Here is a 72089-nt window from a genome sequence, read left to right on the forward strand (position 1 = left end):
GGAATACCAATTATACGTAGATTATTTCTCTTTAGTGCATCACTTAGTTCTCTAATTTTCCCCTCATACTCCTGGTTTTTTTTATCTCTCTTTTTCTCAGCTTCTTCTTTTTCCATAATTTTATCTTCTAGTTCACCTATTCTCTCCTCTGTCTCTTCAATCTGAGCCGTAGTTGTGTCCATTTTATTTTGCAGTTCATTGGTAGCATTTTTTTGCTCCTCCTGGCTGTTCCTTAGTCCCTTGATCTCTGTAGCAAGAGATTCTTTGCTGTCCTTTATACTGTTTTCAAGCCCAGAGATTAATTTTATGACTATTATTCTAAATTCACTTTCTGTTTTATTGTTTAAATCATTTTTGATCAGTTCATTAGCTGTTGTTATTTCCTGGACGTTTTTCTGAGGGGAATTCTTCCGTTTCGTCATTTTGGATAGTCCCTCGAGTGGTGAGGGACTGTGGGGTACTTCTCCTGTGCTGTCTTGAATAACTTGTATTGGTGGGCGTGGCCACGGTCAGACCTGATGTCTGCCCCAGCCCACCGCTGGGGCCACAGTCAGATTGGTGTGTGCCTTCTCTTCCCCTCTCCTAGGAGCAGGATTCACTCTGGGGTGGTGTGGCCCATCTGGGCTACTTGCACACTGCCAGGCTTGTGGTGCTGGGGATCTGGTGTATTAGCTGGGGTGGATCTGCAAGGTGCACAGGGGCGGGAGGGGCAGGCTCAGCTTGCTTTTCCTTCGGAGATCCTCTTCGGGAGGGGCCCTGCAGCACTGGGAGGGAGTCAGACCCGCCAGAGGGATGGATCCGCAGAAGCACAGTGTTGGGTGTTTGCACGGTGCAAGCAAGTTCCCTGGCAGGAACTGGTTCCCTTTGGGATTTTGGCTGGAGGATGGGCGAGGGAGATGGCGCTGGCGAGCGCCTTTGTTCCCTGCCAAGCTGAGCTCTGTCTTCCGGGGCTCAATAACTCTCCCTCCCGTTGTTCTCCAGCCTTCCCACTTTCCAAGCAGAGCTGTTAACTTATGATCTCCCAGATGCTAAGTCACGCTTGCTGTCGGAACACACTCCATACAGCCCCTCTGCTTTTGCAAGCCAGACTCGGGGCTTCTGCTTGGCCGGTGGGCCGCCCCTCCGCCCCGGCTCCCTCCCGCTAGTCAGTGTAGGGCGCACCGCCTCTCCGCCTTTCCTACCCTCTTCCGTGGGCCTCTCATCTGCACTTGGCTCCTGAGACTCCATTCTGCTAGTCTTCTGGCGGTTTTTTGGGTTATTTAGGCAGGTGTAGGTGGAATCTAAGTGATCAGCAGGACGCGCGGTGAGCCCAGCGTCCACCTACGCCGCCATCTTCCCAGGATCCTTCTGGACTGCAAAAATCACAGTCTTTATTTTAAAGTCTAGATTGTCTGATATAAGTATGGCTACTCCGGCTTTCTTTTATCGACCATTAGTGTGATAGATGGTTCTCCATCCCCTTACTTTCAATCTGAAGGTGTCTTTAGGTCTAAAGTTGATCTCTCATAATCAGCATATTAGATGAATCTTGTTTTCTTATCCATTCTGTTACCCTATGTCTTTTGATTTGAGCATTTAGTCCGTTGACGTTTAGAGTGAGTACTGAAAGATATTAATTTATTGCCATTATGTTGCTTGTAGAGTTGGAGTTTCTGGTGTTCCGGTGTTCTCTGGTCCTTTCTAGTCTTTGTTGCTTTTGGTCTTTTTTTTTGCTTGTTTTTGTCTTTTCTCTCCTCAGAGAGTCCCCCTTCAAATTTCTTGCAGGGCTGTTGCAGTGACCACAAACTCCTTTAATTTTTGTTTGTCTGGTAAACTTTTAATCTCTCCTTCTATTTTGAATGACAGCCTTGCTGGATAAAGAATTCTTGGCTGTATATTTTTCCAATTTAGCACATTGAATATATCCTGCCACTCCTTTCTTCTCTGCCACGTTTCTATGGATAGGTCTGCTGCAAACCTGATCTGTCTTCCCTTTGTAGGTTAAGGACTTTTTTTCCCTTTCTGCTTTCATGATTCTTTCCTTGCCTGAGTATTTTGTGAATTTGACTATGACATGCTTTGTTGATAGTCAATTTTTGTTGAATCTAATAGGAGTCCTCTGTGCTTCCTGGATTTTGATGTCTGGCACACTCACAGAATCTTAAAGTTTATTTTATTTAACCAATATGCCTCATTATATGTATTTGAATACACTTAAAGAGACAAATGAAACCAAATATTGAAGGGGATTTCATTTTATGACAATAGTCCCCAATATGAGGATGATAATACTAAGTATATGTATGTTCTAGAGAGAACACCAAGAAAAGATAGGACTGTATCACTACCTGCAACCATCTGGATATATCTTACATATATGTAGTTAAAGAAAAAAAGGAGGACAGATTCCTTGTTTATAAATTTTTAAAACAAGCAAAAGTAAACTTATAAAAGAAAACTAGTCATAAAACATTGGAAAAAAGTAAAAGTAAAGAAAACAGATGATTATCATGAAACTCAAGGCAGTGGTTACCTTTGTGGGAAGGAAGACATTATGATTGGTAAGATGTGCTAACAGTTTCTTGACCCAGGTGATGGTTATGTGGGTTTCACTTTATAATATTTGTGAAATTGTGCAATTATGTTTTGTGCCTTTTTTGTGCGTGCAATATTTTTGCAATATAAAATTTTAAAATAACTGGTAATAAAGCAGCGTCTTGTTTGTACTCTACTGAGTTTATTCATTCAGTAAGTTAGTGTTACACATATTTAAAACTCTGCATTCCTGTACATTGGATAGGCCATAAACAGAAAATAGCTTCACAGTGTGTAGTTCTCCTCAAAGATCCACACTTAACTGGGAAAAAGGTTAACTAAGTCTATCAGTTACTACAGGAGGGCTTCTTTTCTGCTATGCTAAACACCGAGCACTCATGGCTAGTGGGCCACTCTTCACTAACCTAGATGCTTCCTTTAGACCAGCTGAGTTATAAAAGAATACAAAAACTAGTTAAGTTGGATTACAGAGTGGCTGTTATTTTTTATCACACTTCTTCAAAGAAGAATATTATATTTTAAAGGGATACCAAATTCTGTGCCATTCGTGATGTATTATAATTTCAGTTATGGACCTCTAATCAGCAGTCTTAAAGAAAAGAACTTAGCCCTACATTAAATCATGGCCATTATTTTTTTTCTATGCAAAGGCTTGGTTTGTTATAAATGACATATCCTAATCAATGAATTAATTTAAAGTTATATGCTTATATATGTCTATCTGTGTATATGTGTGTATAAAATTAAAGTTTATATTTATAATTATAAGTGATTTTATCAGTTATCCAACCAAAGACTGTTTCTGAATGAATAATATCCAAGTGATTTTTACTGTCCTCCCATATATTATCAATCATAAAAATAAACAGTTGGAAACCATCAACAAAATGAAAAGGCAAATACTGAATAAGAGAAAATATTTGCAAATCATGTATCTCATAATGGGTTAATATCCAAAATATATAAAGAACTCATAATACTCAATAGCAAACAAACCAATCTGATTTTAAAATGGGAAGAAGACCCGAATAGACATTTTTCAAAATAAAATACATAGCCAGCAGGTACATGAAAAGATCCTTAACATCATTAATCATCAAAAATCAAAACCCCAATGAGATATCACTTCACTCCTGTTTGGATGGCTATTATCAAAAAGACACACAATAAGTGTCAGTGATGGTGTGGAGAAAAGGGAATCCTCATGCACTGTTAGTGGGAGTGTAAATTTGTTCAGCCACCATGGAAAACTGTATGGAGATTCCTCAAAAAATTAAAAATAGAACTACCATATGTTCCATCAATTCCACTTCTGGGTATTTATCTAAAGAAAATGAAAACACAAACTTGAAAAGATATATGTACCCATATGTTCATTACAGTGCTATTTATAATAGCCAAGATATGGAAGAAACCTAAGTGTCCATTTTTACATAAATGGATAAAGAAAACTGGCATGTGTATAAAATGGAATATTATTTAGCTCTGAAAAAGAATGAAATCTTGCCATTTGAAATAACATGGATAGACCTCAAGGGCATTATGATAAGCGAAATAGATCAGAGAAAGATAAATACCATATGATCTCTCTTATATTGGACTCTTAAAAGAAAAACAAGCTCATAGAGAACAGAGAAAAGACTGATACTTGCCAGAATTAAGGATTAGGGTGTGTGTATTGGGGGGTGCGTGCAGAGAATGGGTGAAGGAGGTATTAAATTTTTTAAAAAATGAATATGGAAGTCAACTATGTATATTACTATGTCAATTAATAAGAAGAATTTAAATTGACAACACACTTTACAGTTTAAAATAGTACACTCTTACACAAAGTTTTATGAAAACTGTGAGGTAGAGCCATGTATTGTTTCAGGATGATAAACCTAAAATTGGGAGTTACTAATTGACCCATTAAAAATCCATTTTCAATTCACACTATTATTTCACTGATAGTGCTATTATTCCCATTACTGCCTCCTATCATTTATAAAATTGCTGTTACCCATTTCACTTATTCTATAATCAGAGGTACATAGTTACTATTACTATTTTGAACTGTTATCTAGTAGATTAATAATGGTGTAAAAAGAAAAGATTTTAGGGGCACCTCGGGTGGTTCCTTTGGTTAAGCATCTGACTCTTGATTTTGGCCCAGGTCATGATCCTAGGCTTATGGGATTGGGCCTGCATCAGGCTCCAGGCCGGACATGAGATTTTTGGGATTTTCTCTTTCTCTCTCTTCCTCTGCCCCCTCCCGCCTCAAAAAAATAAAATGAAGTAAAATAATGAAAAAAATAAGAAGTTGTATTTGCTTAAAAAAAATAAGTGTTACTGTATTCTTTTGTCCTTAGCTTTTATATAACGCATTTTCCACTGTTTTCTTAAGTATGTTTAAGAATGTGTTATTTATTGAATGCACAGTTATATATTTTATGAATGCACTACATTTTTTGTAATTTCTTCACTTTTGGATATTAAACCTCTAGGGTCTAAGTTTTCTCTCTGCATTTTCCTTACCTCTGAGGTTGAAGTGCCTCTTGTGTTTTCAGAGAAGTATATGTCATCTTCTCATCATTTTCTTTACCTATTCGAAGTTGGATTTCCAGATTCCTGACAGGGATAATATGCACAGTCCTGCTTAGTCAGGCATTAATTAACAAAATATTCATCAAGTACCTATTTGCCAAGTACTATTCTAGAAACTGACAAAAACAACAATAAAAGATATCATGATTAAATATGGTGTTTAGGTTCCCATCTCTGTGAGCCCAGCACAGAAAAGTGCTTCCACGAGAAAAGAGAGTTGTTGAGAGCTGAATAGACTTAACAAAATGTGCTTACTGTAGAAGTAAAAGATCTAAATCTTTTTTCCCTGCTTTTACTTATAAAATGTTGATACCACTTTAAGATGACCTATACATTTTCCCATGGTTTTTTTTTTTTTTTCCTACTTTTCACAGGGCTTTGTTTGTTTTACATATATTTCAAGTGACACTGTTTTCATATGTAATGCAAGTATGAACATAACTTTATTTTTTTAAACTTAACTGGTTATCCCCGTACCAACTATTAAATAATTCAAACTTTCCCTACAAATATGAATTGACATCTTCATTTTCCTTGGGTTTGTTTTTAGGTTTTCTATTCTGCTCTTTTCTCTGCCTGACCATTATTATGACTGCATTACTCTATCTTAATTTATGTAGCTTGTTAAAATACTCTGAATTCTTGATTATCCCGGAACATAATTTGGGTTATGTTTTAGGTACCAAAAATAATTATCATTATCATTTTATTATAATCACATTAATCTAACAAATTGATTTGAAAGTATTGTTTTTGTGATATCTTTCCATCTAGCTATTTTGTATGCTTTTACTTCTTTCTATTCTTCTGTGTATCAGAAAGATATTTAAAATTTTTTGTCTTTCATTCTTATCCATTTCCTGCTAATGTTTTTAGATATTGAAATAATTTTAGTATACTTCTTCTTATTAAAGGAATATAGGAAACTATTGATATTCAATGATTATATATCTAAAGATTTATTTGCATAGTGCCTTCTATTTTCATTCTTTCTCAATTAACATATTGGAGCACAAAGTATACAATCATATTATCTCTAAGTATTGATTCTATAGCATTCTCTTTTTCTTATTTCTTAATAATTTTTACTCTGTTGCATATGCTGGAATTTCAAGAGCAGTATGATATAATACTGTTGAAATATACATAATTTTCATTTTTCTGATATCATTGGAAATACCTTTATTGTAAGTATGGCAAATTTGTTTTATATTATAATGCTGAATCCAAACTACTAATAGTAGTTGCTTTGAGAAATACATTGTGAAAGTTTCCAAAGTCATGTCTGAGCTCAATGGAAAGTAATACCCCGGTTAGGTAACAATGTCTGTTATATATGGAGGTAAAAAAGAAACAAAAATGATACATATTTGCCATCCCTGTTTTAGTGTTTAGCAGTAATGACAAACAATTTGGAGGGAATTTTGAAGCTAGAATAATTAAAAGCTTTGAAATGTTCCAAATATTTCACACTTACAAAACTTACGCTAAAAAAATAGGATTTTATGGAGAAAAAAATATATAAAAGCTCTTTATGTTCAAGAAGCCACACAACCCTAGCATTACCCTTTTACACGTTAATATCCAAGGGTGATGCTCTCCGAGCAAGTATCTAGCCTAATGAACTGGCTTATCCAGGCTCATGAATCTCAAAGGCTCAGAATACCAAGTGGAGATAAGAGGCACTATTCATGTATGAATTTCACTTTAATAGTGAAAGTTTTGACCACCATGAGGGAAATGTTATCTCTTATGTAGGATAAGTTAGGGTCAGGGAAGAGTGTTCATGAATCCTCAGAAATAAAATATAAACACAGAAGCTTCTGTTTATTATCTCAGCAAATAAAAAGACATGTTATATATTGTTGTATTAATAAACTGGTCTTAAACTGAGTGGATTAAGACATCATTCATTTTATGATCTGCTCTGTTGGTTGATGGGTTCACCTTGGCAGTTCTTTTACTTGACATCTTTTGTGAGGTTGAATGAGGACCCCAGCTGGTGCTGGAGTTTTCTTGAGTCTCAACTGAAATGCTAGAATGGTTGAGTTTCTTTTCATTATCATGTAATCACAGTGCCTCACCTTTCCACATAGCTTTTTACATAGGTCTCTACAAACTATCTATCCAGCAGAGTAGTTATACTTTCTACATGGAAGATTGGGGTTTCCAAAAGCAAGAGTTCTAAGGGAGAAGAAACAGAAGCTCTCAGTCCTCTTAAAGACAAGGATTGGAAATTACACAATTCCAGTTCTAACATATTCTATTGGTTATTGCAAGCTACCAACTTGCTTTGAAAATTGGCAACCACGGTTGACCTTGTGGCCCCTAAAGAGTAATACTCTTATTACATAAAACTACACTGAAATCCAAGACTCCTAAAAGCCTACCCTACCAGGCTCAATCTTAAGGCTTAATAAATCTTCCTTTAAATGAGGTCATTTAACCATATAGATGTGGTTTCTTGAGTTTCTCTTATTCTGAAAACTTATGAACTAAAATGACAAATTATCTGTACTCCACTTACACAGCATAAAATTGTGAAACAGGTTCAGGAGAACTGCACAAATAACAACAACAACAAAAGAAGGCGAATGTCAAGATGGGAGGCACATAGCAGCCCCTGGCCATAGCAGTGCTAAAATCCAGCTAGGTGTGGGTTGACAGTTTCTCTTGCTCCACTGATTAGGCTCTATTTCTATTCCCTCATTTTACTCAACTGAGTTCTGCCTACTGGGGTCTTAACTTTTCCATTTACCATGAAAAATGGTCCATTTTTTATATTGCCTTAGCTTTCCTACCCTGGTTCCTCATGCAAGAAACTGGAGACTCAAAGATCACTTTGCATTTTAACTATATTTGTACTTTTCTTTTCAAACTGTGTAACGTCTTTGAAATCTTTGCAGACTTTCTGTGTATCAAGTTACAATCCACTCCATTACATAGAAGCCATACCTACAAATCTTGAGACAAGTTTCTCTCTCCCTTGGGCTGAGAGTAAAGATGCTAAGTGAGAAAACTTTAACAGACTTTTACAAACCCTCTAGAAGAGAGGCTCTAAGAAGAATGCTCATAGAAATCTTTGTGTCTATCTGAGAGCATTTATGAGGCACCATCATAAGTGGTGAGACCTTCCAGAGGTTGTACAATAAAGTATTACAGCCACACCCTTGGGATATTAACCCCCAGACCTTCTTTTACTGACAGAGCCCTGTATTTGATCTTTTCTTTCAGGTTATTTCTTATTTTGAAACCTATATGAAAACGAAGTTTCAAACCCAGCAGTTCCTTAAATGGAAATGTATTCTCTAGATTCTATTAGAAATTTATATTTCTTATTTGTTCATTTCTCTATATCAGATGGCAGATAGATAAATAGATAGCCTTACTGAAACCAGTTGGCACTTTCAAGCTTCTGCCCAGAAATCTTCTTACCCAAATACTGAATTCCGTTAGGTATATTATTCATTTTCCAATTTGCTTAAGTATCATTGGTGGCTTAACTTTTCATCACCACGTAACACTGGTCACTTTTTTCCCCAGCTTAGAAGCGATGAAAAGTGATAGGGGTAGTACATATGAGGGGGATCAGCAACCCATGCAGAGTGGATGTCATCACAGGTTCTTTATTTAGGGAGAGATTCACCCCCTCCAATGTGGAAAGAGGGTTGCTTGTACTGTCAAAGGAGGATCAGTTGATGCAGGTCTTCAAAATCCTTGGCTCTCCTGGAAATTGCCCGAATGACTGCATATCAAGTTTAAGGGGTTTCTTTATAATAAAGCCTTAAGTTTAACATTAGATTCTGCAAGATTGTAACTAAATTTTGTGGAGTAATGCAGTGACCTGTAGGATTAGAGTTTGTGTTTATTTTTGAGAAAGTCCTGTAATTATAGGAGAAAATAGTTTCTTTTAGGGCAGTTATCAAAGTGTGGATCATTGCCAAAACCTGAGTAGAGAATTAAAAGCCTAAGCTTATTATTTTATTTCTCCAAGTTATTCAATGCAATTAAAAGTAACAGATTAAACTCATTATATTATTTATGTTCAATTATGACATTATTTTCACTCTTGCAGCAATTTTGTGTTCACCCAATACTTGGTTTTTATTGGTGATTGTTGCCTTGCCATAGTGAAAGCTTTTGTAATTTCATCGCCACATATTTGGGCTTTGGGTTGCTATTGTCCATCGTGACCAAAAATTGGGAAAAATACATAGTAGTACATACAAACAAGGATAAGCTGGAAACTGCTGGAATATCTCACTCTGCCTGCAGCAATGACACATTCTGTGTAGAGTGCCTGCTGTTTCACTTATCACATCCCAAAGCTCATGACTTTCTTGGTTTTCTTTTCTTTCTTTCTTTTTTTTTTTTTTTTTTTTTTGACTAATGTTAACCTAGAATCAGAGGAGGTATTCTCAGAAAATTCAGTTTCAGCTGAGCCAAGTTTAAACAATCACAATGGAACCATAAGAAGTAGTATCATTTCAGCCAGGTTCACAGCAGCTTGGCCAGGTTAACACAGAGAAGAATGCAATACTTATACAAGCTCAAGTTATCAATTTTTGTTAATATTAATTGCCCTTTTTTCACATAAGCAAAATTTCTTTTAGGAAAAAAAGGCCGTCTATTGTTGTTATGTTCTAGACATTAAAGAATTATCAAATTTGAAGGAAAAAGTTGTTCACCATTCAGCTGACAGGCTTGGAAGATATAGAATCAGAGATACAATAAATGATGATGCATCCGGTAAGCATATTGTATGGGACCTAAAGCGAAGTATCATGGGAAGATAAGGAGGTGTTGGAATTTGAGAATGAAGCCCTAAAAGATGATAATAAACAGGTTTATGTGGTAATGGCAATGTGTGTGTGCATGTGTGTGTGTGTGTGTGTGTGTGCGCGTGATATGGAATATGGAATAAGAAACTTATTGCTTGATTCATTCTTGAATTTGAGCCTTTGTGATTTGTAAAAGAGAAACTGAGAGTGTATATAAGCTTAATATAGAATTTACTTCATGCCAACAACTTAGATCTTAAGCTTTGAATTTTAGAGAACTAGTTTTGTGTTATTATCTGAAATTTATGATCCTATGAATAATTTAAAATAAAAATGGAATGAAATTATTCTCATGTATCAAAATAGGTACCTTGAAGTGATTATAAAATGAGTGGTATGGGGCCATATGAAAAACACTACACTTGATGGAAGAGCAGAATGGAGTAAGAAAGACAATGATTGATTTTGCCTAGTCATGGTTTTAACCTGTTAGAACTTGAGGTCTAGCAACTCTAAGATAGCAGAAGTTGATATAAGAAGTAACAAACCCAGGAAAGCCACAGTGGAGGCAGATGCTGCAAAAGCATTGCAGTGAACAAACATATTTCAAAAGAGGGCACTGCCCTTTACTCTTTGTTGTGTGTTGCAAGCATCCACATAATTCTAAACAAGTGAGAGTAACAGAAAAATACAATGGTTTGCTTGCTTTTGTCAGCTTTTTTCTCCCCATTAATTCTTTCTAAGATGCACATCTGAACTTTACATCAGGTCATTGCTCAGCTAAAGCAAGAGCTTCTTGTAATAATGATGCCTTGATTTGCCCTTTGCACCATTCTTAATGAGCAATTACTCACAGGGATTTTTCTGGGAAAGACAGAGCAAAGGGACTTGGAGAATATTGGTAAGTGAAGCTTTATCAGTAGAATAACACTTTTATGTAACTAAAAATACATTAACAAGTATTATAGTCTTAAAACTATGTCTCTGTTCCATAATGTCTGTTCTCTGCAGTTTTGTTTCAGTGTATTGAAATAAATGGGGGAAAAAGGGATATTGTATTTAGTTTTCCAGGGCTGCCATGACAAAACACTACAAACTGTGCTGTAGTGTGTTTGTTTTTCACAGTTGTGGAGGATAGAAATACAAGATCAAATTGCCAACAAGTTTGGTTTCTCCTGAGGCTTCTCTCTATAGCTTGTACATGGCCTTCCTCTTGCAACATTTTCTCATCGTCCTCCTGCTTTGCACTTTTGTCCTCAGTGTCTCTTCCTCTGCTCCTAAGGACACCAGCCATATTGGATTTTTGCCCCACTCTAATGGTCTCATTTTAATTCAGTCACCTCTTTAAAGGTCCTATATCTAAATGTGGTTACATTCTAGGATACTGAGAGCTGGGACTTCAACATAGAATTTAGGAGGGATACAATTCAGCCCATAACCGATATTTAAAAAAATTTAAAGGCACAAATAAAAGTCTAACACATGTAGTTAGGTTTGTTTTTTGGTTTTTTTTTGCAAATATCTTGATGAAATAATATATTCATATAAAAATGATCTAAACTATGCCTTATCCAGATTTCATGATAGATACTTTATTTCTCACATCAATAGCATGGGTTCATATTATTATTACTATTTTCAAATAAGAAGGCAAAACTCAGAAAGATTTAATCAGCTGTGCTTTTTCATTTAGGAAGAAAGTGCAATGTCAGGATCTGATTCTAGTTTTGCTGACTTCAGTACTCTTTCTAATAAAGCTGCCTCTGGATTTTATTCAAGAAGTGTTAATTGTGACTCAACATCAGGAATTGGCAGATGGTGCCTAGCTATACACATAATTCAGTTTAATTATATTTAATTAGAGTGATCAAAATGGGTATGTGCAGGAACATAGATAATGTGTATTTAAAAACACACTAGGTTTATTAATGTGAGATTGAATAGACAGTCCATTAAATTGTCTTTTAAAATCTTAATTTCTTACAAATTTCTTAGAAGTTTTTTTTAATTAGAGACTTGATTATAAAACAATTTCTACAAATGTAAACTGTGTACCCAATTCTAATGTAGTGTTTATTGTGAAAGATGGACACAATGTAGTTTTAAAATTGAATTGTCAAAAATAACCTTCTATCTTTAAAAATTATAAGCTACGATTTAGACCAAGTAATCTAAAGAGAATACAAAATTACATTGGCCCAAAAGTTACCCACAGATTTTTAGCATGTTATGTGCACTAGCCATTGATTTATTATAATTGTGAATGTATTAAATGGAATTTCAGAAATGTATGAGGTCCCTTAACTGAAGCAATTCCATCAGGTTCAGTCAAAAAATACAATAAAGGAGGAATAATTTTTAGCCATTCTTCAATATTGGAACCAGGTATGTCTCATGAAAATTGACCTCCTAGCCTTTGTCATGTGCTCACATGTCCCATAAAGGCAGAAGCAACTAGCCCCAGTTTCTGTCTTCTGCTTGTGATCCTTATTCTTGTTTGGTTTTCAGTTAAGTTATTTGTTTTAACAATCTGCCTTTCTTTGTCTTTGACTCTAAGCTTTATCCAAAGCCTTTAGCTGAACCACCATACTCAGTGGGCACTTCATCTCAGTGCTCAGTGTATGGCACAAGTCACTGCATTCTAAGTTACATGCAATGGCTGAGTTAATAGGAAGCTGCTATTCTTTAAGTGCTTATGGTTTACCAGGCAACAAACTAGGTGATTTATATAAATTTAATCTTCTCAACAACCCAATGAGGTATAATTTAGTATTTATGATTTAACTATTACTTTCAGAAAGCCGAGAGATTGAGATAATTTAAGAAGTTTGCTTAAGATATATACATAGCAGAACTGAGAGCAAAATCTATACATTGGATATGTTGTGAAAAGAGCATAGCTGTTGTAGGAAAATAGAGCTTAGTTGAAATATTAGCTCTGCCAATTACCAATGAAACCTTAGTTTTCTTATCTTTAAAATGAAAAGATAAATGATGTTTACCTTAGAGTATCACAGGAATTAAGCGCAAAAAAACATGGAAAGTCTTATAACATTATTTTGAACAAAGTATATCATCAATCATGTTAGGTTATGTTATTTTATGATTGCACTATTATCCCACCATTTAGCACTGCTGAATTACTTGAAGAATAAATAGGGTTGCTCTAGGATAATAGCAGCTGCCTACATCTAAATTTCTCAACACATCGTCCCAGATAAGCATAATATGAACAAACAAAATACAACAAAGAAATATGAAATAAAAGCACATGCTTCACAACTTAGCAATACTAGGAGGCAGAGATTTTCACAGGTGAAACTATTTATAGAGAAACATACACCAAATTTCACTAGTGCATACTGTACACGAAAGGAATGAGGGAGAGGAGAAGTAAAAGACTCTGAAAAAGAGAAGGGAGTGGGAGGTCTTACACAAAGCACAGATAAAATCACCTACAGGAAGAGAAAGGCTAACACTAAATTTGAAATACTCATCACACATCTAGGACTTAACGGGTCACAAGTTAAAACCTACCATAAAACCTACCATAAAAGGGGTTCAAGGAGAAATGGACCAGAAGTGACAACCTCAAATAAGCATTTTTTTTCCTAGGAAGAAAGCAGATATATAGAGACAAACTGTCCTTCTTAGAGAAATGTCAATAATGGGATAGAAGACATGATGGGATATCCAGAAATAGGAGAAAGTCAGACCAACTGTCTATGAAGCTACTATATTAAACATACAGAGAATTTAAATCAGCTGATTAAAATTTCTCACAACAAAAGAACTTCAAAATGAAAGGCAACTGTGCTAAAACACTGAAAATCCTCAGTCAAGCATGAATAAATATTAAACTAGAGTGGAATATGAAATTCAAAAATTAAGAATGAATTTAGAATGAATTTGATTTTAAAAATTGTGGCATGAAATATAATGAGAGTTGATTTAACTTAAAAAATTGATTTTAATACAGTCAATCTCGCTATTAAAATGAAAAATAATTACAAAATACCCAAGAGAATATAGATTGAAATAATCTAGTAAGGGCCTTTGAATAATGATAGGAAAAATAGTCAAGAGAATAAAAATTACATTCTAAAAAGGATCAGATTAGAAGTGACTGAAATGGAAGACAGGCAAAAAACTAACCAACCAACCAAAAAACAAACAAACAAGTAACCTATTAAACACACTATATATATAATTTGAAAATATGAAGAAGAAAAAGAAAATAAAAAACCAGAAATGTTTAAAATTATCATACAAGAAAAATGTTCTTTTTTCAAAAAAAAAAACTCACATGAACTTGGGAAAATTGACACAGAAAAATCCACTATGACACATAATTTAGTAAAACTGTTGAGCCAAAATTCACAATATAGATATAACATTTTAAATTTTGCTGTGCCCAGCAACCACATATTGAAGCAGAAACTACAGAGGGTGAAAGAAGAAAAAGAAATACTCTGATGATTGAATACTGTGATGTAACATTTTTAGTGCAAGATATGTCAAGAGATTAAAAAGTCAGTAACGAGGTGCCTGGGTGCTCCGTTGGTTGAGTGTCCAGCTCTTGATTTTGGCTCAGGTCATGATCACAGTTCATGGGATTGAGCCCCACATCAGGCTCTGCACTGACAGCAAAAAGCCTGCTCAGGATTCTCTCTCTGCCTCTCTCTCTCTCTCTGTCTGTCTCTCTCTCTGTATGTCTTTCTTTCTCAAAATAGTAAATAAACATTAAATGAATAAATATAAAAAATAAAAATAAAAAGTCAGTAAGAATAAGATCTAAGGAAGATCTTATGGCTATATATTACATAGTATATCGTGATAATAGCAAATATATGTGTTCTTCTCAAGGACCTGTCACAGTTATAAAATACTGATCATATATTAGGTTGCCAAAAAAAAAAAAAGAACAAATTCCATAAAATATAACAATTGCAAACAACATACTCTGATCATAATGGGATAAACTAAAACTTAAATTTAAATTTAAAAATAAAATTATTTTTATCTAAGTTATGTAAGTTATCAATATCTAAGTTAATTATAAAATACATAGCCTTTTATTAAACAGCACTGAGTGGAGATAAAACAATAAATGAAGAATTTCTGAAAAATAATGATGATGAGTGGCACCTGGGTGGCTCAGTTGGTTAAGCGCTGACTCTTGATTTTGGCTCAGGTCATGATCTCACAGTTAGTGAGTTTGAGCCCCATGTCAGGCTCTGCAATGACAGCACCAAGCCTACTTGGGATTCTGTCTCTCCTCTCTCTCTGTCCCTCCCCCACTTGCTCTCTCTCTCTTCCTCTGTCTCTCAAAATAAATAAAAATAAACTTTAAAAAAATGATGATGAAAACAAAACATATCAAATCCATGGCATGTTATTTTAAGCAGTGATCATTAGTCCCTGACTACAAATACAAGAAAAAGCTCAACAGTGTGATCCAGAAAAAGCACAATGAAAAAATAATACATAGTAGATAACAGAAAAGGTAGACAACAGAAAAAATAGCAGATCATATTAATAAATGAAATCTTGGTTTTTGAACAGAGTTGAAAAATCAGTTGACAAATTTGATTAATTAAAAAGTGAGGCAGCACCAGCGTAGAAAACAAGAAATGACAAATGGGAAATAAATATCCACACATAAGAAATTTTTAAAAAATCTGAAGTTATTACTTGGCATATCTCTATACACGTAAATATGAAAAACAAATGAACCAGATCATTTCTTAGCCAAATACAGTTTACCAAAATGAATCCCAGTGAAGAGTAAAGGATTAAAGAGACCAATTTACATATATGGATATACAGGAAGTTATCAAGAGAACATCCCATTTAAAATGCACTGGTTAACAGCTGTACAAGGAAATTCAACAAATCTTTGGAAAATAGAGGGCATTAATTCTACATAACTTCAGAGCATTAAAAAACTGAACAAAAATCTCCTAATTCATTTAATGAATCAAGTATTAAATTGATGAATACCTGACAAATAGTACAAGAACAACAGATTGGTATCGTGATTGTTGATGTAATATTCCAAAAATAAAAATATTGCAGATAAATCACATTAAGAGATGTTACCATGAGATGATACTAAAATAATGCTATATGTCAGGGCGCTATAATGGGTGCTATAATAATGCTATATGGGTGGCTCAGTCGGTTAAGTGTCCGACTTTGGCTCAAGTCATGATCTCACAGTCCGTGAGTTCGAGCCCCAAATAGGGCTCTGTGCTTACAGCTCGGAGCCTGGAGCCTGCTTTGGATTCTGTGTCTCCCTCTCTGTCTTCCCCTCCCCCACTCATGCTCTGTCTCTATCTCTCAAAAATAAAAATTAAAAAATTCAAAAAAAATAATAAAATAATGTTATATGTCAATTGTGTCTCAATAGAAAGAAAAAAAGAAGGAAGGAAGAGAAAGAGAGAAAAATAGTGTTTATTTCATGGGGATATTAGAAGGACCAAAAGTGTTTCTATGTATGAAGTGTCATAAAAGTGCTTGGCTCAAAAAATATTGATCATTATTATTGAATAAATTAAAACATTAGGTGAGTATAACACACACATATACACAGAGATTATACCAGGATTTATACATATGGGTATGATTGTGTCAGAAGATATGTACTCACTTTCTTCTGGTCTTAGATAATAGCACTGTGATAACCAAGAGAAGAAAAATTATCTGAGTATCGTGAATGTCCTAGCATACTACTTAAAGAGTTTTCAGGTTCAGGGCACGGAGTGGTAATCCAAAGAGAACCAAGAATCTTACTGATATACATGATAAAGATTATTGTTGGAAAAGCCATGGTAGCTAGAATTTGAGAAGGAGTCTCTCTTATGAGAGAGATTTTCATGGAGAATTTGAGAGATCTAAAACGATTCGCCTCAACTTTTTGAGTGAAAACTAATCTGCACATGTGGGAGAGGAAATTATGTGAGAAAAAGGAAAGAATCACTTGAGGGCAATATATTAATATACTCATATTATTCACAGAGATTAGTTTGTGTTTCCACCTGTCAGAATGAAAAAACTTCATAGTGCATGAGTAATGGAGTAGAGTCTTCAGATCTACTCTAAATCTATTTTCCTTGTTTGAGAAAAACAGTAACACATTAAATATAACAAGAAAAAATATATCAAAACCTCAAATGGAATCCTGGAGATCAAAAATGAAAAAGAAAACACAAACATACTGGATAGGATAAGCAGTATATTTGAAACAGCAGAAAATATCAGTATACTTCAAAAATATACAAAATGCAATAAGACAAAAAAAAGAATTAAAAATAATAGACAAAGATTCAGTAAGCTGTAGATCAATATCAAACAGCCTAACATTTTTTTTTTGTTTTCATTTTAATTCCAATTAGTTAACATACAGTGTGATAGTTTCAGTGTACAATACAGTGATTTAAAACTTCCACACATCACACTGTGCTCATCCCAAATGCCCTCCTTAATCTTCATCACCAATTTAACCCATCCCCCTGCTCACCTCCCCTCTGGTACCCATTAGTTTGTTTTTTATAGTTAAGAATCTGTTTCTCGGTTTGCCTCTCTTTCTTCCTCCTATGATCATTTGTTTTGTTTCTTAAATTCCATGTTTGAATGAAATAATATGGTATTTGTCTTTCTCTGCCTTATTTCACTTAGCATTATATTCTCTCTCTCCATCCATGTCATTGCAAATAGCAAGATTTCATTCTTTTCTATGGCTGAGTAATATTCCATTGTATACATATACCACTTCTTCTTTATCCATTCATCAGTTGATGGGTATTTGGGCTGTTTCCATAGTTTGGCTATTGTAAATAGTGCTATTATAAACAGGAGTGTATGTATCCCTTTGAATTAGTGTTTTTGTATATTTTGGGTAAACACCCAGTAGTGTGATTGCTGGGTCACAAGGTAGTTCTATTTTTATCTTTTGAGGAAACTACATACTGTTTTCCACAGTGGCTGTACCAATTTGCATTTCTACCAATAGTTCACAAGTGTTCCTTTTTCTCCACATCCTCACCAACGCTTTTAGTTTCTTGCGTTGTTGATTTTGGCCATTCTAACAGGCAAAGTGACAGCTCATTGTAGTTTTGATTTGTATTTCCCTGATGATGAATGATGTTCAGCATCTTTTTATGTGTCTATTGGCTATCTGTATGTCTTCTTTGGAAAAATGTTTACTCATGTCAATATGCCCATTTTTAATTGTATTATTCATTTTGGGATGTTGAGTTTTAGACATGTTTTATGTATTTTGTATACTAGCCCTTTATCAGATATGTCATTTGCAAATATCTTCTCCCATTCCATAGATTGCCTTTTAGTTTTGTTGATGGTTTCCTTCACTGTACGGAAGATTTTACTTTGGTGTACTCTCAATAGTTTAATTTTGCTTTTGTTTCCCTCACCTGTGAGACATATCTAGAAAAAAGTTGTCACGGCTGATGTCACAGAAGTTACTATCTGTGTTCTCTTCTCGAGTTTGTATGGTCCCACATTTAGGTTTTAAATCCATTTTGAATTTATATTTGTGTATGATGTAAGAAAGTTGCCCAGTTTCATTTTTTTTTTGCATGTTGCTGCCTAGTTTTCCCAACACCATTTGTTGAAGAAACTATATATTTTAAAAAAGTGTTTATTTATTTATTTTGAGAGAGAGAGCACACACAAGCTGGGTAAGGGCGGAGAGAGTAGGAGAGAGAGAGAATCCAAAGCAGACTCACCACTGTCAGTACAGAGCCCAACACAGGGCTCAATCTCACTAACCAAGAGATCATGACCTGAGCTGAAATCAAGAGTTGGATGCTTAACCAACTGAACCACCCAGGCACCAAGTAGATATTCTTTCCTGCTTTGTTGATTAGTTAACCACATAAATGTGGCTTTATTTCTGGGCTCTCTATTCTGTTCTATTGATCTATGTGTCCATTTCTGTGCCAGTACAATACTGTTTTGATGACTACAGCTTTATAATTTAACTTGAAGTCCAGAAATGTGATGCCTTCAGCTTTGTTTTTCTTTTTCAAGATTACTTTGGCTATTCAGTGTCTTTTGTGGTTGCTTACAAATTTTAGTAATGTTTGTTCTAGTTTTGTGAAAAATATTGTTGGTATTTGGATAAGGATTGTATGAACTGTGTAGATTGCTTTGGATAGTAAAAATATTTTAACAATATTTGTTTTTCCAAACCATGAGCATGGAATGTCTTTCCATTTATTTGTGCTTTCTTCAGTTTCTTTCATCACTGTTTGATAGTTAGCATCTCAAAAACAAATCACACTTGATTGTAGTAAATTTTTTAATGTATTGTTGGGTTCGGTTTGCTAATATTTAATTGGGAATTTTTGAGTCCATGTTCAGGGATATTGGCCTATAGTTCCTTTTTTAGTAGAGGCTCTATCTGGTTTTGGTACAGGGTAATGTTGGCCTCATAGAATGAGTTGGAAGTTTTCCCTCCTTTTATATTATTTGGAATAGTTTGAGAAGAGTAAGTATTAACCCCTCTAAATGTTTGGTAGAGTTCACCTGTGAAGCCATCTAGTCCTGGACTTTTGTTTGTTGGGAGTTTTTTGATTACTAATTCAGTTTATTTGCTGGTTATTTGTCTGTTTAACTTTTTTGTTTCTTTTTGTTTCACTTTTGGTAGTTTATATGTTTGTAGTATTTTATCCATTTCTTCTAGGGTGTTCGAGTTGTTGGCTTATAGTTTTTCATAATATTCTCTTATAATTGTATTTCTGTGGTGTGGTTGTTATTTCTCCTCTCTCACTTGTGGTTTTATTTATTTGAGTCCTCTATTTTTTTATAAGCCTGGCTAGAGGTGCATCAATTTTATTAATTTTTTTTTCAAAGAACCAGCTTCTAATCTGTTCTGTTGTTTGTTGTTGTTGTTGTTGTTGTTGTTGTTGTTGTTGTTGTTTAGTTTCTGTATAACTTATTTCTGATCTAATCTTTATTATAATTTCCTTCCTTCTGCTGGTTTTAGGTTTTGTTTGTTGTTCTTTTTCTAACTACTTCAGATATAAGGTTAGATTGTTTCTTGGTTTTTTTCCTGCTTCTTAAGGTATTACTGAAAACTTCCCTCTTAGTACCACTTTTGCTGCATCCCAGCGGTTTTGGACCGTTTTGTTTTCATTTTCATTTGTTTCCATGTACTTTTTATTTTCTTCTTTTATTTTCTGGTTGACCCATTCATTATTTAGTAGCATGTTATTTAAACTCCATGTATTTGTGGTCTTTCCAGTTTTTTTTCTTCTAGTTGACTTGTAATTTCATAGTGCTGTGGTCAGAAAATATGCATAGAATGATTATGATCTTGAATTTGAGGCTTGTTTTATGGACTAATATGTGATCCACTCTGGAGAATGTTCTGTGTGCACTTGAAAAGAATGTATATTCTGGTGTTTTAAGATGGAACATTCTGAACAAATCTGTTAAGTCTGTCCCAGTGTGTCATTCAAAGGTTTTGTTTCCCTGTTGATTTTCTGTTTCTGTCCATTGATGTAAGTAGGGTATAGAAGTGCCCTATTATTATTGTATTATTATTAATTGGATCTTGTATGTTTGTTATTGTTTTATGCATTTTGGCGCTTTCATGTTGAGTGCATATATATATTTACAATTGCTATATCTTCTTATTGGATTGTTCCCTTTATGATTATATTGTATGATTCTTTGTCTCCTGTTACAGTCTTTACTTCTTTATTTATTATTTTTTATTATTTTCTTACAGTTTTTATTTTAAAGTCTACTTTGTCTGATAGAAGTATTGCTACTCCGGCTTACCTTTGATGTTCATTTGCATGATAGGTGTTTCTCCATCCTCTCACTTTGAATCTGCAGGTGCCTTTGGGTCTAAAGTGAGTCTCTTAAGCCAGCATGTAGAAGGGTCTTGTTTTTCTATCAATCTATGTCTTTTTATTGGAACATTTGTTCCATTTACATTCAAAGTAATTATTGATATATATGTATTTATTGTAATTTTATTATTTGTTTTGTGGGTTGTTTCTGAAGATTTTTTTTCTGACCCTTTCTTCTCTTTCTCTCTTTTGTGGTTTGCTGATTTTCTTTAGTGATATATGTGTCTTTATTCTTTGCATATTTATTACTGGTTTTTGATATATGGTTACCATTAGGTTTGTATATACTCTCTTCTGCATATAGCAGTCTACGTTAAGTTGATGGTCATTTAAGTTTGAACCTATTTATTGCTCCTCTCCTTCCCATGTTTTAGGCATATACTGTTATATTTTATATCCTTGTATTCAAATAGCCTAACATAAATTTAATTAGAGCCACTGAAGCTGGAGGTGAGGGACTGAAAAAGCATTGAAGAAAAATGATAACCAGAGTGTTCCAAATTTGAAGAAAATTATACATGGGAAAATTCAAGCAGTTCAAGAGACCACAAAAAATTTAGAATAAAGAAAATCATTTAAAGAGACATCATAATTAAATAAATGAAAATCACATAAAGGGAAAATATTAAAGGCAGTCAAAGAAAAATGACACATTGATTACAGATAAATAAACAAACAGATAAATGTGTGATAGAATAAATCCTTTCCTGATAATAGAATTCTAATTACTTTAGAATGGATTATGACTTAGAAAGTTACTATTTTAAAATTAATGTAGTAAATTACATTCTGGTAAGAACTATTGATGGGGAATAAAACCATGGAGTGGAGGGAGTATTGTGGAATGGTATATTACATAATCTCAAATAGCCCCCTTATAAATGTAGTAATGACAAAATGAAAAATGGTAGCTAAGTGGTGAAGGAATAAGAAAATACCATAGCAGGTCTTACAGTGTGGTGGGCAGACTTTTAGATGGCTCCCAATTATACTCTCTTCCTGGTAGCCATGACTATTATAAACTCATTTCATTGAATATGGGCAGGACCTGCTACTTAAATCAATAATACAGCAAAGATAATGAGATGCCACTTACAAGACAACACTACATAAGTTTGTAACCCATGTTGCAAGTAGACTCTCTCCCTTGATGCTTTTGATGAAGCAAGCTGCTATATTCTGAGCTGTCCTGTTGAGAGGCTCATGGAATTCAGGGAAGCTTCAGACCAATAGCCAGCAAGAAACTAAGGACTTCAGTCCTATGGCATGCAAGGGTTTGAATTCTGCCTATAACCATGTGTGATTTAAAGCAGATCCTTTTGCAGTTGAGCTTGAAATACCACAGCTCAACTGACACTGATTATAGCAACATATGATTCTGAAGCCAGTTGAGCCACACCACTTTTCTGACCTAGTGAAACTGCCATACAATAAAGTTGTATATTCTTTAAGCTGCTAATTTTGTGGCCCCACAGCTAGGCAACAGTAGATAATTAAGACACCAAGCTGTCAAAATTAACATTATTAAAATGAGATAAATAGGAATTCTATTCCTACTGGAATATATGCTACTGGATGTGGTACTCTGAAAAAGATACATTGCTTATGTAGTGTCCTAGTCTATAACGCATACTTGAAGCTATTCATGTGGAGACATCAGCAAATCCTAAGTTGAGGAATATTCTATAAAATTACTGGTTATATTCTTTAATGATATGAAAGAAAGAAACTACAAGAAACTGGTCTAGGTTGAAGGAAACTAAATAGACATGACAGCTAAATACAATTTCTGACCGAAGACCAAATCTTATACTAGAAAATAAAAAACAATAAAGCATATCACTGTGACAAGTGATGAAACTGGAATATTCAATGTAAAGTGTATAAAAGTTATATTGATGTTACATTTCTTGAATTTGATTACTGTATTATGGATTATAGATATGTGATTAAATAATTTTGGTCTTAGGAAATGCATGCTGAAGTATCATGGGTTTATAAAACTATTATATGATTTCATATAGAGAAGATAAAGCAAATGTGGGAAAGCGTTAAAAATTAATAACCCTGCAAAAATTGTTATTTTGTATAATTTTTGTAATGTTCTCTCAGTTTAAAATTATCTTGCAATAAAATGGTAGAAATAATGATAAACAGACAATCAATTGTTCCCGAATACATTGTATTACACTGAGAAACCTAACAGAACTTAGTATTTCTCAGGATACAACCAAGAGACTGTCACACATTGAGCCCTATACATCGTTAGTTAAAAATGCACAAACTATTAATGCCTTTTAGCTTCTACTAGCTTGCAGAAATCTTGACATGTAGAGGTAGAAAAAATGCAATTTTTCTCCATTTCTAGTTTAGAAAGTATTCTTATGCATTTTATCAAAAGCCAATTAAAATTCCATGCCACTGCTAAAAAGAACATGAACACGAAATTTATCAAAGATAGATAAATCACTAGGACACTGGGAATTGACTGTGGGGGAAAAACTTGAATATTGCAGCAAAACTAGGCCATCTATTCACTTCAGCAGGAATCGATAGCTTATAATTTATCTGCAGGGCTGACTGAGAAAAGAAAGGGAAAGCCACAGTATCATTATCACCATCATACAATTACTTACATGTTAATTGGTAATCAACTGTAATGATATACATAGCTCTGAAAAATAGGGAAAGAGAAGGATCTGAATAGGACATGGAAAGAGCAAAATTTTAGTTTCAGGGAAAACATAAGCCGTTTTTCTCTCTACAACTTTCTCTCTGATCCCCTGGCTGAAAAAAAAAAATGTAATTGGATTTTACTAAGTTACCACTGCCTCCTTGGTAATTACAGTGACATAGTGAAATTTAAAGTTTCAGAGCATATATATATATATATATATATATATATATATATATATATATACTCTACATTATTTTACTCTGCAATTATCAAAATGTTATTTTATGACATAACTTCAAAACCAAAAGAGTGTTTAAAACTTGTTGGCAGGCTGGATGGCTCAAGAGATTTGTAATAGGTTATACACTGCCTTTGATTTCTAGGTCATTGCTTTAAATCCATTCTGCTTAATGACTATTGGCTGTTTAAAGTGAAATGAACTGGTGAGTTTAGCAGAGTCCCATAGTCATTTGTATTATCTACTACCTTTTACAAAAAGTTTGTATATAGAGTCTCTAGTCACCCCTGTGCCTCAACAGCAAGTTGAGAGATTCAAGTTAGAAATATGGGTCAAAATTGAGATGCAATCACTTTTTTGACCATATAATTGTCAACAACTAGCTTGCCTTCTTTTAGCCTTAATTTCTCCATTTTTTACATTTGTGTCTAAATGTGGGTGTATTTCACAAATAAATCATCTACTTCACTGAATTGTTTTATCAAATAAATACTTTATGTGACCATAGAAACACTTTAAAAAACTTTTTTTAATGTTTTTATTTATTTTTGAGACAGAGAGAGACAGAGCATGAGCAGGGGAGGGGCAGAAAGAGAGGGAGACACAGAACCCGAAGCAGGCTCCAGGCTCTGGGCTGTCAGCACAGAGCCTGACGTGGAGCTCGAATCCATGGACTGTGAGATCATGACCCGTGCCGAAGTCGGACACTTAACCAACTGAGCCACCCAGACGCCCCATAGCAACACTTTTTGAGGGTCTTGTAAGGGATAAATATTGCAGTTCACATTACTTCATTTAATTTTATGTGATGCCTATAACTCACTGTGAAGTAGTTGCTATTTTTTTAATAAATGGAAAAACCACCTTACAAACATTATGCAGCTTCCCTAAAACACATAGATTGTTTCTGAAAGTAAGTAATCATTCATTTAATGATTAAGTCAACAGATATTACTGATTCAACTTAATTCTATCAAATATTGTCCAAGGCACTGGAGAGACAGTGGTGAACAAAAGGAACAAATACCAAGTCCTAGAATAATCCAGAATAGATTAGAATAATCCAGAAAAGACTCTAGGGAAGGTGACATTTAACCAGAGACCTGAATAATGACAAGGAGCCATGTCCTTTGTCAATGTGCTAAGATTGATGTGCAAACTTACTATAATCCAATTTAGGTCTATCCATATTTCTTTGAAGTCTTAATTTCTCTTTTTTGTCTTTCTACTGATTTTAAAAGACAGATAATTTAGCAAATTATCAGAGATTACCAACCCAAAGTTGGAGGTTATTTCACAATCCTAAAAATAGAGGGAAGAAAAAGAAAGACAGTTGAGGAAAATGAAGATAGCTTTACATAGTTCATAATAAAATGTGAAGTTTAATTTGGTCTATGCCACTTGCCTGTCATGTGATTTATGATTTGGCCAAATTCCCTCCTTCTTCTCACATACACACACAAAATGCTTTTGTACAGTATATTCAGTTGCTTTGAGGATTAAATGAAATGACTTTTATAAAATATCTGTGATGTAGTTAGTGCTCATGAAATAGGAGTACCTGGAATTGGGAGAGGGATGGAAATTGAGAATTCTCTTATCTAGAAAATTTTTTAAAGATTGTGACTCATCTTCTTTATGATAACATGCCATTGGGAGCCAGCCATGTTAGGAATTTTATTTTATTTTACTTTTTAATGTTAATTTAATTTTGAGATGGGGGAAGGGCAGAGAGAGAGGGAGAGAGAGGATCTGAAGTGGACTCTGCACCGACAGCAGAGAGCCCCATGTGAAAATCAAACTCACAAACCATGAGATCATGACCTGAGCCAAAGTCAGATGCTTAACCGACTGAGCCACCCAGGCACCCCAGGGATTTTAAAATATGAAAGTAATATGAAATAAATTGTAAAGAAAGAAAGATGGTTCTTTGTGACTCTAGAACATATCTGTTGTAAGCAAACCTGGAAACACATCCATCTATTCATTCTCCACTCAGAGTTCTTAGTTATCTATTCTCACATTGTGTGCTACACGTTAGAGAAATAAACTCATATTCCCCTTCAAAAAAAGTAAAACAAATGTGATTAAATACCATTAACAATGTGCAGAAGTTGAGAATAGACCTAACCTTTCTGTGCTACCCAAGGAGGTGTCCATACGACATTGTTCTTCATCCCCTTGGTAACTCAAAGGGAAACTTTCACAATGAAGGAGGAGGATGTCCTTAAATTACTTGTAGCAGGAACCCACTTAGGTGGCAACAACCTTGACTTCCAAATGGAACAGCACATCTACAAAAGGAAAAGTGATGGTGCCTGCATCATAAATCTGAAGAGAACCTGGGAAAGGCTTCTGTTGGTAGCTCATGCCACTGTTGCCAATGAAAACCTGCCTGATGTCAGTGTCACATTATCCAGGAATACTGGCCAGCAAGCTGTGCTGAAGTTTGCTGCTACTACTGGAGCCACTCCGATTGCTGGCTGCTTCATTTCTGGAATCTATACTAACCATATCCAGGCAGCTTTCTGGAAGCTGAGACTTCTGGTGGTTACTGATCCCAAGGCTGACCACCAGCCTCTCACAGAGGTGTCTTATGTTAACCTGCCTACCATCGCTCTGTGTAACACAGACTCTTGTCTGTACTCTGTGGACATTGTCATCACTTGCAACAGCAAGGGAGCTCACTTAGTGGGTCTGTCTGATGTGGATGCTAGCCTGGGAAGTTCAGCGCATGCGTGGCACTATTGCCCGTGAACACCCAAGGGAGGTCATGCCTGATCTCTACTTCTACAGACATCCTGAAGAGATTGAAAAGGAAGAGCAGGCCACTGCTGGAAAGGCTGTGATCAAAGAGGAATTTCAGGATGAATGTACTGCTCCAGCTCCTGAGTTCACGGCCACTCAACCTTAAGTCCCAGACTGGTCTGAAGGCGTCCAGGTGCCCTCTGTGCCTATTCAGCAGTTCCCTACTGAAGACAGGAGTGCTCAGTCTGCCACTGATGAGTGGTCTACAACTCCCACTCCTCTAGCCACTAGCCACTGAATGGGCAGGAACAACCACTGAGTGGTCTTAAGCTGCTCTTCCACAAAGGCATACAAAATGGAAAGAAGGTTGGTGGAAAATAAACTGTTTGTTAAAAAAAATGGGGGTGACTGGGTGGCTCAGTGGGTTGAGAGTCCGACTTTGGCTCAGGTCATGATCTCACAGCTCATGAGTTCAAGCCCCGCATCAGGCTGTGTGCTGACAGGTCAGAGCCTGGAGCCTGCTTCTGATTCTGTGTCTCCCTCTCTCTCTGCCTCTAACCCACTAGCATTCTATCTTTGTCTCTCTCAAAAATAATAAATAAACATTAAAAAATTTTTAAAAATGGACCTGAATTTCGTTTTAGACTCTATCACATCTTCAAATTTTGAAATTAGAATTGTAAAGAAAACATTTTCCTCTACTTAGAGCAAATTGGACAGTTTACATATAAATATTGTAGAGTCCTGAGAAATAAGCATTATTAGTCTAAAATGTTTCTATTGATGTTTCAAATTTAAGCAATAGGAATAAGATTGGAGCTGAACCCATAGCCAACTGAGCTTCAGGGTTGCTATCTTTCAGCCTCACAATATTTTTCAGTGATACATATATCTTTCAAAATATTTAAGTTTGTGTTAAGAATATTCTAAGACCTAGGGGTGCCTGGGTGGCTCAGTCGTCTGGGCATCCACCTTCGGCTCAGGTCATGATCTCACGGTTCGTAGGTTTGAGCCCCGTGTCAGGTTCTGTGCTGACAGCTCAGAGTGTGGAGCCTGTTTCAGATTCTGTGTATCCCTCTCTCTCTGCCCTCCCCCACTCATGCTCTGTCTCTCTCTGTCTCAAGAATAAATAAATATTTTAAAAAATGTTTAAAAAGAATATGGGCTGTAACATTATTTAAAAAAAAAAAGAATATTCTATCTAAGACCTATACCTATTATTAATGAGGCAATGTTTTATTCTTTTATACAAGAAAATAACATTAAATGAGATACTTTATGGAAATCTCTCCAAATAAGTGGTCAAGTCATTGCTGTTATTGATTCCTTGTGAGGAAACATAATTGCAGAGATATAGATTTTTTTAACTATAATATTTAATCTTTTGGAAGGAAACCTAATGCTCATGACAGATCAACACCCAGAATATCCATGGGCAAGTTAATTGCTCAGTTGATGACAGGATTGATTAGGCAGAAAAACAATTTCTATGAAGCATAAAATTTGGGAAATGAACTGTTTAATTTAATGAGCAGAATTACTGTTTAAATCATTCATGGCTGATTCTATTATTAGTTCTACAAGTATTAAGGTGAACATCAACTCTTATCATTTATGATACCACAGACTATTAGTGTTAGATCTTTCCTGGAAAGTCTTATTGAAGTATTTTCATACAAGTATACTATGGAGAAGACATGAAATACTAAAAATAACACTAATGAGATTAATATACAATCACTCTTCTGAAAGAGCATTCCAATCAATCTTTAGAATGGAAGAACAAGTACTGCTAAACTCATTATGCTTATGGAAAATTATGAGGCAGTGAATTTAAGCAGCTTGTTCAAGGTCACAAAATAAAATAATTTCTGACATACAGATAAGATTCCATCCTTCAAAGCCCAGCCCAGAGCCTTGTCTACTTAATCTGCACCCTCTGTAATATATAACTGTAACCATTAACTATTTTCACTATTTATAACTGCTGTTCTCTCAAAGGAGATTCTCTTTATACTATTATGTTACATCTATAATATCCTTAAGTAGAACAGAAATATATTCTGTTTAAATTGGAGGATAGTTCCCTTTTTCTCAGCTTAGTCAGTCTTTTCTCAAATACGAAATGAACTACATGATATCACAATCTTGTATGTAGAAAAGTAAAGAGTGCCACTTTTTAAATAAACCAATAGTTGATTTTTTTGTGTGTATACTAGTTATATATTGCTAAGGTGAAATATGATATTAAACTCTAATATTTCTTAGTATGTCAGGGTTTTTTTCTGTTATTCTGGTTTCATTCTAATATCTCATCTTCTATAAATTTGAGATAAAATCAAGTTTTCTCTTTTCTCAAATATTTCTCATTTTGAGACTAAAAAAAAAAAACACCTCAGGATGTTCACTGTTAAAATATTATTTGGCATTATTTGCCTTTTCATAGAAGGACAATAGTCAAGCTTCATGGAAAAATGTACCAGGAAACTGCTTTTTATATCTAAGTTATAGACTGAAATGTAAAATTATAAATAATATTTCTGTGCATCTCATTATACTAAAACATCAATAAAGACCATAATTACTGTCTTAAGTTTTATGTGGAGAAAAGTTAACTCCTTTACTGGCCCTTGTTTGCTATAAGACAAGAATACACTCTGACTTATCTCAGGGCAGTCTTATACTCTCTGGGTTTTTTTCTGCTTTTTAGCTATGGCTATTTCTGGTTACAAAGTTCATTAAAGGATAGATAATACTTCTTTACTATTCAACCGTTACTCTATTTTTGTTCAGTCACATTTAAGAATCTTTTCCTTTAGTAGCCCGCGTATGCCCATTCAAATCTTACAGTTTAGGAATGTTTTTTATCAAAAAGATTTTTTATCTGGGGCTGCTGGGTGGCTCAGTTAAGCGACCAACTTCTGCTCAGATCACGATCTCACGGTTCGTGAGTTCGAGCCCCATGTTGGGCTCTGTGCTGACAACTCAGAGCCTGGAGCCTGCTTCAGATTATGTGTGTCTCTCTCTGTCCCTCCTCTGCTTGAACTCTGTCTCTATCTCTCAAAAATAAAGAAACATTAAAAAATTTTAAATGTATTTTTTATCAAAAAATAAAGTTTGGAAAGGTGTGCAGCACAAGAAATATTGAAATATCAGAGCATACATAACAATGAAAAGCAACTGATCTCTCATATCATTCTGTAATGATCAATGCATAATTACTTTGGAAAACTGTCTATTAACGCCAATAAAAACTGACATATGCATTCTCTGTGTGCATTACATATGTGTAGCAAAAGACATCTACAAGAATGTTAATTGAAAATTTTTCTCCAATGATTTCAAAATGTAAACTACCCAAATGTTCCTCACTGGTAAAATTAATAATTAAAATGTGGCTTATTCACATATTCATTCATTGGAATACTGTACAGTGACAAAAACAAATTGTTACAACAAATAAAACATAAATGAATCTCACAAACATAATTTTAAGTAAAAGAAACCAGACATCAAAGTGAACATTTGGTATAATTGCACTTAAATTAAGTTTAAGATTAATCTTATGATGGTAGAAATCAAATTAATCTACATGGTCTGTATTTTGACCTGAGTGGGGATTACATAGCTTTGGTCATTTTGAAACACATTATTTGAACTCTAAACTGTCTTTTACATGTCATACTTCAGTACAATTGTGGTCCCCTCTAAAATGCAGTAAATCAACTTGGCCATCTAATTTTGTTTGGGGTTTAAATTTGTTCTTGTTTTAAATTTTTTTTTCAGAGTGAGAAAAAGGAACAATGTCAAACAATATTAGATAGAATGAAATTCTCTGTTTTGTTAATTGGTTGAAGAAGATTTCAAATACAGTCTACGGACTTGAAATGCTGAACTGGTGTATCACTTTGGTCAAGGGCAAAACCTGTTAACAACAACATCTTTCAATGGAGCAATAAAAAGCTACTGATGATGGGAATTTGAAGGGTTCAGATCTGAGTGGTTTTAAGCTCTGTAGTCAACCAAATGATACTGGATTGAGTCTAACATAAACACTAATAGAAAAAAAAAAGGAAATTCACATCACTTAATATATCTTTTATCTGGTCTGGTTTTTAGTGAGAGCTTCCTGAAGGTAAAAACTTCACTAAAACCCATTGGTAATGACAGTTTGAATGCCACCAATAATGGCTGCCTAAGAATACCAGGGAAATAAAAGTATTACTCAACTGCAGAACACAAGAAAACATACCTCTGCAGCTTATGACATATCAAGTGCATTGTTAAGGCCTAATTCTGGTTCCAGTAGTTCATCTGTTCTACTTTCATTATCTTTGCTTTCCTATCTGGGGAAGTCCTGGTCTTTGATAACACATGTCATGTTTTATTACCTTCCATTCACTATTCTTAGGTTGTGAATGAACTTCAACTTCAATTTGAGGAGTCCTCTTAACCTATAAAATTATATGTTGTGATGTCACAACATCATCCTTAAAAGTTCTGATAAACAATCTAGTAAATTAATTTTGTGGAATTCCTACTGCTTTGTTTTCTTACTTCCTTTTTCTCAGCCTTTCTGGAAAGGGCTGCTAATGCAGTGAGCCTTGTTTTTGTTGTTGTGAAAGCATATGAAAATTTTAAGTAAAACAAAACCTATATAATTAATATCTAAGGTAATATAAACTGTGTATCTGGACAGTGAAAAATTTTAAGTAACTCCATCCTACAGAATCCATTTACCTAATCCGTTGGCACTCTAATTCCCTAGTGGTGCAGAAGTGACCTCAGTGAGAACTTACTCCTCTTTATAGTCTCTCATCTTTCCTAGGACTCTTGATAAAAATCAGAATATCAGGACTTTTTTTTGCCTCAATACTTGAGGAATCATTATTTTCCATTTTCTCCCCTTCTAGCAATGGTGCTATGTCTTTGGCTGGTTTTCTTTACTTACATATATCCAGGAAAATAAAAATTACAAACAACTACTCATCTATCCTATTTCTGACCAGGGCACCATCCTCACTCACACTATCTTTTTCAAGAGAAAAAGTCATTTTTTTAATCCTTGTCCATAATTCTTTCTGTATCTCTTTCTTTTCTCTTGTGTATGGGAAGACAAAGAATCCCTTTCATCCTTACTGAATCCTTCAATGCTCTCCCTGTTCCTCAGCCCTCCATTTCTTTCCTTAGTACTTCACTGTAGAAAATATGCCATGTTATTTATTAGAGAAGTACCATTAGCCGTATGTCACAACTCAAGTTTTACTTATGCTCAACATGTGTCATGATCTGGTGATTAAAAGCCACCAGTGGTAAATAAATTTTGACAAAAATATATTTCACCACCAGATGAATACGGTAGAATTATACTCCGAATGCATAGAGTAAGACATCTTTTTTTAATATTTAACCCTAGTATAAATTAAAATTATTTGTTATTAGGACAAATATTAATGAAGGAGGAAGATAGAATAACAAATAACGTTCTTTTCTATTCAAAATGGAAAATGGGTGAACAGCATTTTCTCTTCTAAAAATGATACAGCTTATGGAATTGTTACCTTTATTGAGCTAAAAATGTATCATTCCTGTTTTATATCCTATAATAAATTGCTTTATAGAACTTACATATTTATACATTTTCTTGATGTTAATTATATAAATTATACATGTAAATTATACATGTAAATGCCATTCAGTACCTTAAAAACTACTATCATGCCAATACCTTAATAGTTTGGACCCTAACGTGTCACTAGCAGCCCATAATTAAAGACACAATGGGTTTTCAAATGGTAATCATGCAACAGCACTGCTCCTTTTTTGACAAAAAATGTCAGCTTCCTAGGTTTCAGGTATCATAATTTCAGCAAGAGGCCTTCAAGCATCACTCAGACTCAGATACTTGTCTGTGTCTGTGCAAGACTCTAAATTAGGAGGCAGTGATGAGAAAAGCAGAAAGAATGGATTTAGAAGGAAGCAGCAGTTCCCAGGAAGTATCCAGTTTCCAGGAAAAGCAGTGACAATGGAGTAACCTATGGTTTTAGTCTCCCTTGGTGGCACTGGTTTCCTCAGTGGACTGGTGTCGTGGCATGACTTTTGCATCCCTATACTATTGCCCCTCTTCTGAACTTTCTCTTCAATATCTCTATCAGTTGAGTGATTTTTTAAATGTCCTATTAATAAATTCCTTTTTTACTTAACTAAGAAAGAATGCAAATTAATCCTTTGCAAATAAAAATGCTTAGTTGTCAATCACAGCCCTCATATGTCCATGGCTGATTAGTCTAAGCCTGAAATGAATGCCTCAGAGCAGTAGAAAATAGTTATTCTGAAAGCCCAAAAATTAGTCATGACAAAATTAAAACTCTCAGCATCTATGTGTTCAAATTAATCTATGTGCAAGCTGTACTACTTACAGATATTTCTACTAAACCATTTTCAAATCTATTTTAACAAGCTGGAAATATACGCTACCAATAAAACCCATGAGGGTAAAAATAGAAAAAAAAAAGTATTGAGACAAAGACACAAATTCTATTATTCTTGACCTGAAATGAGATCTCATGTCCCTTGACAACTAGCCTAGTGTTTTCCTACTAAAGTGCACTGCCTCCCAGCTATTTTAGGGGAGAAAAGTGTTCTACCGAAATTACTGGTCTGGTTAATACTTTGGGAAGTGATCTCTGATCTCTTTTTCTGAAATCATGGGTATTTCTAAGTCTTTAGGGAGAAGACTTGAAATACTGAGCACTGTCTTAAAGAATAGACTTTTTTTCTGGTGTAAAAGCTACCGCATTAAAAAGAATATGAGAAATGAGGGATTCAAAGGAGGGAGGGCAACTACAAAAGATAGGTCCACATTGGCCATGAATTATTTAAGGTGTTCAGGTGAGAGGTATTACCTTATGGGCTTTGATGGGGTTTATATTTGTTTTATGCTTTGGTTTTGTTTTTAATTCTTTATATAGTTCTCTACTTTAGGAGCTAAAAATTTTGCAAAAAGAAATCTTTTAATTTACCCACCCATAATATTGAAATATTTAGTGGAGTGTTTAAATATAGAACAACCCATATTTAAGACCCTAACAATCCCATAGAGCAAAGTGAAATAAATTTATACCTGTAAAATCTATACCTTGAATGTTTCTGGGGAACTTATTAAACAATAGAAATATACTTTATTAGTCCCTACCACATTCCTCTACAATAATTTAAATTATAAAACTGAATAGCTGGACTCTTCTTTCAAGAGCTGTGTTGTCTTTTTTAAGACATTTACTAAATATTTATTTTCCTTAATAAACATCAATAACCCAAAACAAGCACTTAAAATCATTTGCCTGTTGAGTTCCACCATTTCCCAAAGTGCTGAAAAATTAATAAAAAAATTTTTAATGTTACTTTTTCAGGATTACAAAAAGAAGGAAAAATATTAATTTGAATATATAATATCAAAATTACATAGTCATTTTAGAGAGACAGAAATCCAAATAAATTGGTCTAGGTCTTTCCACCAAAAGCAAAGTGGGATATTTAGACAACGTTTTATAAAGGGGCCCAGAAAAGTGTATTGAAACATTTGTTTTGTTGCATAACGCAACTGACAATTAAATAATAGTACTTCATTGAAGGTGATTTTCTAAATAAATAAAGAAAACATGCCTTACATATAATTTCATAATGCATTATCTATATGTAAGTATATGTTTTTTGCTACCTTTTTTTTTTAGTAAGCAGAACTTTCTATTCCTTGAGCTTGTTGGAAATTAAATTTGTGATTTGATTTGATGGTAAACCCTGAAAACACATTTTCTTTTCTTGATACACACTATTCAGAGAAGCCATGTTAGTAATACATAAGGAGCAGGTAAGATAGTGTGTTAACAGAGGGTACTTGCCATTTTTCTGCTTTTCTTGTTTGTTTTTTTTTTTTTACATGAACATCTGGGTTTTCCTTTTTCAAGCTTTGCCTTCTGTAGCGGGTGAGAATAGGACCATCTTAGAATCCTGTTGTTAAGGAACAAGATTAAATGTGGTAGTTACAATTTGAGGAAGAAAGATTTGGGATGTGTGTCATAAGTCTGTGAGCCATTTGTTGCAATGTTCAAGAGTGATTTTTTTTTTTAATGAATTTGACTTGGTCTCTGTCTACCTTTATAGTTTCCTGACTAAACATTACACACACACACACACAAATGAACATAGACGCACACACACACGCAAATGCACACATATGCACACATACACACATGCGTGTGCACACACAGACACACACACACACACACACAGTATGCTACAGCACATAAAGTTGTATTCAGTTCCTCTAACATCTAATGTTTTCTCTTACTTCCAGGCATTCAGGCATGTTATTTCCTGTGTTTATGTGTTTTTTATGACTTATTCCATCTGGCTAATTTCAATTCATACTTTAGGCTTCAACTTAGATGTCATTTCCACTAGGAAGTTTTCATAACTGCCAAGATTTCCCCAACCCCCATCCCAGTAGTTACAGTTAAATGCTTTTTCTATCTGCTCCCATTCCCTGTATTATCTATATCAGGTGCATTTATTGACAACATTAAACTTACCCCTGTACATATTTGTATCTCTATCTAAATTGTAATTGCTCAAGAAATGTGGAGGTCATATTTACTCAATCTTTTCAGTATGTAGCATGCTTTGTGTATAGAATATCTTTAATAAATTATTGCTAACGTCAGTCTTTAAAGTGGTCCTTATATCTGTGGTCAAAATAGATCATAGTGGATGACAATTACTGAAGTGTCACTCCTGAACTAGGAAAAATGAAAGGAACAATGCATAGTATTTATTGTGTTTTAGGAGAAGTACACTTAGGATAAAGCTGAGTACAAGACAAGTTAGGAATCCAAAGGTTTGAGTAAAAAGATTATCCTGTTGTTCTGCATTAACATAGTGCTATGAATTAGAAAGTTAAGGGGCACCTGGGTGGCTCAGTCAGTTGAGGGTCCAACTTCGGCTCAGGTCATGATCTTATGGATCCTGGGTTTGAGCCCCAAATCAGGCTCAGTGCTGACAGCTCAGAGCCTGGTCTGACACAGCTTCAGGTTCTGTGCCTCCCACTCTCTCTGTGCCCCTCCCCCACTCATGCTCTGTCTCTCTCTGCCTCTCAAAAATAAAGAAATGTAATAAAAAAAATTTTTAAAAAAAGGAAAGTCAAAATTGTCGTGGATATCAGCCTTTAGATTCCAAGATAATCTGAGACCTGAAGATATATTTCAGATTTGAGAAGGAAAATGTTAATAAAGCAGCATTAGTTGAGCACCAAACTTTAAATAAGATGAGCATTTACTCATTCATACAATTTAATAACTTCATTGCAACCAGGAGAAGAAGGCTCCATGAAGAAAGAAACTCACCAGAAGCCTGGTAATTCCACAATTCAAATTGAATTCATCTAAATCAATAATATTGATTTCATTTTATTCCTAAGGCAACATAATGATATGAATGTGTCATGGTAGACCATATGTATAGAGATACAATTAATAGACTCTTAATTATCTTAATAGTTATTTTCCTTAAATATTTCTACTCTTTCTTGTGTGTTCCTTATAGTTGACCAATTAATTGTTATCCTCGACTGTTTGCCCCAAACTTCCAACAACACTGAAACCAGTTCAGCTATTTATGACAAGTAATGAAACTTGACAAACATTGCTTATCAAGCATTTACCCTCTCAAGAAAGACTACCTGTTTCTTCTTCCATTTAAAATTTCTATCAGGTTCTCACTTTCAAACCTAGCCTCTAGGTTTAAACTACTATTAATATTTTCATAAATGATCAATGCCGGTGTAACCTTATGAAAAAAAGCAGACATCTTGAAATAAAGAAAGCTATGTTATAGAGACAACACTTCCTCTAATAATTGTTTACTTCCTCATGTCCTTCTCAGAGCTGATTTTTTTTTTATCATTCACCTGATAGAATCAGTTTCTCTCTCTCTGTATATCTTCCTCCTTTGTCTTTCACTTTTTGTGCCTAACAAATATAGAATATGATTGAGCTGACACCAGTGCCTTATTCTTTTCAAAAACATCTCAGACAGTCACAACCACAATAGTTGGAACATTTTAAAATTTATCAATATTAATTTAAACAAATGGTTGAAGATGTATTTCTCTGATACTAGGACATGGTCATCTCACCTAATAAAAATATTCAAAATTCTCTAAGACACAGAAGGGAAAACCTTATATAGCTGTCTTGGTCTTCCTTGATTCTTGGAAATTTAAGGTATGATCTGGAGAAATAAAAATCTTAAAAACAACAACAACAATTTAAGTGACTGAACTTACATTCGCATAGTGAGCTTTATATCTTTCTATGCTTATTACAGTCTGTAAACTGATGATTCTTACTCACCAATGGAAACCTCTCCCTTTTTCATAGAAAGCTTTTGATGGCAGTTATTCAATAACTTTACTGAAGATTCAGGCATTAAAGAAAAGTATCACATACAATTAATTTATGTCTATATATAAAGCAAATCTCCTATAAACAGTATGTTTGAAAAAACAACAACTCTATTCTGCCAATCTCTGTCTTGTAATTGAAGAGTTTAAATCATTTTGTTTATTGTAATTTCTGATGAGGACTTAGTTCTGTCATTTTGCTGTATTTTCTATATATTTTATGTTTTTTTTGTTCATTTCCTCCACTTCTGCCTTGTTTTGTGTTAAATAATTTTTAATATACCATTTTAATTCCCTTATTTATTTTATTACATATTTTTGAGATTTGCTTTGTCATCTCCCTGGGAAATACAATTACCATCTTAATTTATGATAATCAAGTTAGGGTTAATAATTCAATAGTATATAAAATCTTTGCTCTTGTATAGCTCCATACCCTACCTTCCTTTATGCTGTTATGTTCACAAATTACACCTTTATTCATTGTGTGTCCATCAATATAGATTTGTAATTATTGCTTCATGAAGTTGTCTTTAAATCAGATTGGAAAAAAATTCACACATAAAAAATAAATTATATTTTATATTTATTATCTATTTACTGTTTTACCTTTACTGGTGTTCTTTGTTTCTTCGTGTAGATTCAGGGTACTGTCTAGTATATTTTTATTTCATCCTGAAGGACTACTTTTATTGTTTCTTTTACGGCAGGTATGATAGCATTGAACTCTCAGTTTTTGCTTATTTATAAATGTCTTGATAGCTCCTTCATTTAAAAATATATATATTTAGAGAGAGAGAGAAGAAGAATGAGCATGAGTGAGGGAGGCGCAGAGAGAGAGAGAGAGGGAAAGAGAGAGAGTCTCAAGCAAGCTCTACACTGTCAGCACAGCGCAGAGCCTGACGTGAGGCTCAGTCTCACCAACCATGAGATCATGACCTGAGCCGAAATCAAGAGTCGGATTCTAACCCAATGAACCACTCCAGCACCACATCTTCATTTTTGAGGGAGAGTTCTGCCAGATATAGAATCCTTTGTTGTTAATCTTTTTCTTTCATCACTCGGGTTATTCCATGACCTCAGTCCTCCAGATGATCAGAGGTTTCTGATGACAATCAGCTGTTAATGTTATTCAGGATGATTTGCATGTGTGAGATGAGGAGTCACTTATCTCTACTTTCAAGATTCTCTCTGTCTTTGGTTTTTGACCATTTGATTATGATGTGTCTAAGTGTTGATCTCTTTGGAGTTGTCTTGTTCAAGCATCTGGATATGTAGATGACTGTAATTTGTGAAGTTTTAAGCATTGCTTCTTAAAATATTCATTCCTTTTCTCTTTCTTCTCTCTACTTAAATCTCCTATTATGCATATGATAGGATACTTGATGGTGTTTCACAAATCTATGAGGTTTTTTTCTTTTTTTCTTTATTCCTTTTTCCATTCTCCTCAAATTGGATAATCACAACTGTTTTCAAGTTCACTGATTTTTCTGTCTGTTTCAACCATTTCTGTGCTTCTCTAGTTAATATTTCATTATAGTTGTTATAATTTTCAGCTCTAGAATTTCTATTTTTATAGTTTATATCTCTTTGTTGATATTCTCTATTTGATAAGACATCATTTCTACATTTTCTCACTTCTTTAAACATATTTAAAATAGCTCATTTAAAGTTCTTGTTTAGTAAATCCAATTTGTGGGTTTCCACAAAGACAATTTCAATTGATTCCCTTTTTCCTCATGTACATGGGCCATACTGTATTGTTTCTTTGAATGCCTTATACAACTTTTTGAGGGACAAAATAAAGTAGTTTTGGATTATAAAATAAATGTACATGAATATACATGAGTATATCCTGACATTTATAGCTCTAAATCCGTATAGTAAAAGAGGAATTTCAGGGGCACCTGGGTGGCTCAGTCAGTTAAGTGTCTGATGTTTGATTTTGGCTCAGGTCATGATCTCGTGGTTCATGAGTTCAAGCTCTGCATCAGGCTCTGTGCTGACAGTGCAGAGCCTTCTTGGGATTTTTTCTCTCCCCGTCTCTCTGCCCCTCCCCAACTTGTGTGCACTTCCCTCCCCGTCAAAATAAATAAATAAACTTTAAAAAAAGAAGAATTTCAAATTAATAAGCTAGTTTTTCACTCTTAGAAATTAGAACGTGAAGAGCAAACTGAACCCAAGATAAGCAGAGAAAAGGAAATTTTAAGTATTAGAGATAAAATAACTGAAAAAAGTATAGAAAAATAGAGAATATTAATAAAATTAAAGTTGAATTTATAGTTCCATTTTAGAAGATTTGACATCTTAGTATCCTCTGCAATCCATAAACTGATTAAATACTCCCATTTGCTTAGGTGTTCTGTGACTCATATTTGTTCTGTGGTTTTTAGCATCTTAAACTGTACACATTTTGTTGGATTTGTACCTAGGTATTTTGTGTCTTTTAGGGATAGAGTAAATCATGTTTTAATTTTTTTAATTACAAATTTTTCGCTACTAATGTAAAAGTTACTTTTGTACATTAACCTTGTACCCTACTAACTTGATAAACTTATTAATTGTAGTAATGCTATTATATATTTTTTGAGATTTTTCTCTGTACAACACACTGTCTTGATAAATAGAGATGGTTTTAATTTGACTTTGTCTTGATATTGTCATGGGAACAAAGCACTTTCAATCTTTTCACTGTAGATGAGAGTGGAATCTTATTTGCTTTTGGTAATGCTATTTATTTTTTAGGTTTATTAGAACCCAATACAAGACTAGGATAATTTCTTCTTACTATAACCATTAGCTATTCAAAATGAAAACTATAAGGGATTATTACATGGATTTCATGTAGTTTTGTGACCTACTTCACAAAACATTAATGGTGGATTCTATGTCCCTTTGAATTTCCTTTCCCAAGAAGCCTTTTAACTCAAGAATGAACAAAAATGTAGTCACTGAATAGAGTCTCTTGAAGAGAATATTAGTAAGATGTGCATTCCTAGAAACAGGAGATTTGAAGATAGTGGTAATTTCTGCTGACAATGAATGAAAAGTGCTCTACAAATAAAGCAGTGACCTTAGACAAAGGAAAAGATAGATCCAAATGAAGGAAATTTCAGAGCCTGGGCTCTAAGAAGATGATAACTTAAGGAAACTTACATGTAATATTGAATTATAATGAAGGGGAACAGAAATTTATAATCACTTTCTTGATTCTGTGTCCTTTACATGGTAAATTTGAATGCAGCTTTGCTTTCTTTAATCAGTAAAATGTACAATGTCTCAACACTAAAGATGTCTCTTTTACAGGGTGAGTAAAATGTAGGGAAAGGTGTGTGTGTGTGTGTGTGTGTGTGTGTGTGTGTGTGTGTGTAATGGAAAATCTAGTTAATAAGGAAAACTTACAGGGACAGCTCAGGTCATTTCTCAGTGTTTGTGAGATCAAGCCCCACATGGGACTCCGTGCTGTCAGCAGCACAGAGCCTGCTTGGGATACTATTTCCCTGTCTCTCTGCCCCTCCACTGCATTCTCTCTCTCTCTCTCTCTCTCTCTCTCTCTCTCTCTCTCTCTCTCTCTCTCTTTCTCAAAAATAAATAAATAAAATGAGCATTAAAAAAAATAACAGGGCCACCTACATGGGCATACAACCTGTACAGTCATTCAGGGCCCTGTGATCAGTTTAATGCTTTTTTGTCACTTTTGAAATTATTAATCATTTTTGACTGAAAGAATCCTGAATTATCATCTTATCCTGGGCCCCATGAATTACCTAGCTCAAAATTTATAGGGGATTTGAAGAGATAATCAGTTTATACCTCTGAATACTAAATCAATTTTCTTTGGCTTTTATCAACCTGAGGACTTGGTAAAAAATTCCAAGCTGTGTCTGACGATTTTCTATGCAATGGAAGAAAGAAAAGGTGTGCTGAGGGGGAGTAGAGAATTGCTATAGAGTCCTAGATAACTGGATTTTTTTTTCATATTAAGTTTCAGATATTCTGCATACAACTAAACTTACTACATTTAACTTTAGAAACTACCTTTCTTCTTTATCTTCCTGTTTCCTCTGCCATCATTTCACACAATAAAAATCTGCTCTGGGCATTTAAAAGTAGTCATTTTGTGATCTATATGCCTACTTGTTCTTTCACTGAACACTCACAGCTGTACAACATCAAATGACCTGATGAAGAATATACCATCTGATTATCAGGTTGATTCCATTTGAGTTTTCACTCCTGTTAATAAGCTACTTTGCTGAGGATCAGAAACTCAACAACTGTTCTTCAGTCACTATCTACACATGTGACATTTAGCATGTCATGTTCAAGTGCTCCAAGTTTCCGTTTTTCTGAGGCCCCAACACTCTCAAGATAATGGAGAGGTTGAAAGAAGTTTCCAGAAATGTCTTCAACAACTGTGAAGTTTTTATCAACCATGGAACTCTATTAATTAGTTGGCATTATATATTAAAGCAAGTCAAATTAAAGCTATTGAGAACAGTTGGGGAGGGAGCATTTGTCACATTACAGTGGAAGGAGCAGTGACTCTGGTGTCAGGTTGACTGATTCAAATCCTTTCCCATCACCACTGCCGCAGGGTACCTCCATTTGTTGTCTGTAAAACAGGGTGGGGGGGGATGCATAAATGAATCACTTATATTAAAAACATTAATCCCATTATCCTTGCTAGGATTTTATGTATTTGCATAGCCATCATCAGCTACTATACCTCAGTATTTGACACCCCTTTCACTCTTCCTATTTGTTATTTTCTTTTTCTCTGGATTAAACAGTTTTTCATGTTATTGTTCCATCTCCTCTAATGTAAGCTACCCTAAGTAACTTCTGGAAAAATTTGGTTCAACAAAAATTAAGTGAATTAACCAGATACAAGGCCATCAATTTTGTAGAGAAAACAAAACACAATTTAGGTATCCAACACTGGCCTCTCTTTAGAATGAACAATTTTCAAAATCTATTTAGAATCTAATAATTGCAGCAAAGTAGGATGATGTTAAATGCAAAAAAGCACCATCATTTAATATATGCTTACATTTAGGCAGAAAGCCCCAAAGAATGCATACATTAGATGTTTTGAGAAAAAAAAAGTTTCATTCAGATATGTTTAACATCCTAAAATATCCAGGTAGTTATCTCTAACATATAATTTTTCTTAATCTAAATTGCCTTGGAAATCACACAACAAAGATACAGTTATGAGACTAAGATAAAACCCTAACAAGATTGCTCAAACATTCTCAATAATATAGCTCATTTTTTTTAAAAAGCTGCATGCTCTTGTTTCACTTTCAATTAAAATCACAGTTTGATTCCTTTACTTCATTCCTGTAGCTAATATTTCCTTAGAGACAAATATCTACTATCCCCTAGGCTAATCTACTCCACTTCCAACAAATTATCTGATCTCAGATGTCACTTAGTAAATATAAATATCACTTTAAATATGTTTTCAAATACCACTTAGCAGTGTTTAGTTTATCAGAAAATATTTGGAATGACATCAGGGATTCAATTGCCCTCCTCTTAGGCTTTATTTAACATAATTAAAATAAAAAGCAATGAAATAAAAGTGAAAAAACACCAGTATTTAGCCCTGATTTTTCATTAACTAACTTATCTTGATGAAGTTTTCTAACTACTTGTAAAAATATGGGTTTTACCAATGAGCATTCAACTTATGGCTTCTATTTAAAGATACCATTTTCTGGAGGTGATACTCCCAAATTGTTGGGTGTTAAAATTCTATTATTTAGTTAAACATATGGAAGGCTAAGGTAACATCACAACTGTTTTTACAAACTGCAAGCTGTACACTTGTATGGTTATAGAACACACACACACGCACCCATTTTACCTGATATTTGTGAACACCATATAAAAAACATAATACCAAAATGTAGTATTCTCCTGGTTATGGTACATTCCTTTCTGTGATTTGCAGACATTCCCCTTCTGACAGAGTTGCAAGGCCTAGACACATTTCAGTAGCTAAAGTAGTCAGTTGCTAAGGAACCTCTTTCTACACTGAGCAACATACCCTGTTAATCGACAAGAGACCTAATGAATCAAGAAAGATAGAATACATAGTAATGAAGACTTATTTCCTCATTTGATCATGGCTTGATGAAATAACCAGTAAGATTTTAAATTCAATACCAAAAACCTCATTTTTACCTTTCTTCTTGCTTGACAATGAATAATTTGTATCTTTTAACAGCCCTCTTCATTTTGAAGGTCCTCTTCCCTTAGATTTCACAATTGAACTCTAATTCTGCATATCTGCATATCTAATTCTGCATATCTCCTTCTGAAAACTCTTTTTACTCCCATTTCTGGACTAACTCAGCATCCCCAGAGTGGATATACACATTATATACACACTCTGAGGATGTTATATATACAATATATATGAATGTATTTTTGCCCATATATACATCTGTGTGTGTGTGTGTGTGTGTGTGTGTGTGCGTGTGTGTGTGTGTGTGTGTGTGTGTGTTTATATATATGAAATCTTACTGAGTTCTGGTCTAAGCCTCTGATCCTCTCAACTATTAAATATTCTCCAGTCCTAAATCTATCCAATAGGTACAACAGACACCCATAATCTTCCCTGTACTCCCCATTCCCCACAAGCTGATTCTTCCTCTCTGCTCAGTAGTCTGCCCACTTGTTAACAATAGTATGTTTTAAAACCTGTATTAATCAATATCAATATTTTAGACACATCCCTCTCAGTAATTTGTCATCAAGCCAGTCCAATATTAGTTTGTAAATATATCATGTCACATGTTTTCCTTTATCCATTTTCTACCTTAATTCAACATTTATTACTTTTGTTGGACTGTTGACATTTCCTCCTTGAGATGTGTCTGGTTCCAATTTCTGTCCAAACTTTATCTCCACCAGTGAATTATCTCCCAAATTAAGTTGGAGCTATCTTTATCAGATTTAAAAATCTAATAATCATTGCTATAATTTTTGCTATAATTAAAACTTAGTACATACCTATTCAAATGGTTCCCAATTCTTTAAAATTGTATCTATGGCTATTTATAGGTAACTCACTTGATCTGAATTCTAGATGCAAAAAACATTTTAATACAGCTTTCTCAGTAATTAACAAGACAAGTAGAAAGAAAATTAGTAAGGATACAAATTTATATTAAAAATGCTCTCAAACAAATTACCATAATTAATATTTACAGACTAATAACACCTAAAAGCTTCCAAATATACATTATTTTTCATTGCACACAGATGTTACGTCAAGAAAGAATTTTCAATTGCAATCTTACATAGCAGAACTTTTGACTACAAAGACATTTAATTGGATGTCAATAGCAAATATGTATCTGGAAAATACCCCATTTGGACATTGAAACACAATGAATATCTGCTGAATCAAAAAGGAAATCACAAAGAAATTGAAAAATACTTTGAATTGATTGTATAAGTGCAATATATCAAATTATGTAACAATGGAACTACAACATTTAAAAATTTGTGGGATGCAGATAAAGCACTGCTTAGTGTGGAAATTATATCTTTAAAGCCTAAATATATATACACATTATATATGTATTTCTGACATATAAATGCATATATTATATATATACATTTATCAGAAAAGATTAAAAGTTTTAATTCAGTTATCCAAGTAGACAAAAGCAATAAGGATAATAGTAGAAATCAATGAAATAAAAAACACAAGAACAATAAAGAAATCACCCAGACTAAAGCTAGTTTTTAAATCCATAGTAAAATGATAATCTCATACCTAACAGTAGTAAAATAATACAACAAAAAAAGACACAAATTACCAATATCCAAAATGAAAGTTCACTTATCACTATAATTCTTTCAGACAATAAAAGAATATGAAGAAACATTATGAACAACTGTATGTCAATAAATTCTATAACTTAGATGTAGCACATAAAATCTCTGAGAGACAGCTTACCAAAACTGACTGACGGTTAAAATACAAAATGTGTTTTGCCTTGTACCTATCTATTAAATACTTTAAATTCATATTTGAGAACTTTCCCACAAGGAGGTTTATTTCATCAAAAAGAAAATATTCTCTTGTTAAAAACACATTTTCAAGAAAGTTAAAAGGCAGGTCATGGATTGGAAGTAATTATTTGTGTTATATATATTAAATAGAAGATTTGTATTCAGAATATATGAACAATTCTTATAACTCAATAATAAAACAACTCTTGAAATGTGGGTAAAACTTTAATAGACACTTCAAAAATGAATAAATACAAATGGCCAATGAGCACAAGTGAAGATGCTTACTATAAATTATTGTCATAAGAATGCTAATTCAAATGACACTGTGATATTTCATCCCCACAAGAATCATGAAAAGAATAAAGATGGCAGGAATATCAAGTGTTGTTGAGGATGGAGCACCTGGAATTCGAATACATTGCTGGTAGGAATGTAAAATGGTGCAACTACTTTGACAAACAGTTTGGTAGTTTAAAGTTTGAGCATGCACATAATGTATCACCCACAGATTCCATTTCTAGGAATTTATGTATGATAAAGACAAATACATGCTAACAAAAAGACTTAGAAGCGATTGTTCATAACAGGTTCATTGGAAATAGCAAAAACAAAAAAGAAAGAAAGAAAACAATCTGAATTCTCATCACAAGGCAAGTTGAAAGGTTATTTTGGTTTATTAGTACAAGAGAAAAACATGCAATAACAAAATAGAGCAAACGACTGATAACATGCAACAACGTGGATGAATCTCACAGACATTCTGCCGAGTAAAAGAATGTAGGCACAAAAGAATACACAAAAGATGTTTCTATTGTGTGGAATTCTAAAATAAGAAAAGTTAACTGTGATCAAAATCAAATCAGTGGTTGCTTGGAGGAGGGGAAATTGAGTGCAAAAGAAAAAAATATTCTGAAGAGATATAAATGTTCCACAATTTATCGCTGTTGTGATAACTCAGGTTATACATTTGACAAAAGTAATCAACCTATAAACAATATATGTAGATTTTTTTTGTAAATTGTAACATCGTATTTGATATTTAAAAGTCTGAATGTTCCTCACGAATATCTTCATTCTTATAAAATGCACTAAACTAGATGTTTCTAAAATGTTAAAGTGTAATGATGAATATTTCAGTGGAAATCCAAATAATATCAGTTGCAAAATAACAGCTGTTTAGTCATGAAGATGATGATATCAACAGTAGTCATAAAACATGTTTTGCCAAAGTTTATAGGTTATATAGCACTTCAATGGACAATAGATTTTATGAACCTCACAACAACCCCATGAGGAAGTCGATCTTGCTATTACTCTAAGCATCCTTTCACTATTAAGAAACAAACACAACATTGTAAATGACTTGCACAAACATATTGCAACAGAACCTCCTTTAAAATTCAGGTTGACTCCAGATTCCATATAAATTTGATTAGTACACTCTTCCTTCACTTAAATAAATCAGTGATCAATAGTACGTCTAATAGCTAACACCTGATTTTTAAATCTATAATCAGAAGACTAGATTTCCAAATCTAATAGGGAAACAACATTAAGAGAATTTCCAAATTATCTTTAAAGTATTTTCTTGTTACTGGAAGTTAAGAGCTCCCTATAAAGCAGTGGTTTTAACCTTGCTGTATAATGAAATCATGGGGAACTTAAAAAACAAAATAAGGGGCGCCTGGGTGGCTCAGTCGGTTAGGCGTCCGACTTTGGCTCGGGTCATGATCTCACAGTTCGTGAGTTCAAGCCCCGCGTCGGGCTCTGTGCTGACAGCTCAGAGCCTGGAGCCTGCTTTGTGGATTCTGTCTCCTGCTCTCTCTGCCTCTCCCCCGCTCGTACTCTGTCTCTCTCTCAAAAATAAATAAAACATTAAAAAAAATTTTTTTTTAAAAAAACAAAATAAAACAAAACCCTGATTCCCAGGCCACATCTTTAACATAATTAGCACCTATTCCTCAGAACTATCTTTATTATTCCCATATTTCCCAATATACAGCTTCAGTGTAAGTACCACTGCTATAAAGTGATTGGATTTTGCTTTACACCAGAGCATCTCTGCCTTTCAATTAAAATTTAGAAAGTAGTTCCTAGCTTTCCATTCCTTGCCTGTGCACAGCAACATACCTCCTCCATCCTTAGTTCTTTGTAGTAAATATTAACCAGAAGCAGCTGGTCATTTTTGTTATTTCTGAATTATTCCTGGCCAATTCACTCTTGTTAATTAATACTGTTTATAATAGCACTGGCTTCTGTAGCCATTCTTTTATGGATACCTGTGTCCGATTTAGTGACAAATTTTTACAAATGGAATAGTTTAATTCTTGGAATCTACTCCTCTTTTCACATGAATCACCAACTTGGCTTTGGCAATCTTTTAGACATTAGTGCTTAGTTTGGACTTAGTGCATGTGTATCTGGACTCTATTTCAATTTTAGACTCTGCTCTTGGCTTAAGAAATATGACTCGCTCTGCAGGTGCAGGTAAGAGGTAATGCCTAAATTTAATTTATCTCCTCTGCAGAAAGGGAAATAAACTTTCACCATAAATATCATCAACATCATAGGTGGATCAGGCCAAGACTGTATAAAAATTATTTTAAATCAAAACAAAAATCTAAGACTCCACAGGAATTTTATCTGTAAGGATCGAGAGCAAGAATATTAAAATTCAGGTCTTAGATTCCAATGAGGCAAACATTTTTGATGTCTGTTTTACTGAAATTATCTCCTACTTTTAGGGATATGTGAAACCTCTTTCTCCACTAATGTGAGATTCTGGAAACAAGTGCAGGTCAGATGCCACCATGGATATGCTAGGAAGAAACACTGGAAGCATCATGGAGAAGCAGTGCTCAAGACAGAAATGCCCTACATGTCAAATAATACTTAAGAAAACTAAGAAGTTAAGATTCAATTAAGACATGGGCATAAGGAAAATTACTGAAAAAACCTTATTACCTTTATTATCCCAGCATTTGAAGATGATATATTGGGGTTGTTGATGTGCGGTTGACACAAGGATTACAGGCTTATTTTTGCCAAAAATACAAAAATTGGCTGTTTCTGTTGATTTCATCACTAACTGCTATTAAAGAGAAAATTCTACCTGTGCAACCTTACAAATGCAAATTATAAAACTAATCCACTTGGACTTTTTTTCTCTAACCTCACAAATATACATGAAGCCACAATGTTTTTAACTACATTTCTAGGTGGGACATTTTTAAATTTCTTTTTTAAAAAAATTTTTAATGTTTATTTTTATTTTTGAGAGAGAGAGAGAGAGAGAGAGAGAGAGAGAGATTCAGAGAAAGAAGGAGGTACAGAATCCGAAGCAGGCTCCAGGCTCTGAGCTGTCACCACAGAGTCCGACATGGGGCTTGAACCCACAAACCATAAGATCATGACCTGAGCTGAAGTCGGACATTCAACTGACTGAGCCACCAAGGTGCCCCTTAAATTTCTGAAGTTTAATTTATTTAACTACTTCCCTCACTCAGCTTTCTTTGTTACATATCTCCTCCAACAGCCAGTTCCTTCTGTACTTATGTGGGAATAGCAAAAGTCAGAATTCTACTACCTCCTACAAATATAACAAAGGTACTTGATAGGTAGCCGTTGGAAAACAGAAGGTTGAGAGTTCCTGATAATTGAACTGTTTCACAATTTAAATATTCATGGGAGAGCCCTTCCAGTCTCTGTATAATTGGCACAACCTAATTTAACATTTACATGATTGTCCTTGCCCTAGATTTCATTTACTAATGTTAGAGAATGGTAGTTTTGATGAGCAAGCTGCTATTTCTGGTTAAGTTTTATCAGCTAAGATGCCATTTCATGTTTTAAGTTAAGGAAGCCACAGTGAATAGTTTTATAACAGTCAGCATATCTTTCTAAAGGATGATTAAAGAATAAAACATTTCCACTAATACATTGTTTTTTCTCTTTAGTAAACCAGATCTTTGGACCTTTTATTCTGCTAGTAAACATTTTTAAATGTAAAAAAAACAAACAAAAAACCTATGTCTTATAATTAAGTTTTAAAAATGCAGAGAGTGTTTTTACCTTACCCTATTTTACCTTAAATATGATCCAAAAGGTTTTTCAGTGGTTCATTAGAACTCAGAATGGCTTTCCCTATAACACAAATACTTGATTTAAGGCCTCCACTAAGTGAAATGCTGGCACAGTGCTGTCGCCTATTGACCATGAGTAACTGAGCTAATGCCAATTTTATTTTCTATTTCCATTAGCTATCCTACCTCTCAACTAGACAAAATTAAATGAGAAAAAGTGAAATCTAGAAGAGTTATATTTCTAAAATAAGTCCACAAATGTGCTATATTTACCTGATCACCTCTCAGCAAATATTTTATTATGCTTTTATAATCCTTTCTCTATATTTTAGCTTTGATCTGTAGACTCATGTGCTTTAAGTAAGTGGCCATCCATCACATAGAGGCCATCCAAAGTAAAGTTTCAAAAATCAATAAATAAAATTAAATTCATATCTTTGAAAATAAAGTAACATGGAAAATGATAAAATTACACTAATACAGTGACACTGCTATGAATGTATCATAAAGCAGTGTTTCTCATATTTGATGTATGTCTTAATTACTCGGGGTTCTTGTTTCAAGTGAGATCCAAACATGAATTCTGGGTAATTCTTAGTTCATTTCTAACAAGCACACGGTTGATGCTGATACTTCTACACAGATCACACTTTGAGTTGGAAGGCCCTACAGAAAATAAGGCACATTTTGTACAAGAATACATTAAAAATATTTATGTCTGTAATTTCCATAAAAGTTGAAAACTGGAATCAACACAAGTGCCCATCAAAAATGAATTGGAGGGGCGCCTCGGTGGCTCAGTCGGTTGAGCATCCGACTTCAGCTCAGGTCACGACCTCAAGGTCCATGAGTTTGAGCCCCGCGTCGGGCTCTGGGCTGATGGCTCGGAGCCTGGAGCCTGCTTCCGATTCTGTGTCTCCCTCTCTCTCTGCCCCTCCCCCGTTCATGCTCTGTCTCTCTCTGTCTCAAAAATAAATAAACGTAAAAAAAAATGAATTGGATAAATCGTGGTGTATTCAAACAAGGGAATATTGCACAGCAATGAAAATGAAAGTTTGATAATTATACAGAACAACTGTTGAAAGAAAAAAATGCACAATTATTCCATTTATATTAGCAGGACTTTTAAGAGATACTAGTATACTGTATGGTGTGTAGATTTTCTTCTGCTTCATAAAACTATAAGGAATGCAAGGGAGCGGTGCCTGGGTGGCTCAGTCATCTGTCTTTGGCTCAGGTCATGATCTTGTGGTTCATGAGTTGGAGCCTTGCATCAGACTATGCTGACAGCTTGGAGCCTGGAGGCTGCTTCAGATTCTCTGTCTCTCTCTCTCTTTCCCAAAAATAAACATTAAAAAAAAAAAAAAGAAATGCATGGGAGTATTTGCCATAAAATTAGGATAGTGTTTTGCTGTTCTCAACTTTAGGTAAGAGAAAGTATCATGATTAAAACAGGACATGCAAGAAGCTTCTGGAGTATAATAATATTCATACTAAGCACAATAATTTTAAGCAGTACATTCAGTTGCATGCTCTTTACCTATATATGCTTTATTTAACAAAATTAAAAATAATACAAAAAATTAAATGCAATGTTATCAAAGAAGACATGGTAATACAACAGAAGTAAATGTTAAAAAGAAGAAATTGAGTTAGGAACAAAATGGGAAAAAAATACATAAAAGTCCTAATAGAGGCAACAGTTTATAAAAATATCCTAAACATCTGAATTAACAATTTGAATTAAAAGTTTGAGAAAATCACACAAGAGAAATAAAAAGATCAAATCACACAATATAAGGAAAAAGACTGAGCTATAGTAATATGAAATATTACAGACATGAAGAGCAAACAGAAATCTAGGGTAAACACTACCAGTATCTTTAACAAAATAATTTATGCTTTAAATAGATATGACTGAAGATATAATTCAGTCAACACAAAACAAACCTTAATAAAAACAGCTTGGAAAAGGAGAAGGAAAATAATAAAATACTGGCTGTAATTATGGGATTAATGAAGTTAAAGATGGAATTTAAAACTTTAAAAAGTGAAGTTAGTTGTGGAAGTATAAACAGAATTTTTGAAATGTAAATTACCTAATGTAAAAGTAGTTTGTCAATGAAAGCATGTATGAATCCTCCCATAACCCTCCAGGAAGAAGAGGAGTTTCAGGTGGACAGGGAGAAAAGGCATCTGCTTTGTTCTTTAAGGGATTTGTGATATTAGGTTTTGCTTAATGTCTCCATCCATGACTTCTCTCTTCTATATTATTCTTTTTATCACAAGGGAGGAGGTTACAAACAAATGCCCCAGTATCATTTTTAACGTTTACTTCTAGTTTAGTGTCTGTCAGTGAGAGGAACTTGCTGAAGAGGCAGGCAAAAGCCCTTATTTCATTGGCAGTTATAGGCAGCCACAGGCAGTCACACAGCAGGCTCTTGTGGTCACCCAATCAGGTGCTACAGGAAGCTAAGCTACTTGGTGGCAGTTTTCCTGCTATTCTTGAAATTCCAAACAGTTGCAAGTAAACTACTTCTGTTCTGCAGGCAGCAGGGATGCTGGAGAGTGACTTTAGTAAGAGTGTTAAGAGTCTTTGGTGGCACCAGCAGCCCAAATGACCTGCTGCCCTCACTGTCCACCCTACTCACACTTCCAGTGCGGTGTAAGCTTCTAATGTCCCATGTTAAAACTCTTCCCTACTATAAACATTTATGGCAGCTTCTCTTTTCTTGCCTGATTCCTGACTGGTTTGATTATTTCTTCACCCCTATAATTGAGATATTGAGAAAAAAATGTATTTAATGTTATAAAGGTAACCACTAGTAGAACTAGGCTACAATTCCAGATTGTGGAGGAGTGGAGATAAGAGGAAATGGGAAAGCATTGGACTACACACACACATACACACACACACACACACACACACACACACATACACATATATATGAAATTTGTGTAATGATATATATGTGTATATACATATATACATACGTATACATATAATGATATATATCATTACACAAATTATTGAAGCAAAAACAAAAATATGAGGCCAATGCCTACTAGAAAGGAACAATAGGTTAAAATAGTAATATTGGACACAGCTAAACAAATCAAAAGTTATTACATAAGACTAATCAGTTTACTCTATCATGCTGAAGACTAAAAATCTTCACAGAAACCATGTACTGTTCTGAATATTAGTCCATGCCATTAAAGAAGACCAAAGTATAGCAAAAATGCAGTGTTATATATTATATATAATATGGTTATACGCTGTGTTATATACTATGTTATTATAACGTATTGTTATATATGGGTTTAGATGGGGTTATATATGGGTTATATATGGGGTTTAGATATCTAGAAATAACATTAAGAAACATATGAAAATATTTTTAAAACATAAGAGTTCATTAAGCTTGTTGGTTGCAAATACATATACAGTTAGCAACCCAACCATTTCTCTATAAAGAAACAGTGATGTACATATAATAGAAAAATAGAATATCATGGAAATGTGTATCATATAATGCATTATTCTTATGTTGTGCAATATATGAATGTACAATAGAAGAAATTATTTTCTTCATAGCAGCATAATGGACACAATAAACATCAACACAACATAGTGAAATTATGAGATATGTGTAGTTCTTTTTTTTAGTTATCCATTAACCATTTCATTAAATTTTTTTTTTGTTTATTTATTTTGAGAGAAAGGGAGAGCGCAAGTCAGGTAGGGGCAGAGAGAGAGGGGAAAGAGAATCCCAAGCAGGTTCCTCACGGTCAGTGCAGAGCCTGATGTAGGGCTCGAACTCAGGGACCAGAACTGTGAGATCATGACCTGAGCCAAACCAAAAGTCAGATGCTTAAATGACTCAGACGATTCAGGTGCCCCAAGATATGTGTAATTCTTATATAAAGAACATTGTAACTGTGCCATACTAATAAAACCTTGAATAAAAGATATATGCCTGATTTCTGGATATTAACTCTACCTTGCATTTTACTTTTGAGAATTTAATAACAATAAAAATATTAAAAAAAAATTATTTCGAAGTTGAAACAATGTTAAGTTTATTTGGAATGAAAAAGTTATAAATAGCCTAGAAAATTCTGGAAGTGGAAGGGGTATGAGCAAAATTGCATTGATATTAACTATTGATAAGATTATAAATTCATGCAATATTCTATGAAGGCAATATGATAAAATCCATCACTTTTTTAAATGTAAATTAAGCAACCTGGTTGTAGGGATTTATCCTTTGAAATTGTTTTTATGGGTTCATACACACATTCACACACCCAAATAGAGCAACATTATTCAAATCCAGAAATAATGGTTACAATAGATAAGTTTATCTATACAATGAAATGAGATTTAACTGTTAAAGGAACCTGGTAGATGCATTACCACTGACATTGGAAGTACCAATATATGAAGAAGAAACAAACTGCAGAGGATATGTCTAGAGTGATTTTTTTTTTCTTAAATATATGTGTTTCTTACATGTGTATATTAGGCATTTGGAAGTATATACATTATGCTATTAACAGTGGATAGTTCTAGATATTGGGTCACCTGTGAGCCTTACTTTCAATTTCAGACATTTCTGTATTAGCTGAATTTTTTAATTATGCTTTATTTTGTAATTGGAAGGAACATCAAGCCATTTCATAAGAAACATGTAAGTTCTGTGTTAGTTCTTTCAGTTGTTTAAAGAATTTTCATTATATCTCAGATTTATTGAAGCACAAGGTAGAGAAAATAGGAGAATGCATTTACACAGGTACTGCTATGTCCTACTGCTTTCTTTACCTTGTATAGTGTATTGAGATGGAAAACTGTGGCTACAATGAAAATGAATCCTGGGGGCCAGTCATTTTGTAGATAGATTTATTTTTATGGTTTCCTTAGTGTTTGTCTGAAGGGAAAAAAGACATAACATGAGAATGGGAACAATAAAATATCTCATTCTGTACCTTCTTCTATTGACAACTCTAAGTAATTCCTTATTTTTACATATCACCTATTTTAGAGAGTAAAGTATGTTTATGGGCACCTATTCATCATCAGAACATTCTTATTGCCTGCATACAGGGATCCAGGAGCTGACCATCTGAATAATTCACCCAAACAATTATCTAATAGCACCTAAACTTTTTTGAATCTTTGGTCAATTAAATCCAGTTAATTTAGTTGCTCCTTTCACTAATTGGCTACCTGATTCAATGTATGACTGGGTTATAACATTGTGTAAAGTGGTACTAAAAACAAGGTAAAAATGGCACAGTCCCTCTATTTTTCAAAATATCATTGGCATATTGAAGAGTAATTAGAGTCATTTTGAAGGAAATTATCAATACCTGATTGTGCAAAACTTGATTGCCTAACTATTTAACTGAAATTCATGATATTCTGGAAGATTTACATTAGGAAAAACATCTAAATCTCAGTCTTTCATTCTTTCATTTAATATTTAACAGCTATAATATAAACCTACTATAAACTCTGGGTATGCAAAGATGAACATAATCTTTCAAGGAATACAGTCCATTGGATATATAAACAATGTAAGATAAAAGTGAGTATGAGTCAGTAGTTTAAGAAAACTCCCTAACTACTAAATCAAGATTAGCCTGAGCGAAAAGGATAGGAAAGGCATTATAAGCAGGGCAGATATCTTTTGGGAAAGAACAAAATAGTTAATAAGCCTAACAAAATCAGTATGTGTTGTGATTGGAACAGAAGTTGGGTAAGGTAAAATGGCAGATGATGCTTAGGTAGTAGCATTCTCATGTAACAGTGTTTAACGGGCATCCTTAGAGGAGCCATTGAAATAGGGGAGTACATGTTTGTTCAAATTTGTGTTTTTTTGACACAAATTTGAATGAAGAGAATGGAATGCAGGTAGTATCACTGGAAGGGTATGGTCAGACTAGAAGCCATAAACCATTGCCTTTAACAATGTATACTTTTCAGAATTAATCCTACACAAGGCAAGGTAAGAGAGATTGAAATCACATCCCCTGGGCCCTGATATCTTGGCTTTTCTGGATCCTGGCAAAATGTGTGCCCAGTTTGTGTGATCATTGGGTAACTCATTTTTTTATTCCGTGTCTTGGGTTTTTCATTTGTAAAAATGTGTAATAATAATAGTATCTCTTACGGTTATAAGGATTTACTAAATCAATATAAGTAAAATAGTACAGTATTTCAATATATGTTAATGGTTATATCTATTTTCTGAAAACCCTCTAATTCTGTATTTTTTAGATGTTTTAGTCACATATCTTTCTTTTCAGCAAATTACACTTTGTTGTCAGAGAGCTTTCTACACTGTCATGCTGCTTTCTTTCTTTTCTTTTTTTCATTCTCTTATTTCCCACTCTCTTAGAAACCTTTTGTAATCCTATGACTAGTATTTTGTTAACCAGTCTTCTACTTTATGTGAAGGTCTCATACTGCTTGAATCTTTTTTTTTCTTTTTATGACCACTGTAAATTCTTGGGGTAAGTGTGGTCAAAGTAAGAAAGATTAGCTGAAACCAAATTACAATGGACAAGGGCACTGATCTTTATTAGCCAAAAAAAGAGTCTTGTAGACCCATGAGTATGGGAAACAGAGGGTTTTGACACTGGGGACAAAATAGTGTCAAATCTCAGCCAAAAGATGAATTTATTTATGTCCTTTTTATCTCAGTCTCAGTCCAGATTTGACTCAAGAATCAGTGTACAAAGGACTTAGACCATGGAAAATAAAGGGGAACATTCAGATTGAGGAAAAAGTAAGTAAGATCTTTAAACATTTACTCACTTATTCACTGAAACAAAAAATGTCAACTGTCTAATGGGTTTTTTTTTAGTCCCTATCTTTGGTACTGGGGATACGGAAATGAATCTGGCACCATTTTGCCTTGAGATCTGTAGCTGATGTGAGATACAGGAAATCAGACAATTACAGATCAGTGCTGTAAGCAATGAGCTGGGGGAAATTCTCTGTTGTGGAGGCTCAGAAGACAGGCACCTACAAGGCAGCATTTTCTGGAGTTAACATCCGTTGCTGAAGTAAAGCTGTTTATTCTCTTCCCTTTCTTATTGCTATGTTTTGGTGGGCAAGGATACTGCAAGTGTGTTTGCTGCCTAGGTGAGGCACAGAGCCCTGCAGGTGCAGTTTGCTGCTGATTAAATGAGGGGCCTAAGGTGAAGCCTTCAGAGCATCCCCCCTGCATGGCCTTTGGAATGCTCAGATAAATGATAATCAATAAGTAGAAAGCTTTGACACTTGCCCATGGTTTCAGTTTCACAAAACCCTGGATTCTCATTAGAGGTACTGAGATATTCAAATTTCCAGTTAAGGCCCAAATATGGGATATGGTAGGGAAAGAATAAGAAACATAAGCAATGTGTATATAGATGATTAAACTTAGCTTGTTAATACACTTCAAGCTATTGTAGTATAAATAGCTATTACAGGTGAAATTATCATTATGGTCAGTAATTTTAACACAACTATGTTCTTGTCTGTCTGTAGATTATTCTTTTACACTCTAATTGAGATTCTGTGCCTTCATTTTTTATTACAAAAATTTTTGTTATATTTATTCTTAAAAAAGGGAAAATATGGGAAAGGATTGCGTAACAGACAATTTAGCTTCAGTTAAAAGCTTACATTGATAATATTCTGCTTTAATAATAGTGATAGTTGTTTTGTTATTTGCCAGTCTCTGGATGAGGATCTGTATGTATATCATCTCCTTTTAATGCACACAGCAACCTCATCCATCTATTTTGGAAGCAATAGTTGTAAATATAGAAGGTCATCAATAAGTAAGATAGGTCTCTGAGCAACCAAAGTGGATGTTAAAATATTGTGAACTAAATTTCATATCATTTATTGTAGAAACAAATAAGTAGTCCTTCCCTATGAGAATTCCTGTATAAGTATGTAATTTAAATTAGCGTATTTATCTTATTTCTTTCCTGAAATATTCATTGGCTGAAATTCTGGAGAACCTGTTTGGTAAATGTTGCTTTCCTCCTGGAACTGAGGGGCACTCTATTTATGAGTTAATTTTGCACACAAGTAGATTAGTTTTAAATCAGCCTGTCCAAGATGCTATCATACAGAATATTGAACAGACCTCAAACTAAGCAATAGCATTTATCATCCTATAGCCAACCCTTCTAAGTCTAAGGCTGTAAGGAGGACTAGTAACATTTTTGCCTAATAACTTATTATTTTACTAATTTAATGCTAATTAGGAAAAATCATGTACTTTTATTGTTTCCTTTTAAATATTCTAAGAAATTTTTAAAATAGAAAATTATAAAGAAAAAATAAATACACATATCTTATGACTGGCAGTTTCTCACATGTTTCATATTTTATTTATACTTTAAATTAACAAGTGTAAGGATTACAGACACAGTTGAATTATTTTTATTCCCATCCCTGGGACTATCACTCACTTCACTCTACTAGATGTGTATTTTGTTTAATTTTTTTGTAACATACATGATGTAGAAATGATCACTCCATAACTTTGTTTTCTTTTCCCACTCACTGTTTTCATTTTTAAAAATCTATCCATATTCAGCGGCACCTGGGTGGGTAAGTTGGTTCAGCATCCAACTTCAGCTTGGGTAATGATTTCATGGTTCATGGGTTGAAACCCCATGTCAGGCTCTGTGCTAATGGTTTGGAGCCTGGAGCCTGCTCTCGTTTCTATGCCTCCTTCTCTCTCTCTCCCCCTCCCCTACTCACATTCTCTCTGTCTCTCTTTCAAATATAAATAAACACTTAAAAAATTAAAAAGAACAAAAAATAAAAAATTATCTATATTCAATATATGGTTTTAGCTCAATATTTTATCTGTAGTGTAGAATCTCATAAATATATCACATCTTATTTATCCATCCCTCTGATGAAGGGCATTTTGGCTGATTTGATATTTTTCTGCATCCTGAACTCTGCTAAAAGGAATTTCTGTCTACGCTTGAAAAAATGTTTTCTAGGGAGTACTTAGATTATTGGATTGATATATGTGCATTTGTAGTTTCATTAAGTACTGCCAAATTGTACTCTAATTTTTTTTAGCAATTTACATTCTTACCAGAAGGGTATGAAAATTCCCATTCCTCACAGTTTTACCAGCACTTTTTATTGTCAGATTTTTGTTGCCAGTCTGATGGAATAAGGGTATTTCTGTAAGTCTATTTATATCTCAATAATTTTAAACAAAAGAAATATCAAAATATTATTCTAAATCCCATCCATTAATGAAATAATTTGAATATATTAGACAGGATCTATGTAAAGATGTATTCTAGGAAGAATGGAAGCTGTATTTTGCCAGAGAACTTCTACTGTTCTGCTATTTTAGAAACACATAATGCTGATTTTGTACTTGAAGTAACCCTAAATAAATGAAGGCCAGATTAACTATAGACTTGAGTAAATGTTAGTTTAAATTTACAAATTTGTTGCTTATAATTAAAAAAATAACTATTTGGGTAGCCCTAATCAAACAAGCTCTTTTTGTGATATAGTGCTCCTAGAATAACTAGAACAGTGTAATAATGTCACAAAAATAGCAATAGTCATCAAGAGAGAAGATAAGATTCCAAAAATAGATTGCACTATATATAAAATTTCAATAGAACAAAATAAGCATTAAAGGTGCATAAATTTAAAAATTTATTGAATAAATAGCATTGGAAGAACTACTAGCTTCTCTACCCTCACTATATCTTTCATTTTCCTCATCACCCTACATTCCAATTTTATTCAATTTATTTCTTCAAACATCCCAAGAACTTCAACAACTCTATTATGCATATATTGTTCTTACCTGTGTGGTAAGAACTACTGAGAGTTAAAAATCTTTGGCGCATAGATGCTAATTTCCACCTTCCTGCATAATTGTATAGACGATGTCGCTGGATTTCAGACAACAGAATGTGAACAAACGAGACATGCTGTTTCTAGGTCTCACCATAAACCATCACATACAGGGTCTTTCTGGTTCTTCTTATTAAAAATAAAAGATTGGAAAAGTTAAGATCTCTCCTGACAGATATCTAAGTGGCACATTAAAAAGAATTATGCTGGGTAATTTATTCCTAGGTATTTTATTATTTGGGATACAATTATAAATGGTGTTGTTTTCTTAATTTCTCTTTCTGTAACTTTATTATTAATGTATAAAAATGCAATGGATTTCTGTATATTGATTTTGTATCCTGCCACCTTACTCAATTCATTTATCAATTCTAGTAATTTTTGGTGGTGGCTTTAGAGTTTTCTATATATAGTATCATGTCATCAGCAAATTGTGAAAATTTTACTTCTTCTTTACCAATTTGGATAGATGCCTTTTATTCCTTTATCTTTTCTCATTGCTGTGGCTAGGACTTCTAGTAGCGTATGGAATAAAAGTGGTGAGAGTGCACATCCTTGTCTTGTTCCTGACTTTAGGAAAAAAGCTCTCAGTGTTTCCAAATTGAGCATGATATTAACTGTGGATTTTTCAGAGATGACCTTTTTCATGTTGAAGTGTCTTACCTCTAAACCTACTTTGTTAAGGGTTTTTATCATGAATGGATGTACCTTGTCAAATGCTTTTTCTGCATTTATTCAAATGATCACATGATTTTTATTCTTTGTTTTGTTAATGTGATGCATCATGTTGATTGATGTGCAAATATTGAACCACTTTTGCATCCCAGAAATAAATCCCACTTGATTGTGGTGAATGATTTTTTTAATGTACTTGTGGATTCAGTTTACTGTTTTGTTGAGCACTTTTGCATTTGTGTTTACCAGAGATAGTGGCCTACAGTTCCCTTTTTTTGTGGTGTCCTTATTATCTGGTTTGGGGATCATAGTAACGCTAGCTTCATAGAATGAATTTGGAAAATTTCCTTCCGTTTCTATTTTTGGAATAGTTTGAAAAGAATAGGTATTATCTCTTCTTTAAATGTTTGATAGAACTGACCTATGAAACCATCTGGTCCTGGACTTTTGTTTGTTGGGAGTTTTTGGATTACTGATTCAATTTCATTACCAGTAATCAGTTTGTTCAAATTCTCTATTTCTTCTTGATTCACTTTCACTAGGTTTCTCTGTTTCCAGGAATTTATTCATTTCTTCTAGATTGTCCAATATGTTTGCATATAATTTTTCATAATATTCTCCCATAATCTGTATTTCTGTCGTGTAGGTTGTTATTTCTCCTCTTTCATTTCTGATTTTGTTTATTTGAGTCCTCTCTCTATCTCTCTTTTTTCCTTTCCTTTTTCTTTTTTTTTTAGTCTGGCTAGAGGTTTATCAATTTTTTGATCTTTTCAAAGAACCAGCTTCTTGTTTCATTGATCTGTTCTATTTTTTTGTTGTTGTTTCTATTCTATTTATTTCTGCTTTAATCTTCATTATTTCCTTTATTCTACTGTTTTTAAGTTTTGTTTGTTCATCTTTTCTAGCTCCTTTAGGTGTAAGGTTGTTAGTTGTTTGAGATTTTTCTTACTTCTTGAGGTAGATTTGTATTGCTGGAAACTTCCCTCTCAGAATAGCTTTTGCTGAATCCCAAAGGTTTTGGACCATTGTGTTTTCATTTTCATTTGTCTCCATGTATTTTTTATTTCCTCTTTGGTTTCCTTTTTGACCTGTTCATTGTTTAGTAGCATGTTGTATAACCTTTATGCATTTGTGCTTTTTAAAAAAATTTTTTTTGAAGTTTATTTACTTATGAGAGAGACAGTGCAAGTGGTGGAGGGGCAGAGAGAGAAGGAGACACAGAATCCGAAGCAGTCTCCGGACTCCGAGCCATCAGCACAGAACCGATGCAGGGCTCGAACCCATGGACCATAAGATCATGACCTGAGCCGAAGTCGGATGCCTAACCGACTGAGCCACCCAGGTACCCCCATGTATTTGTGCTTTTTCCAGATTTTTCTTGTGGTTGATTTCTAGTTTCATAACTTTGTCATTGGAAAATATGTGTGGTATGATTGTTCTTTTTGAATTTGTTGAAACTTATTTTTTTGTCTAATATGTGATCTCTTCAGGAGCATATTCCACGTGGACTTGAAAAGAATGTGTATTCTGCCTTTTTAGGATGGAATATTCTGAATGTATTTGTTAGAGTCATCTGGTCCAGGGTATCATTCAAAGCCACTGTTTCCTTATTGATTTTCTGTTTGGATGATCTTTCCACGTAGTGGATGTTAAAGTCCCTTACTATTCAGGGTGGGTGATGGGTATTGAGGAGGGCACCTTTTGGGATGAGCACTGGGTGTTGTATGGAAACCAATTTGACAGTAAATTTCATATATTAAAAAAAAAAAAAAAAAAAAAAAGAAAAAAAAAAAAAATAAAGTCCCTTACTATTATTGTATTACTATTAATTACTTCCTTTATGGTTGTTATTAACTGCTTTATGCATTTGGGTGCCATCATGTTGGGTGCAAAAGTACTTATAATTGTTATATCTTCTTGTTAGATTATTCCCTGTATGATTATATAGTATTCTTCTTTGTCTCTTGTGAACAGTCTTTGTTTTAAAGTCTATTTTCTCTAATATAAATGTTTCTACCCTGGATTTCTTTTCACTTCCATTTGAATGAGAAATGCTTCTCCATCCTTTCACTTTCAATTGGCATGTGTCCTTAGGTCTGAAATAAGTCTATTATAGATACCCCATGCTGTACTTTTCATCTCTGTGACTTATTTATAACTAGAAGTTAATACTTCTTAATCCCCTTCACCTATTTCACTCATCCCCCCATGTGCTTCTCCTCTGACAACCACCAGTTTGTTCCCTGTATTTATGAGTCTGTTTCTGTTTTTGATCTTTTGGGTTTTTTTAGATTCCACATATAAGTAAAATTATGTGAATTTGTCTTTCTCTGACTTAATTAAGTTTGATCACCACCACAAATATATAAAATCAAATCTTGAAACTATCCAAAAAGGAATAGTATATTTATCTAACTGTACATGAATGATTAGAGCATTGGACATTATTTGTTGCCAACCCAATTTCCATTTTCTGCTTCTATTCCTTTGTTACTAAATGCCCTGAATTATGAGATTATATCCTTAACTCCAGAGGTGAATTCCTGAGTGAAAGCCCCCAACAACCAGGACCACAAGAATGAAATAATTACATAATTGAAAAATAAATGTCTATTTGTCTTGAGCTATTACACTATTACACATAGTTAGCATTGCCCTAACTAATGCAATGTGAAAACTCATCTCTCCATGTTCCACCTAAGGAATTAAACTTTAATAGAACATTTCTGAGATTTATGCTGCCTTCCAGAAACAGGAAGAATTGATATTTCACTCCACTGAATTTTCAAATTCAGCTTACACCTCTTTTGGAGTATCTTCAATTTTGTATTATTATTATGTATTTATCTGCTTGAGTCTTCCTTTAAACCTGTAAGTACTTGGGAGAAGTAAGCTTTTTCTCTTATTTTTGTGTATATGTTGCTTAACACAGAGCTTGGTGCATAGTAGACATAATTAAATAAAACTGCCAAATAAATAAATAAATATTAGTATAGTTGAAAATACCTTAATTAATATATCACAACATGGATGGATCAAATGATTAAATACCATGCCAGCTTGGGTGCCCCCAAGAAGCAGAATTAGAAGTGCAAGACATTTAGGGGCACCTGGGTGGCTCAGTTGGTTGAGCTTCCAACTTCGGCTCAGGTCATAATCTCGCAGTTCATGAGTTCCGACCCCACGCTGGGCTCTGTGCTAACAGCTCAGAGCCTAGAGGCCGCTTCAGATTCTGTCTTCCTGTCTCTCTCTCTGCCCTTTCACCCACTCATACTGTCTCTCTCTCAAAAATAAATAAACATAAAAAAAGTATAAGAAATTTACTGAGGAAAAGTCCTAGGAAGGACAAAGAAGTTGGGGATAGGAGTAGGCAGGAAGAACCTAAAGAACCCAATGCAGGTTAGATACTTGTGAAAAGAAAGAGTGAAAAAAGGATTGGGTAGGAAGTCTCATGCTCTAGTGAAGTCTGAAAAAGTTTTAACCAGCCATCGGTGTCTCTGAGCAAAAGTTGCCTGCTGGAAAATTCCAGCCTTAGACAGGAATGGTACAGCACTAGTAGCTCCAGCCTGCTGGCCCCTAATGGATATGGAACAGCTTGAGGGAAACTGATAGTGGATACAAAGGTGTGGCAGTGGGTTGCTAACCTGCTAGATTCTCTAGGAGATTTGAGTGACAACTTTCATAGCAACCACAAAAATATAAAATCAAATCTTAGAATTAGCAAAAAAAGAAAAATAAGAAGAAGAAGAAGGAAGAAGAAGAGGAGGGAGATGAGGAGAAGGATAAGGAGAAGAAGAAGGGAAGGAAGGAAGGAAGGAAGGAAGGAAGAAAGGAAGGAAGGAAGGAGAAATTTACCAATGAATAGTTATTATACTAGACATTATTTGTTGCCTAATTCTTTATTTTTACTTTCTAGCTCCCATAAATTGTATACCTTTATCCTTCTCCTTAGTGGAAGATGCTGTTTATATTCACCCATCATGATTACCTTATTTCTTTCGCCGATGCCTCATTAAAATAAGTAAGGTAGTCTAATTCTTTTAAATGACATAGAGGAAGTCTATCAGTGATTTTCTGGCCAACATTTATTCTCTCTCAATAAATACATACTGAATGAATTGGTCCTTTTCTTCTGGAAGTTATTGCCTCTGGATGTGATACCTATGACTGCTATCACCTTGAACCAACATGCTAAGGAGAGAAGTTTCAGGATTATCACCGGAGGCCAAGGCAAAGACTTGACCTCACACATCTAGTGTCTGCATTACTTCTGAAGCTTTAGACCTTCTGGACTCTCAAGGGAGATACATGATTTCTTTATTATTTAAGGCAGTTTCATTTGTGAATATCTATTATCCGATACTAAAAGCAACCTACCTGTGTCAGTTGTTTTATACATGTTTTTTAAATTATATGAAAACTGAAGTGTACCAACAAACTATAAAATGTGAATACCACAAACTGTAAACAAAAACAATAAAATTTCAAAGAAGTCACATAGGAAAGATGCATATGGATACTTTTCCAATTACTGCAAGTAATCAAAGAAATGGAGTTGTAGAGGCATAATTTAACTTTGATAAATTTTTCAAAACATGATATTCAATATTGGTATAAGGCTTCAGGGAAACTGAATAATTGAATATAATTTTAAAGCAGTTTAAACTAGGAGTTTATGGAAAATAAATTTGCGGTATATATCAAGAGCCTTAAAATCACTAATCTTAAATTTAATCATTTAAATTATAGATATTTATCCTAAGGAAATAATTATAAAATAATATAATCTACCTATAATGATGTTCATTGTGACTTTTCTTAATAGTGGGAAAATATTTTGATACAGCATGATTATTCAACAATGATGAACATCTAATTAAAGGATATTCATTGTTTCCCATAGGAAGACCCCTAATATTAGTTATTTTGGATGCTTGTTAAAAGTAGAAATGCCTGGTCCAATTTTAGATTTACTGAATCAGAATCTCTCAGGGAGTTAACATGAATCCACATGTTTAACAATCATCTCAGGTGATACTAATAATCAAGCATTGGTTAGGAAATGATGCTCACTTTGAAAATTACAACTATGAGACCATGGACAAGTATTAAAATATGCATGTGATTATATTGAGAGAAAATATAGAATATAGGAAATATATTGTGGGTATTGTGATAACATATATTTACAACTTTGTAAATATATGGATAAATTCAGGTTGAAAAGAATTTTTAAATGTGTGCACATTTAAAAAAATTTTTATAGTGTTAATGTTAACATTTTCTTTAAAGATGAAAATGACTGTAAATTGTATTACAAAACTGTTTATATATATTTATTTATGTGTGTGTGTGTGTGTGTGTGTGTGTGTGTATACACATACATATATACACACCCAAAATTAGATTTGGCTACAGAAATCTTTTCACATATTACACCAAGTTTTACTCAATATTATATGCATAGTTCTGATTCTTAGATCTTAAAAATGAACATAAATAACTTTCAAAATTGGAAAAAGCATTTAAGAGGACATATCAAAGTCGGCTAGAAAAAGTGACTAATAAAATGTTCATCTATTATGGGAAAGTATAATACAAGTCATGAAATTGAAACTTTATTTACTCACAAGCCATAAAAGTGTTGCAGTTTTGATAAACTAGAAAATAAACTATTTGCTACCTTTTAGATTATTTTAAATCACGATAAGACATTGCAGAGAGAGCCAACAATACTTGCACTTCTAGCTAAAAAAATCTTTAAATGGGTTTTGTTGATTTTTTTCTGTGAAGCTGGATTTTATAAAGAATCATTCAATCAAGAAATCATTCTTCCAATCATTTCATCGTAATTGAGTTATAATCTCTTGCTGGATCTGTCAGCATTACTGATGAATGGGTTTGTCTGGCAGCCATTTCTTATTAATATCTATGGTCAAGTTTTCATCATTCCTTTAAGATGGTGATACTTCAACAAAAATAGCACAATTGCATAACAGTCATATCCTCACTTTAAATTTTCCCTGACACCAGAAAAAACTTTAGGAAGAAAAAATGGTAAAATAAATTTTTGTTATTGAAAGTGGAACATTTCTGGTATATTTTAATTTATAAAATCCAGCCCATATTCCTTTAAAAGTCATTTGCACCCTTAAAAAAATGTGATAAAATGTATTACACATCTGAATTTCTACCACTTAGAAATATCTGGGAAAGTGTATATATACATATATATTCCCAAATGATAAAAGAAAGATGCAGAATGCTTTTAAAAAGAAAGAAAAAGGAGTAGAAGGAAAAAGAAAAAAAAAGAAGCTGCCATTAGTAATATTTGTGGTTTTCTTATCATGTACCAATCTCTGTTTTAAATACTCAGTACTGAATTCATATTACCAGCTTATGCAATGATACTAATATTTCCTTTTTATAGATGAACAAATTGAGATGATAGTGGGTCAAGTGACTTGTCCATGATTCTATAATGACTCAACAGTGGAGGGAGAATTGAAGTCACACAGCCCTGGGCTCCAGAGCTCACACTTTTATCCATTGCATTATAGTTGTAGAATGATAGAGTTGGACAGACATGGATTTAAATTTAAAAATCTACAAACTCCTGTTTAAATGTGAAAATCAGTTAATTTCTATTGTTTTGTTTTGATAACATTGGTGAAAATAATATAGATATCTTTCCCTCGCTTTTATTTCTTTCACTCAAATTTAAATGGCATCTGTAGTAATTTTAAAGGCCAGTATAGTGACAACTTATTCCCCCAGTTTATCATTCTCATAAAAAACAAGGAATATATACTGTGCAGGGATAGAAAAAATGAAGTGACACATTTGAAAATGTTTTAAGGATGAAAAATGTAATACATCCTAATCAAACTAAATTATATAAATGTTAGTAAGTAGATTTTATTTTTAAATGTGTGTCGCAAAATATAGCATTAACGAACATTACAAGAAAACATCACACAACAAACATTAGTTCCGCTTCCTATGGAGTCCTAAGAACCACAGGTAAAGAAATCTTTAGTACCATGAAACCCACTAGAACTACCAGTTAGGTGTCACCTACTAGTTAATTTTTTGCTAGGTAGAGAAGATTATGTATTCCATGAGCAGTTAGGTTTCGGAATTGATGTTGATCAATTTTAGTTGAGATTGTATTTGCCCCTTTTAGGTATTCCTATTTGAATGCTTGAAAGAAATAGGTTTTCCTTAAATGTTCCTTATCTGCAATAATATCCTTGATTGAAATTAATGTGACTTCTGTGTGTTTATCATTTTATCAAACCCTTCAATTACGGTTTGGAAATTTCCCAAGGATTTTTAGAAAGCAACTTGGATGTGTTTAACTGAGAAAGTCTCTTTTAGTATTTTGGTGAAGTTAAAACATAAAATTCTTTGTGTTGACAACTAGTGAAGAATGATTTGCTTGTCATTTGAAATGGTTGAGCTATAAAGTACTGACATGTGAAACTTACAACAGAAATTCAGAATGACCTTACCCTCAAATGATAAAAATGGAAACTTTGTAATAAATTTCTCCAAAATAATACCTTAACAATGTACTTTAGTGTTCAGCTCTATAGAGTTTTTGGTAATACACTGGATTAAATCAAGTTAACTATCAGAGACTCTTAAAATGGCTCAGTATCACCTTCTCCCAGCTAGAGGAAGGTTAAACAGAGCCAGATGGATACCCCATACCAGATGAAACAGAAAAATTATGTTTCCTGCTTTTGTCATCTTTGAACCCAGTCTCCGTCTACCTTATTTCTATTCCTATTTCTTTTTCCTTCACAATCTCAGGACAGCCCTATTCTTATTCCTCACTTCTGCAGTGCTTTAGTAGATCTGATCTTCATTAAAAAATGCATCACTATTGCAATAACTAAGTGATTTATGTTCCATCTCATATTTTCTAATATATTAGATAATATAGTATTAGTTTACTTTTTCTGAGGCACAGTCCTTTTCCCCAAAATATCTTCCATGCACAAAATTATTCAATGCCTCCATAAAGAAAATACCCTTTAATATATTATTCAATAAATGTTAAGCACCTCTATGTATTAAAAAAAATTGGGTAGGCAATGAACAGTGAGAAAAATAAACATAATTCCTAACCTCATGGATTATATTCTAGGAGATGTACAAGAGAGAGTAAGGGACAGAAATGAATTAAACAAAAACAGAGTAATTTAAAATTATATCTAATGTTAAAAAGGAAAGCAATGTTCATATGCAGAGTAATAGGTGTCCTACTTTACATAAGATAGTCAAAGAAGACCTCTTTGAGAAGATGACTTCTACACTGAGAACTGAGTGATAAGAGTGAGCTATGAATCTACCAAATGAAAGCAGTTGAAAAAGAGTATTTGCACAGACCTTTGTGACAAAAAGACGTTTGAAAGGGTCTGTCACATTTAGGAAACCAAAAGAAAAACAGTATTGCTGGAGCATGGATAGCAAAGGAGAAGTGAAATTGAAATGAGGTTGTACATACAGTCTTCCTGAAAATGCAGAAAATGTAGGCCCACTTTGTAGAATATTTAAGTTTTATATTATATTCTAACCATAATTTAAGTGACATCTCTTTAATATGGAATTAAGAGCCCTTAATAAATGTTCACAACTACGTTTTATGCCTTTTTACTCCCCTACTTTCTATGTAATATGGTCTTCTTTCTATTCCTCAATATGGTTTGTGCTTTTTCTTCTCTAAAATGTTGCTGAAGTGGTTTCCTCTACTTATTCTAACTCTGTGACCTTAATTCTGTCTACTTGTGGCTATGTTATACAAATCCAGGGGCAAATTTCACTTCCACTGTAAAGAGTATCTAAACATTCTAACCAGAGCACCTGTGTGTGTGTGTGTGTGTGTGTGTGTGTGTGTGTGTGTGTGTGAGAGAGAGAGAGAGAGAGAGTCTCTCTCTTTCTCTATCTTCTCTTGCTCTCTTCCCGCTCTCCTTTTCTGTCTCTCCTTCTTTTTATTTTTAAAGGTTTTTAGAAATTTAAAACATTCATATAAGATAGTAATAAAGAAAACTATATTTTCATAAAGCCTTAGAATTTATAAAGTGATTCACATACATGATCCAGCTATGAGGTCTATTAGCCAGATTTTAGAGAAGAAGAAAGTAAAGGGCACGTGAGTTAAGGGGACTGTTTAAGTATGTTCAGCTATTATTCAGTCCTACCTACTCTCATGGTGAAGCCCATGCTCTTAATAGTTGCTGTGTGCCTAACACTTCTGCTTTAGATTTCAATTATCTATATGTCTAACTTTTGTACTGTTTAGATGGGTCTTTGAGATATAAGATTAAATTTTATTTGTCTTTTGATTTTCTTCTCAGTGTCTAGCAGAGTGTCTGTCGCATATTGGGCACTCAAACGTTAGTTCAATTAAAGGAAATAATTCATTGTCTTTCATGAGTGCACCAGGTGCCAACATACATCAAAAGGAAACCATGTCTTGATTTCGTTCAAACATTAATGATGTATGCTCAAGAAGCACTTATCTTCTCCCTGACCAGCTCCATTACTTATTCATTTTCTTCCTGTAAGAATGTCATAGCATTTTCAAGCTTTTTCAATCTACTTAGTTTTCTTTTTACCTAAATCACCTCCTCCTTCATAGGAAAAATAAAGGCAACTAATTATGCACTCAGTCAGCTGCCCCACCACATTTAGAAATGTGCCTGCACCTAAATGTATTGTTAATTTCTTCTCTTCTGTTTCAGTTCTGTCTCTTCTCTAGTTAAAGAATAGTCTGTCCACATGTCCACTAATTTCAGTGTCCTCTCATCCCTCCTGTGACCCGTTTCATCAATTTAAACAACTCTCATGAATATATTCAGCTTTTTCTCTCTACTAACTTCTCCCTTTCTGTTTACGTTTGTGCCCAATACAATCACATACTAAAATAACTTCCCCTAAATCTGACCTTATACTGAACTAAACACTCAGTTATTTGAAGCATTACTCATATTTTCTTATTTTCCTTCTTGTGGTAGATCCATTTAACTTATCTCTGTAATCCCTTATTTCTTTTCTCAACAACATAGGAAATTGTCTAAAAATATAGTTAGCCAAGGTATCACCTGGCTGCTATCTATTCCAGGTCAGTAAAGCCAAGGTTAAAGGAGCCAAAGGAATCTTAGAAAAGTCAGGCATGATCAACACTAATAAAGTTAACTGGGGAAAAAAAATGACAGGATGAACATGCAGTCAGCCTAGACTACTGGAGGTCCTAAATCTATGAAAGTGATGGATAGCATTGCAGATGGGAACAGACATATGAAATCTTTCATGTGTATTACTAGTGATCCATGAACCCACAATGCTACATGTGTGTAAACCAATTCAGTGTTTAAAAGATTTTATTGTTTTAGAAATGTATCATATATTCCTTAAATTAGGAAACTGAATTGATAAAATGTTCCTTTGTGGTTTTCCCATATAAAAAAGAGATAAATATTTTTTTGAGACATAAGAATGTGAAGCAAATTTAATCATCTCTATACTATTTTTTACTTATGTTGGCATAATTTCAAGGTCAGTTTACGCTGTAGTTCTTAACAAATGTGAGATAATAAAATTTTTCTCCAAGGGTGTTCTGGGAAACTATTTTTCTGGATTTTAAATCATTTCACTTATATGTAAAAATAATGTCCACATATAACATTGTGAAATACAATATATATTAAAAAGAAGTAGATTATGCATAACTTTTTGCCCAGAAATATTTATTGTTAACATAGGGTTCTGCATCCTTTTTTCTTGTTCTATGCATTTTTAAACATTTAAACCTCATTTTTTTTACAGATTTTGAATTATTTTATTTTCTCTACTTAAATTAAACATGGGATTTAAACATGTTTTACTTAATGTAAACATTACAAATTCTCCATTAGCATCATTTTCAATGACAGAAGAATTACACCATTACCAATATTCCATAACAATTATTGCATTAATACTTACTTAAAATGGGGTGCCTGGGTGGCTCAGTCGGTTAGGCGGCCGACTTCAGCTCAGGTCATGATCTCGCGGTCTGTGGGTTCAAGCCCCGCGTTGGGCTCTGTGCTGGCAGCTCAGAGCCTGGAACCTGCTTCCGATTCTGTGTCTCCCTCTTTCTCTGCCCCTCCCCTGCCTGCTCTCTGTCTCTTTCTCAGATAATACACATTAAAAAAATTTTTTTAACACTTAAGATGTTTCCAATATGTCATTCAAAATAATATTTCACTGTAGAACATGAAGTTTTATTCTATATATACCATTTTCTTGATATTTATTCCTACATGTGGGACTATGAAGTCCAAGTGATATTTCAGCTTTGACAATTTTAATAAATTTCTTTCTATTTATATCAAGAAGAAGCCCACTGTCAGTGTATCAGGAAACCTGTACCTTTTCCATAACTGAATATTGCCATTAAAGAACCATGATTACTAAATAAATATATTGAAATTATTTATTCTGTATTTTGTAGATTGCTAAAATGGCTAGGGAATTTTATCATTTCATTCATCATTGCCATTTCAGGTTTTGTTAATTTTGTTACTATTTTAGGACTCCTTTTCAAGAGTCTTGATATCTAGAATGTTCTCCACCCCATCTCAGTGTCTTATTCAGCATATACTAATCAATTAATGTTTTTGAAAAACTTAAGAGTCAAATGATTAGTAAATGAATGGATGAGAGGCGCATGAGTAGCTCAGTTTGTTAAACGTCCAACTTTAGCTCAGGTCATGGTCTTGTGGTTCGTGGATTGGACCCCTGTGTCAGGCTCTATGCTGACAGCTCAGAGCCTGGAGCCTGCTTCAGATTCTGTCTCCCTCTCTCTGCTCCTCCCCTGTTTGTGTTCTCTCTCTCTCTCTCTCTCTCTCTCTCTCTCTCACTCTCAAAAATGAATAAACATTAAAAAAATTAATAAATAAAATGGATGAATGAATAAATGCAGCTATCCATCTGGTTGACAAAAACATGAGAATTTTTAAATCCTTGTGGAAACAATTCCACAAATGGCTGACACTAGAACATTGCACGACAATATCAAGGGTGTATATTTTTTCTAAGAAAGATATTTTCATGCCTACCTTATGATATGTTTTATCACTTAACAATAAATGGCAAAAACATACTAAAGACATCAGTAACTTTGAGATTATGACATCATGAGAATCTTTCAGTATCTGATGGTAAGCACTTAGGGATCCTGACATTACTAAACATCTCAAGAGTGTGGCTCAGATCTCCTATATAGCATATTGTGTGCATTGAATACTAATAAGCACATATAACACCCATATCAATAAGTGAAAAAGTAAAAAGTCATGAGATGATATGCTCGATAGCCCAGTTAATAAATTATTTGGAATCAGGTTGCTATCCACTTCTTCCTTCATAAGGTTTTGAGACCTGCCATAATGAAATCTCTATGCTTTTGTTATTTCAGCCA

At 33.9% G+C, this 72089-nt stretch overlaps 1 pseudogene; it reads left to right on the forward strand.

Annotated features, from left to right (window-relative positions):
• Positions 1–25911: 25911 nt before the first annotated feature.
• Positions 25912–26780, forward strand: LOC109270218 (40S ribosomal protein SA-like; annotated as a pseudogene).
• Positions 26781–72089: the final 45309 nt, after the last annotated feature.

The sequence above is a fragment of the Panthera pardus genome, unplaced genomic scaffold (genome assembly GCF_024362965.1).
Source record: "Panthera pardus isolate Hobbes unplaced genomic scaffold, ASM2436296v1 HiC_scaffold_20, whole genome shotgun sequence".
Classification (NCBI taxonomy): domain Eukaryota; kingdom Metazoa; phylum Chordata; class Mammalia; order Carnivora; family Felidae; genus Panthera; species Panthera pardus.